This window comes from Athene noctua, chromosome 18 (genome assembly GCF_965140245.1).
Source record: "Athene noctua chromosome 18, bAthNoc1.hap1.1, whole genome shotgun sequence".
Lineage (NCBI taxonomy): Eukaryota > Metazoa > Chordata > Aves > Strigiformes > Strigidae > Athene > Athene noctua.
Genome location: NC_134054.1, coordinates 3,504,522 through 3,568,000, shown reverse-complemented (window position 1 = coordinate 3,568,000; position 63,479 = coordinate 3,504,522). Strand labels below are relative to the sequence as shown.

At 47.9% G+C, this 63,479-nt stretch overlaps 2 protein-coding genes across 2 annotated transcripts in view; both read left to right on the top strand.

Moving 5' to 3' along the window:
- The window catches only part of COX10 (cytochrome c oxidase assembly factor heme A:farnesyltransferase COX10), a 105,438-nt gene extending 85,813 nt beyond the window's left edge, over window positions 1-19,625 (top strand). The window contains exons 6-7 of the mRNA XM_074921776.1: window positions 3,533-3,765; window positions 16,466-19,625. Coding sequence (XP_074777877.1) covers window positions 3,533-3,765; window positions 16,466-16,908 — 676 coding nt within the window. The 3' untranslated portion in view covers window positions 16,909-19,625. The remainder of the gene's footprint in view (window positions 1-3,532; window positions 3,766-16,465) is intronic.
- Window positions 19,626-31,697: 12,072 nt separating this feature from the next.
- Window positions 31,698-61,827, top strand: LOC141967707 (heparan sulfate glucosamine 3-O-sulfotransferase 3B1-like). Its single transcript, XM_074921778.1, has 2 exons — window positions 31,698-32,321; window positions 58,024-61,827. Exons 1-2 carry the CDS (start codon window positions 31,867-31,869, stop codon window positions 58,640-58,642), a joined length of 1,074 nt encoding a protein of 357 aa, XP_074777879.1. The 5' UTR covers window positions 31,698-31,866; the 3' UTR covers window positions 58,643-61,827.
- Window positions 61,828-63,479: the final 1,652 nt, after the last annotated feature.

Here is a 63,479-nt window from a genome sequence, read left to right as displayed (position 1 = left end):
ATGTTTGCTTTCTGAGCTGGCTTCTTGGCCAATTTTCCAATGCAAGATTGCCTTTTTTTCCCATGGGAGCGATTTCCTTAGCATAAGTGAACGCCCAAGTGAAATGAGACTTATGTACCAGCATCTGTCATCAGCCTGCACTTACTGCATGGGATGGTTTAAGGAGAGAGGAAACCAGCAGAGACCCTGCAGCCACTTTTGACCACCATGTGAGAGTTCCCTGGCGTTGGGTTACCCTAGACTGATGCTCCTGTGATGCACACTCTACTGTATGATGGCACAAGGCTGAAGTGGGAGGAACTGCGTGCGTGGACATTAGGTGATGGGGCAAGTCCAGTGACAACTCAGCACCACAGCCCAGAATGAGATCCTGATCTCCTGTGCTCCCTCGGTGAGATACAGGCAGCCCAGCAAAGGAGCGTGGATCAAATCAGTGAGCCTCACACCACATGCCTGAGTTCTGACAGACCTAGTGTGATCATGGAGATGCATAATGGTCCCTAGAAGACCATAAACTATATCAGAATACCCCTTAAACGGCTGTAATTTAAAACCTAGGGTCAGTCTTCTTAAAATCCTGGGAGTCACTGAAGCAGAAAGAGCTGCACCAGTGACTTAAATGTCTCTACATTTTCCTCAAATATTCTCTTTTTCCCAGTGAGGAGTTGCTCATACTTCTCGTAGACCTTAGAAACATGATATATTTACGTGACAGTGAGCTGAATTCTCCTCTACCTCATGTCTCACCAAGAAAACAAGGTCCCAATTTCTGATTGCAGCGTCTTCGTAATGCCAGATAGTATTTTAAGGAGCAAAAATAACAAAGCTGAATCATCAGATCACAGTTTGTGTTTCTGATCTCAGTCGGAGTTTTAGGGGCAGGCACTTGTAAGTCAGACAATTACTCTTGTAGAAGAATTTTACAGTTCCTTAATTGTTAAGGAAACGTAGGAGAAAAGTAGAAAATACGATACTTTCAGGATGTCTAAAAGTAATATGGTTCAACTGCTTATGAAAAACAACCCACAATGACTTGATGCCCTCCCCTGAGATCATTAGGACTATTACAGACACTAATCAAACTGCCTCCAGGAACTTTGTTTTAAAGAGGCAAAAAGGATGAAACTGGAAAAGAAAAATGTGTTTTCATCCACCAGGAACAGAACAACTTTTCTGAAGGACTCAGCCACATAACTTCACCTTTCCCTTTTGATAAAGCCTCATTTTTTAAAAGTACTTTTGCAACCCATCAGTTGGATGTGAAGGCAGCACACAGCTGGTATCAGGGCTGGCACTGCAGGGCTGTTGGTGCTGCAGGGAAGTGATGTGGGAGAGACACGATGCTGGGTTCAGCCATGGAGGAGGGCTCTGCACTCCCAGCCTTCGCCTTCCCTTCCCATGAGAGGCACAAAGGGCTGGTGTCTGCTGCTGCGTGACCAGCTCATGGTGTGTAGTGTTCATTTGAATTGGAGATGTGTAGATGAGTCTTAGCTCTTGATAAGTCAGAAAAGTGCTCTTTGCATTAGGTCAAACTGTGTCCTCATTTATGTCTGTGAGACTCGCAGGAGCGAATGTGGGTAGCCCAGCCTTGTAGGGTCACACTGGTGTTGCCTCGAGAGTGTGTATTGTGTAAATCTGGTGTTTACTGTCTGACTGTATTTTATTCAGGAATCAGTCAAGATAGATTTGTTTAACCAAACCCAGTCAGGCTTTCACTATAGTGGGGCAACATCTACAGCGTACAGCATTTGTAGTCGGCGTTGAGACAGTTTACGGTACAGATTGTGTTTTGCTGCCTTTCTGCAAAAGAGCACAGCTAGCTGCAAAACCAGAGGGCACAGCACCGTATGGCTCCTTTCACAGTATGGCTCCTGAAACAGTCTCAAATTTTATACATCTCATTGTCAGTGGATGGCAATGAATTACCCTGCCCCTATTCCTGATACATTGGTAACATCAAAACTGGTAATGCTGGAGTGTAAATGTGCTCTGTGCACGCTCAGTAACCTGAAATCTGTTGATGGTCTTGGAAAGCTGGATAAAATGACTTAGTCAGTTTAACTTAAATTGAAGGCAGATCTTTTGTGTGAGATTTGCTCATTTTAGTTCTCCAGTTATTTAGGATCTCCATACCATATTGGTCCAACAAAGGTCTTAAAAATCAAAATTTGAATGGTAAGACTTTTTGCTGATAAAACTCTCATAAAATTCATCCCCACCAGCAAATTTTTCTTACGAGGGTTGGAGCAGTGCTTGCAACACATATTTTAGGGTTAAGGATTTGGCCAGAGGGCAGAGTGATCATAGAATACAAAGACTGCATAGTTTTCAATTAGACAAAACGTGTAAAGCTAAACTTCATGCAGAGACATTTGTTACAAGCACACACATTTTCTGCTCTTATATGGATGACTAGAAGTGTGTATTTAGCCACATGGGTTATTAAATACAACTTAGTTAATGGCATTTTCCTTCCTTTCAGAGTTCTCCCACACCACATTATTTCTTACTGGCATTTAGTTTTCTCTTCGCATTATACCAAACACCCTCAAACAAGCACATGTGAGGAGATGTCCACCAGCAGCAAACATGTCAATCTGGTGCAAGGGATCACAAAGAAAGCTTCCTTAGGGTTGCATCACAGTGCTGCCTGTGAAGTGTGGTTTTCGGAGCCAAACAAAAAATCCTTGTTCATTGTATTTGGATGTTTATTGTAGAAATTACTGGTAGACGTTTACATAGCTTCAGTCACTTTTGTACAGATTTTAACAGGGATTTCCAACCTTCTCTGAGCTCTTAGCTGATGTGCAGTAGAAATCAACAGAAACAATTTGCATCTTTGCTGTTTGATGCTTTTGGCCAAGCCTAAAGTATCTTCTGTTAATTCCAGTCATACTTAGACAGTAATAAATTCTAATTTTGATTCTCTTGCCAGAATTGCTTTGGTGTGCTACTTAGCACAGGACATAAGCTAAATGGGAACATAGAAAATTCAGCCTTTATTTTCAGTAAAGCAAAAAAATACTTTATTCATTTCAGAATGATTGAATGTACTCTTTTTCTTGTAAATACTTACTAATTTTGTGTCTAACCATGTTGCATTTCAGTCAAAGGACCCCTTGGATAGTTGCAATCAGTTAAAAATCTGACAAGTTACAGCCATTCTCGTTTACTCTAAACCCTGAGTGCTTTTTCCAGAGTTCAAAATTTACTAAGATAAAAGAGAAAGATCTGCTGGAAGCACCAGTTCTCTGTAAGAGCTGTTTACCTGCAGAGGTTGAATTTGTTTGGTGAACACAGCGATCACAAAAAGAATCATCACCTATCATTGCAAATCTCTAGCAGGATTGTCTTAACCTGTTAGAAAGGCTTTTCTTAGGATCGGGGTTCAAATGGGAAAATTAGGACTGGGTGAGGGAAAAAAACCCCAAAAATCCAAACTTAATTTTTGGGAGGAGGCAAAAGGAATGTGACAGTAGGCATTGTTTAAGACAGACTCTTGCTCAGCGTGTCTCCGGCTCTCTCCCTGCAGCCCCCTGCTTGCCGTCTGTTTTGCTGCCTCCTGCGGAGTCCCAGGAATTGCCCTGCTGACTCTGGGAGTAAACCCTCTCACCGGAGCCCTGGGAGCCTTCAACATTTTCTTGTACACTTGTTGTTACACACCCATGAAGAGAATGAGCATTGCCAACACATGGGTGGGAGCTGTTGTCGGTGCCATTCCCCCCGTCATGGGCTGGACTGCGGCTACAGGTAGTCTCGATGCTGGTGAGTATAAAACCCTTGCATCTGGGCGGGGGGTTGTCACCATTGCCTTCAGGATAACTAAAAAGACCTACTCAAAAGCCAGTAAACCTCATTCTTGATGCTTGTTGACCTGATACTGCTTCGAAAGCAGATATATACATTCTGCCGTTTGCGATGCCAAAGTCCATTACAGCGCGGTACCATGAGGACTGAACGAGTAGACATGATGGTATCATTCTCCTAACAGGGGCATTTCAGGGGCAAACATCAGCTGATAAAAGACCGTGGCCTATTAAATATGTGTTTAGGCCATCTTAAAAAGAAATCTAGAAGAAAATAGTGTCTTTGGGGTTCACATGGAAGAAAATGTTATGTAATTTCAAGATTAAAACCATACCCAGTAAGATCCGACTTACAAGTCAGGAGCTTTCAGCTAGAAAATTCCCAGATGTGTTTATTACTGTCTTTCCACAAGCCAGAAAATATCCTAGGAAGATTAATTTATTGGTGTATTTCTTAATTGCCCATTTCTAAACTCTTAAGTTATAAATGTTCCTTCCCCCTCCTCCTTGAAAAGCAAACGATTTTAGCAACTATTTTAGCAACTGTGAACCGTTTTTACATCGCTCATAAAACACTGATCTCTTCAGCAACTAAACTCTGACACAATTAGGGCTTGTTTTTCCTGCCAGCTAGAAACTTCAGTATCAAAGTGGCTCCACATAGTTATATTCTGAAGAAACTAATGAAGTTCGATTAACAGGTCTGTTAAGAATTGTTTCAGTGCACACTCATCCCACAATGTGGCATATTTAAGGCTTGAATAATACTTTCAACAACAAGGCTTTTAACCAGAAATTATCAGAATCTGTGCAAAATCTGTTCTTCATTTATGCTATGCACTTCTTCATTTCTGTGTGCATGCCGTTCTTCATTTATGCTACGCACTTCCTATAAAAGTCAGTCTGAATTGCCTTGTGTACGCATGTTCTGATACAGATCTAATCCAGAGCCAGGATGAAAGGTTTTGTAGGATTGTTTTTTAACATGTGTACTGCTTCTATACAAATATTTACTTCTCTGAATTTTTTTTTTATATTTAGACCTATATATGATATGTATGTGTATGTTTAGTGTCTTATGTTAAGGAGCGCATAAGAGACATCATTAGAAGCTCTGTATATCTACAGAGAAGAGAATGAATTAAAAACACAAAATATATAATTTTAAGGACTGTATTGTTCTGGCTGCAGTTGCCTAGATCTCGGATCTTACATTATTTAGGGATTTCTGTGTGGGTTTTGGCATCTCTTTCCAGAGTTGATGCTAAAAGATGATTCTCGTGTGTTCATGCTTCACCTGCAAAGTCCAGCCTGGAGGAGCTGTTGTGAAGAGCTCCATCTCATCTAAAGCCCTTGCTGGAGAGGTTGTCACAGTTTAAATTTTTGCCCCTCTTTTTAAAATGGCAGCAGAAGTGCCGCAGCTGAATCCCAGCACATTAATCTGACACTGATTTGCATTATCTTTAATTTCTCAAGTTACAACTTGCTCTTTGAGACCCGTTTTGCAAAGAGCTGAGCTGTCCCTGTATGGCAGGCAGGGAAGGCAGCAGAGAACATCACTGGTGTCCCAACTAAGCTCTTCCTCTCTAATTTGCAACTAAGATGTGGTTCCGTGTCCCACTGCCAGCTCTGCTGTGGCGGCGATAATGTCTGGCAACAGTGCCATCAGTGGAAGATGGTAACTTCAAACAACCTAAGCACACTTTGCCAGAACATGATGATCTGCAATGGTGCGTAAACCTGATGTTGTGTTGTTTGTTCTGAGTAGCTAAAACTTTCTACAATCACTTCCCAGTCTGTGTCAGTGAGACCAGACAGCTTGTTTAATAGAGAATGAAATGTTCTTGAGTTGATACTGGTCTTTGTAACAAAGTTCACTTGGGCACAGTCCTGAAAATGGTGATCTGAATGTAATATTTTAGTACATTTCAGTATTTAAAAAAAAAAAAAAACAACAAAAAAGCAAAAAAAATCCCACACCCCACAAACACCTTTAAGAGAAAAGAGAGAAATAGAAGAAAAAGATTGCATTGTAGACTATGATTTTCCGTGTTAAACATTCTACTTCTGCAGACAAGAAGAGTTCAGCACCTGGCAGCATCAGACCTGGGCAGGGTAGAAGCATGTGTCCATGTGCATCATACACATGAGGTGCAGACCTGCGTCCCTTCTCTAACCAGCCGACCCACAGTTGTTGAACTCATTAATAATGTGTAATTAGCTTGGAGACTTAACCTAGTTTTAGGTAGAGGTGTGAAAATGCATTTGCACCTCGTTTAAAAAAAAAAAAAAAAAAAAAAAAAAAAAAGATCATTCCACTCAGTAACAAAGAGGAATGTGAAGGAAAAGAGTTAGAAAACTAATGAGAAGGAAGGTTCTCACTGCTTAACTGGTGGTTTTTTGAGTTTACATTTTCCTGTGGATTTTCTCTCCTTGTAATCTTCTCACAGCAGCCACATTGTTGTACATGTTGCTGGCTGTAGGGAAAACAATATTTAAGTGTAGAGCTTTCATTACCATTTAAGGGGGGTAACCCAAGTGTTACACAGTACAGTGTGCTGCCCCAGGACAGCCCTGTCTGCGCTCGGCTGGAAAGTCAGGAGTTCAATAACATCCCTGGCCTGGCTCATAGCTACTGCTGCGAGGTGCTCTTGGTTGGTTGAGAGAGTTGGAGATGATTCCCAGTTTCTGATTCCAGAGGTAATAAACAAAGTGTCTCAGATTGGAGCAGCCTTGGTTTAGTTTGTCCTCGTTTTGTTTATAACTTTCTTCTTTCAAAGATTAATACCTTGACAATTTCTTGCACAAGAAACAAATATCACGTTTGCAGATAAAAATCTGGGACCCTTGTATTTCCAGTGATGCAAACACTTGCTGGTATTTCTTGCACTACTCATCTTTTGCAGGTCTGATGGTGATTCCCAGTGATGCTTGCTTCCATTTCTGCCCCTGAAAGATACCTTTAATTATATGTTCTCAGGCCTGATTGAACACCCTGCCCCCAACCCTGGATTTTGTGAGGGAATACCTCACATTTCAAAAGTGAAAGATAAGGTTATCTCTGGGAAGATGTGGAATTCTTTGTTGTGGGTTTGGGGTTTTTTGTGGGTTTTTTTAATGGCAGCTGTTTGAAACTGTTGAAAGATCGGGAATGTTAACATTTCCTCACTGGGGGAGCTGAGTGCAGGTGAGATGGTCAAAGGTGCATGATAAATGTAATTTATCACGTGGATATCGCTACCACATATCTGTTGTATTTATGCAGAACTTAACTGCCAGCCTGTGATTTGCAGTAACACGTTTGCTTCCTTGAAAGCTGTTTTCATTGCTCTTTGGTGGTACCATTTATTTCCAAAGAGATTTTTAATTTCTAGTAAATCTGGACACCCTCAAATTACTTCTTCTCATTTTACGAAGGAAGGACTAAGCAGGAAGGTAATGAAATTCACTTAAAGCCTTAAGTGATAGCATAAAGACAGGAAAAAGAGGCAAGGCTTGGCAGCGTGTCCTGTTCTGTGGTGGTCCTCCTCCTGCGCAGGATCCACATGCAGGAGCGCTCCTGGCTGTGCCATGCTGCTGTTGAGTCTGTGTACAGACATCTTTAGGAAGTAACAGAGCTGTTTATTTTGGCGTGCGAGAGGCACAACGTGTACGTGCTTTAAATTACTCTTGTGTTGCTGGTCTTTCTCCCCAGACTGACTCTGCAGCTTGCTTGTTAGAAATGTTTGCTGTCCATTTAAACTTGTTGTTTCTAGTTAGCAGAAAAACTGAATCTGGGGTAAACATTTCCAAGTTCCATAGCCTGTATTTTGCCTTATGCATTTTGCATTTCTGCCGACCTTCCTGTGCGTATGCACTGAAGGCTCGATCCCAGCCGGCGAGTGGTGTTGGTGTCTTAGAGTGGAGCAATTCAGTGCCACGGTGTTGATACAAACCACCCAGTTAGATGGAAGTGACAAGCAGGGGTCCTCAACATAATGTGCTTATCAGTTAAGGGGATTTATTCTGAGTAGGTGGCAGTGGCATAGCAGATAACAGCCCTGACAGTATAGCAGACATTACAGACCCATGGTGGCCTGGAGCCATAGGTATTACTGCACCAAAGAATGTTTATCTCAAGAGACTATTTAGTTTATCTCAGATGCTCCACTTCTGGTCTCGCTTTCCTGAACAACATCTTGTACTGATTTTCATTCATTTTCAGAAATTTAAATAATTCCTGGGGCTGTGGAATTTATAGACTGAGTATCAATTGTAATCATGTGGAGGCTGATTTTTAAATTGCCTTTACTTTGTAATTCAAATTGTGTTGTATGGTAGACATTAATTATGTCAGCCAACATCTATTTACAAATGGGGATTTAAAAACGGGCAGTTCTTATCAGCTAGTGACATTTGGCAGATGGATGGTTTCAGTAACAAAAAAAAAAAAAGAGAATAGGGGAGAGGGAGGGCTATGCACAACCTGTCAATGGCTGGAGTCTCTCATACCTTCCCTGGTGTAGCACTTGTCTGCCAGGAGGAGGGAGAGCCAAGCAACAGCTTAATTGCATGGAGATCTTTGTGCCCCTTCCAGTTAAGCACTTTGAGCTTTCAGAGCCCCTTGATGCGCGGTCAGGGAGCCAGCCACCTGCGGGAGCAGGGCAGCTCCGCCGTCCTGCCACGAGACCAGAGGAGACTCTGGCTATAAATTCCCTCTAGTAAACTCAGATTTTTGGGGTTTCACTTCGCAGGTGAAAGACAGCAGAATTTGTGGTCTGTTCCAGAGGAAGCAGAGATATTCATGTCACTGACATATGAGAATTGGAAGCTGGGGGCCCAGGAATGTGCTTTGTGGGGGCAAAAACTGTAAAAACCAAGGCAGAAGGACAATACTAGTAAGCAGCTGGTCTGAATTTAGGACAAAAGCCAGTGAGCTATTTTTTTTTTTCCCCTTTTCCATCTTCACAAGAGACAAAGGAAATGGCAGTTTCACTGCTGGGACACCTGGGGGACCAACCCCACGAATTCACAGGCAACATGCCCTTACCCAGTTCTCAGCCCTGCACATGGCTGTTGGGGCATGGGGAGGAGATGGGGCAATGCAACAGCCCCCACACCCCCGTATGTGAGACACAACACCCACAGGAGAAGCGCCAATGTCCTGGGTGTGACACAACACTCCTTCTGCAAGCACAATGGCAGGGTTTGCAGGAGGGACCCCCACCCTATGTGGGAGCCCCAGAGGGAGCCTGGAAGAGGTGGTTGATGAGGAGCCCCTGGTGTGGCTCTGCAGGTTTGCACTCCTCTGCTGAGTCTGGTCCTTTGGCAAATAACTGCCTAAACATATTTGCACATAACGAATGGTCTATGCAAAGACTGTAGTTTCATCTTACCCAACAGGCTTGCTTTTTTTATGTCATCTGTTGCTGAAGTTAGCTAAGACGAATTATGTTTAGCATTATTTTTTTCAACCTTGCCTATATAATGAAAGGTGTTTCCTGGAGAGGCTTTTGGCTGTAATAACCTGTTGTGTGTCATACAAAAAGTGTGCATGCCTGTGTGTATCCATACGCACACAGCTTTTTTCCGCATGGCGAGTGTACCTGAGGACATCTGGTTTCCTCCTGTTAAAGGCAGTGGCCAGGAACACTCCCTCGAGGTGAAAAACCCCACTGCCAACTTTATTTCCCATTCGTGGTGGACACGAGGATCGTCCTTTTGTTTCGCAGACAAACCATACACACAGCCAACATCCCCTTCCCTTTATGTGCAGTGGCAGAGAAGTCTATCGCAGCCCCGAGACATTCCTGTTCCACAAGCCTTTTGTGCCATCCTTCAAAAGAAACAGCTATTGAAACCCATGACCATGAAGCTTTTGAGTTTTCCAGTGTTTTCCTCCTTGCCCTTAGTTTACATGACCGTGTAACCTTGAAGGCTCACAATTAGGGCCGTGCACGGGGCTGTGCGTGCCCGCACTGGCAGCCGGGACCATTGTTTGCAGCCCAGAGACCTTGTGCAAAGCTTTAGAAGCAATACTTTTCCTTTTTTCCTTCTCAAGGCTGCTTCACCACGCACACGGCATCTGACACAAGCAGCAGCATCTGCTTTTGTTTTCCAGTGGAAGCAGAAGTGCCAGTTGTTGTCTTGCTGTGGTGCTAATATAGGAAATGCCACAGTGGTAAAATAAGGGGAATTGCATCAATTTGGTTAAGGTTCGTGACTAGAGAATTCCCAAATGTCATTGCATTTGAGAAGGCTTTGTAATCACAAATTAAGATGTAAATTTTGTAGAGCTAATCCCTTTGTTACTTTGAAAGGCAATAGGAAAAATTAAATAGTAGGTAACATTTTTCCTCAGGAGTGATGGTACCGGGGCAGTATCTTGAACCCTTGTAATCGGAGGCCAGTTGATTCACCCTAATCACTGAAACAAGCTGATGGAAAGGCAGTAATTATTGCACCTTCCAGCTCTCCTTCACAAACAGAAAATGTCACCACCAGCTTAATAAAGCATCCTTACATATCAGGACACTACAGCTCTGCTATGGACATGACTTTCCAAACTCTTCTGAATATTTGTACCAGCGCCCCCACATAATCCTTTGGGTGTTTAATATTACATTGAATCTGCAATGGGCAACAAGACTTTGACAAGATTTCAAAATCTTTCTTTACCCCCATAATTTCTGCGTAGTTCGAAATCTCCAGGGAAGACTACTGTGTTAAACTTGCTGTGAACAGGCACTAAAGAAAAGCTAGAAAATGAAAGCTTTGGGGATGTATCCAGTATATTTACTGTGAGCTTAACATCCTGTAAAAATCATGCAGGACCACAGTGAGTAGTTTCGGACTACTTATGTTAAATTTCCTGTGGAAAAGGTGAAAAATGCTGCCTGAGACAGTGTGGTTGCTCTCGAGCAGGTGGATACAGCTGGACCAAGTCAAGTCTCTGCATTCTAATCTACCTTGTCTGGATTAAAGAGGAGTAATTTGTTCAACATCTTTTAAGGGAGGAGAGCCAGTTGTGTGCTATCAAGTAAAACGGTGTGTGGTTGTTTCCTGACTACGATCCATTAAAAGGCTGAGCTTAGACTACCAAAGCCTTCCCCTCCTGACAGCAGCCAAACTCATACCAGTTTCCTAGAAACAAAAGGCCGGTGCTTTCCTCTAATAAGTTAGGGAGCTACCAAGGTCTGGAAATAATTTTAAAATTCCTTCACATTATTCAAGGCAGAAGAATTACTAAAATTGTGCTTTAAGCAAAACAGCATTCTTAGGTTGCCAAGGCAGTAAACACCAGCTTTGGGAAATGCAGTAAGATTTCAACATCTGTTTTGGAGCTGATATTTTAACCATTCCATGTTTATTCTAATGCCTGGTTGGCCACTTCCCAGTCATACATATGCAGCACCAAAGCAAAGACAGAAGGAGCAAGTCCGTTCTTGAATTGATGCTACAGATCAGCTCCCCCTTCCTTATTTTTTTTGTTTTATTGATTAAGTAAATAGGTGTTTGTCCTGTCTAGAGCTTGAAAGTGATAGGAGAGGTTTGCAGAACATTATGTAGAGGGAAGGCACCGTGTGTTGTCTACAGAACAATGAGAAGGATAAGAAGAAAGAACAAGTTGTTCATCTCCATTGTGTTTCCAGGAACACAATGTTGATACAGCAGTCTCTGTAGATAACCTTGGACATGTTTGCCTCAACTTGTGCAGACAGGCCCACGTTCATCTGTGTGCCCGGGCTGGTTGGACTCCAGCTGGCCCTGCTCCAGAGTCTAGTGCTCCACCAACACAAGCTGTGCTCCAGCCTGTGCCCTCTTGTAGTTCAAGTCCTTTTCTACCCTGGAAGGACTTGCCTTCAAGAATTTTTTTTGAGAATTTCAATTGGATCATCCCAAACTGTTGTTCCTCATTTAAGGCAGACAGGTGAAATCATCGCTACTGCTCCATGTCCCAACTGTACAATGTATAAATCTCTTTGATGATGAAAGCTATTGCCAGCATGAAAGAGGCATATTTCAAATCCCTGCTTAAGAGAGAGAGTGGCATCCTCAGCACGAGACAGGCAGGCAGGATCCAAACATTACTCCTGCCCATTAATGGATGAGAAAATAGGTTTGCAGTCCTCAGGTTGCTTTACATGAACGAAACGGTTTGCTCAGAACGATGCTACTGGCATGTTTTCTGTTGGCACAGATAGCTTGGCAGCTGAATGTGCCCACACTTTCTTGAGTAGTTGAAATATAGACTTGAACAGACTCTGTACCCTTTACAAGACATGAGAAGTTTGGGAGACTTGCACTAGGCTCTGGAGTTTTTCATCCCTGGATCACTGATCCTGGCACAAGCCCAGGATGGACAGGAGAGGAAGCTGTTGCTACCTGATTGCTTTGCTCTCTCTCCATGTATTAACCAGTAGTGAGTTCACACCCTGCAAGGGATTACACCCGAAAAACCATCTTCCAGTTTTCTGCTCCTAGGTGCTCTTAGCAGAGAGGCCAAGGACTCAGGGGCTGACGTGGCTCCCTTACCTGAGATTTGGACCATCCAGCAAATGAGGTCATCGTAAATTGCTCTGAAAGGAATAAACGATGACATTTTAGTCAAAGATGAGAGGTACCACATGGCTTTTTTGACACCGTGAAGAGCGTAACTTCAGATGGGAATGCTTCTTGCTGTTGTAATTCTGAAAATTAGACTGTCAGCTACTGCAGTTTGCAAGCCCAAAATCAGTAGCTGCTTTTGGAAGTCTCATCTCACCATTATTTCCAAGTTTTACCCAAATTTACTGAACCTTAAAACATCTTGCCAAGCAGTTTCTGAATGACTGTGGAATTTAGTGTCTTGTTTGTTTTAGGAAAAGTACAATTTGTAAAGCTTCGGTATTTCACTAGATAAAAATATATTTACAGAAAGAAAACCATTTTCTACATTCTTCACTGCCACTTGACATTTTGGCTATATCTTAGATATTAAAATAAAATAAAAATCTCAGCTTGTTCTTGTTTATTAAAAAGAAGATATATTGCTATTTAAATACTTCTAAAAGAATTTTGGAAAAGAAATAATAGCTTAACCTTAAATACATGATGAACAGTAAAACCTGTTATTTGTCTTTAACTCTGTGGTTGCTATAGGACCTACCTGGTTCTCTGCAGTCCTGTAACTTTTGATATGATTTAAGCTAGTACAAGTGATTAAACAATAGGATCTCAACAAGAAAACATTTTTTCCCTATTTTGCTCACAAGATTGAAAGAATACTTGAGACCTGGGTCCTGTTTGCCTAAATAGACTTCACTTTTTTTCAAAATCAAAACAGGACTTGTCTGACAAGTTATCAGGATGTATAAGTGTCAGCTCACAGCTGTCCCAGGTTCTCACTCTTGGAGAAGTGGAGAGTTTGGAAGTGGTCATAAATGGGCTAAACTTGCAGCTATTAAAAATTTGGCTAAAAAGGCCAAAGAGTTTGGGATATCCACGAGCCAGGTACTTGTGGTCTCGTAAACACTTGTGAAAAAGCTGAGATCTACTATGAATGTCTGTCTGTCTGCCTGTGCTCAGGTTTTCCATGTGCCGTGGTGAGTCTGGGGGCTGCGGTGGCCCTGGGTGCTGCCTGTCTCCCAGTGCCAAAGCAAGCGCCATGGCTCTGCTCCGACAGCCAGCTTTGCTTTTGCAAACTCCGTGCCAGCTCTGCGTGTTACGGTTGTGAACGACCTCGTCTGGTCTTCACTTAATTATAAACTCCGTAGAGAAAAAAGAGATTTGCATTGATTAAACTGAGTTCCCAAACTGTTGGGAACTGCACAGAAGCAGTAGAGTAGAATCTGCACTGTTTTGAACCAGGTTAGTCTCCAGAGTTAGTCTTGCTGTAATATTGCTTAAAAAACACTGCTGACCTAATTATGACATAGTTGACATTCATCTCATAATTAATGAGTATTACAGTGTCTGCTCTGAGCTTGACAGGATTCCTACTGTGGGCTCATTTGATGCTGAATTGTACTGTACCGTGTGTGGTGCTTTGCGAGTCATCAGTCTTACGTGACACTTAAAAATCTCTGACAACCTGACAATCTGAGCCCAGGCAGAGGAAATTACAGGATGTCCAAGGCACATGGGAAACTAACAAAAAGATCGGGTCAGTTAAAATCCTCATAATGGGCTATTAAGTTGTTTTACTGTTCAGCTTCTCTGTAAAATATCAATTATCTCAATGGTTGTAATGTAATCAAAGTAATTAAATTCCAAAGACTTGCATGTAAAAAACAGACCTTTGTAAATGTGAATCCAGCCTCAAGTCGTTTAGTTGGTCTGTTTGTGTTTAAAAGTTTCTTCAGAAGACTATATTTTTTCTTTTTAATGGTGTTATAGTTTGAGAACTGTTAAAGGGTTTTGTGTGTTTGAGGTTTAGGGTGTGTTTTGAGCTTGGCTGCACACAACGTTTGAACAATTGAATAAGCAAAGCCTGCATTACAGCCGAAACACAGGGGCGCAGCACAGGCCAGATGAAAATCCGCCTGGTCCGTAGCCGTGGGAAGCAGGGATAGCCTCTGCCTCGGAATTCTAGCCCCAACTCCATCTATTTAAGTTTCCTCAGCTGATGGATAATTGTAGCTTACCTTTCCCTAAGTTCTGAAAAATGACAAGCTAATGTCTCTAAAGCACTTCAGATGTGAAACTTGAAAAATTTTCCTATCTTAAGATTTATCAAATTCAGGATCTTGCCTCCAGTAATATGTTTTACAAGAATAGGAAAAAGCTAAAGAATGACGTATTACAAGAACGTTTTCCCCTTCCATTCCCTTGCTGTAGGGACTACTGCTCCTTCTTTAAGTTTTATTCCAGTTTATTGCAGTAGAGCTACTCCCTTAGGTCTCAACAGAACTGAATCAAATCCTATCTTGTTAGGGCCAAAATTACTTTTGTTGCCATGATTTTCTGAAATTAACAGTAATTTTGGGGTGCACCATCAACTATCTTAAAACGTTCCAATTTAGAGAAAGTGCTAAGCATCCACACCCTGAAAGTTGACTTTGGTAGGATCGAATGGCAGGATTTGCAAAAGTTTGGGGCCATAATCCAGGAAATCACCTGTAATTCATAGTAGGCAATATTTTTCTGAAAGTTGCATGCCCAATATATGAGCGTCTAGCTCCATGAAATCAACTTTGAGGCATGCCCTCACCTAATGGGGTATTTGTTACTCATTTTAAAGAGTGATGAGACAGGTCTTTTATACCACTACTGGATCTTAGCAGCAACTGGAAACTCACATTAGGTATAATGGACCATTCCTTCAGTGGTTGATAAGGTAGGGGGAAAAAAAAAGGCACTTTTGCAAACTTAGATTATTATTTGCATGACAACAGCAGTGTATGGTGTGCTGTTTAAAACAGGAATTAGACCTGCACAGCTCCAAGGAACATAGAGCCAGAGCAGGTGCAGAGAGGATGTGAACCACGAAGCAGTTCAGAGGAGACAGTGACTTGGTCTTTGTCAGAGCTCGAACAGTTGCTAGGGAAGAAGTGAGCGTTTGGGAAAGAATTTCAATACATTAACCTGTGTGCAGAGAAGTGTTGCTGTTTCCGTTTCTATCAAGTCATTAAGAAGATGATAGACTCATGGCTTCAGCTGAGAAGTAGTTTCCAGAGAGGATGAGCTCATGGAGGCAGAGACATGCAAAGAAAGTGTTAATGCTGGAGCAGAGTGTTTGGGAGCTGGGGAAACAAAAGGAAAATCCAGGAATGCTCATAATGTGCAACAGCCTTGGGGGATTTTTTGTGTCTTCAGACAAAATTAGTGAAAGGAGTTTAGTCTGAGGGGTTCCTTGGAGCTCTCTGAAATCAGCATATGAGCTGCTTCTGTCTCGATAAGCCCTGTACCATGTCCTGAGGATAGCTGTGAAAAATGTGGTGCTTCCATAGCTCCTTTTTAAATGGAAAAGGAGCTAACTGGTGTGAATAGATTTATTTGATCAAACTACTTGGAAGTTTCTACCGTGGGTTTGAAGGAGTAAAAAGTTCTTAGTCTTCTGTCACCTCGTTAGCAGCTTCTGCCGGTTTTGCCGCCTGTCCACTGTCCGTGATGAAGCTGCTCCTGCGCCATAAGCAGCTCCCTCCCTTCACACAGTGGGCAAACAGAAAGCTCAGCCACACTCCAGGCTACCCAGGTGCTGGTATTTTCCTGGTTTATCCCCTTTTTTCTGCTGTCATTGAGCAGGACTCCCTGGTTTTGGCCAGTGTGACACTGCCCATCAGCTTTTTTCTGCTTTGGACACACCAACTCGGGAACTCAGGAGCAGAAGCTAGAGGCTCCCAGGAAAACAATCTCTTGCCCAACTTTGCTTCATTTCCATCAATCTTCCCTCAGGTAGAGACTGAATTGGCACAGAAACCAATTAGCAGTGGTTCATTAGGAGGAAGTGACTTGTTGAAATGCTTTTCAAATTAAGTGCTCCGAAAACAGAAGAACCACCGTGCACAACCCTGTGTAAATCCTGTAAAAACAGAGGATGGCTTATCTCACAGAGTGTGCCTTGTCTCCTGCCCAGGGCGGTGTAACAGGTTCACAGTGCTGATAAACAGCCGGATACAGCCCAGATCTGCAGAGTCTTTACATAGCACTCCTTGCGCTGGCCTGCTAATGCATCTTTCCCTCTCTCTCTGCCACTGCAGGTGCGTTACTGTTAGGAGGAATCCTCTACTCCTGGCAGTTCCCTCACTTCAATGCCCTGAGCTGGGGTCTGCGGGAAGATTACTCCCGAGGAGGATACTGCATGATGTCCGTCACCCACCCAGGGCTCTGCAGGCGGGTGGCTCTGCGGCACTGCTTGGCCTTAATTGGACTCTCAGCGGTGGCTCCCCTTCTCGACATCACCACGTGGACTTTCCCCATCATTTCGCTCCCCATCAACCTCTACATCTCCTACCTCGGCTTTCGGTTCTACAGAGATGCAGACCGCAGCAGCTCCAGGAAGCTCTTCTTCTGCAGCCTGTGGCATTTGCCGCTGCTGCTGCTGGTCATGTTCACGTGCAAGAAATCGTTCCTAGAGAAGGAAGACAAAGGCGATCTGCTGGGTGAAAGTCATAGGAGGGCTATGGAAATTAGATTGCCTTAAATGTCAATTATTTGTCATCCTTGTGACACATCAGGTAGTATATTTTAGTAATTACAAGGGGGAAACCTGTGGGGAACGGTTTGAAGAAGAATCATTTGTGCCTAGCGACTACTCATGCGATAATTTTTTATTTTCTTCTGAAAGGGAATAGACATGAGAGATTAAAGTATTCGTGGGCCTCAGGCCCGTTCACTCGTCACGGATTACAATTTAGCCTATGTCAGAAGCACCTCACTTTGGGATGGCCTTCCAAAGTCTCCGGGAGTCGTGGTCTCTCATCTCGTGGCTAGTTTTCCACTTAGCAAGTCACATGCGCACACTTACTAACCGCCAGCACTGGCAGCCTTGGTGAAGCCGTCAGGAAGCGACAGATGAATGATTTAGCACCCCTTCTCCCCAAGCATCCTTTCCAAATTAAGCTTTGAAGCACATGGTGGGTTGGGTGAACTCTTCTTGTCTCGATCCATGCTGTCCCTGCTCTGATATTACACAGAAGCCTTCAGTTTCTGAGGCTTTTTTCAATCAGCTAATTTTCCCAAGATTCCCATTCACCCCAGTAGATTTTTAATTTTCGTACAGCTGGCACAATGCTAAAGGAGTAAGAAAGCTGTCTTTCAGCACACTAGACATCAGCATTTAAACAACCTCCAATGAATAGCTCTTCTGCAGCATGTACCTTGAACACACACTGAGCCATTCTGCTGTACATCCATCACGGGGAATTTCTGACTCCCATGTGGTTTTACGTCATTAGAGTTTGAGCCCTGTGTGTCAGATCTTCAGCTGGTAAAAACTGCCGTTACTGTTTATGTCAGTGAAGCTTTGAAAAGGTGTGGGAGGTGAGAAGCAGATCTCAGAGTCTGGTAGTTTCAAGGCTTTTCTATGCTAATGTGTCTTGTGCCAGCCCATTCAGTCTCAGTGTCCTCGGACGAGCTCTGGACTTGCCCCAAGAATTTGAATTGTATTTAATATCACGCTGTGGTGGCTGAGAGAGAAGGCCTCACCTTTGGAGTATGTAGCTGCTGAGGAAACATATTTTACAAGAAAAAAGTTTGGGATTTTTATCTAATATTATAATGTTCAAATTGCTGAGGCAGCCAGTGTCTCTCAAAAGCAATTACTGTGGATGGCCTCACCAGGAAAATGCATTATCTTTGTTAACTGATATGCTGAAGAACATTTCTAGCCACAGTCTAATGTGCTTGCGATCCCACTGCGGGGCTGTGGCTAACCCTCAGCCTACCTGGGGCTGGCTGTGACGCACTGGGATGCTTCCAAACACGGCAGCATCCAGCACAGACAGACAGTGTTATAGTTTATTGTGGTAGTTAGTGCCTGTTATGACTTGATGCATTTTCATGCCAAGATTTCTTTCCCACGTGGAAAGGGACTGGGCAGCACGGTTGTGCATCGATCCAAAGATACAGTAATACCTGAAATGGGAGACACTGTCTCAAGTCTGATCCCGAATAAAGCCCTTCAGGAAATGTCACAAATCTGCCACCACGTGCATATCACACTGACATAAAATCTTCACTGGCTGCTTTCATGATTCAGGCCCAACTTCTGGTCTCAGTTACACTGGTGTAAATCAGGAGTGACATGGTTAACCTCTGTTCTGCTGGCAGAGGTGCTCACAGGAGCAGAGCCACCTGTTTTACATGGCTCTTAAGTAATCGTTTGCAAGATTTTCTGACTCTCAAGTGATTGCAGATGACAGGATTGAGTTCCCTCTTACTGTTTGTCTGACGGACTCCATTGTACTCAAGTTACTGTGGGCAACACTTCGTAGAAATGTCTGGAAATTGTGCAACTCCTGGATTTGTTTTAAAAATGCATCCAGTCTTCTCTGCAATAAAGTGTGTACTGTACAAAAAAAAAAAAAAAAAGAGATGAATGCTCAAAATCTGTTTTAAACAATTCACGTATGATTGAAAGTCTGGTACAGTTCAGTTAGTTGCAAAAATAGTTTTGTGGCATTTCTCACAGCAATAATATTCTTCTTGATCACTGTAAGGGCAAGGACAGCTTGTGAAATACTGGCTCATTGTGCAAAAGCACACTGAAATTAAGTTGCACGTGAGTGGAAAGGGTTTGTGCAAAACCAAAGAATTTGGTCAACCTTTAGCCGGGAGAGGAACCTGAAAAGAGCAGATGGCTCACAAAAAACGTAGATTTTGCTCCCAGAGGCAGAAAGTGGTGCTGAAGTAGGAGGGTTGTGGTTTTCTCCTCAGTCATTATAGAGCCAGGCTTCAGGATGACCTGCAAGTACTGGGTGCTGTCCTGACAAACTCTGTTTTGATTAAAGGTCCCAAGGACATGCCTGTGGTTCCATTTTGAAGCGCAGTCATCTTCATTTCTTGGGCCAAAATGTGTAATATTCACGGGTTTTAGGGCTAGACAGGAGCTTTATAACCATCACTGAGTGTCTGCAAAATGCAGGTCACTGAGTTGCACCAGCATCTCCACACCCAGTTGGTCTGGCCTGGAGAGAAAGCGTGGTTTTAGAATAACTGGATCTGAGATCTAAAGGTAAGAAATACCTTATTTTTTTAATTAAAAGAAAAACAACCTTTTTTCACCCAGAAGGCATTCTCTGCTTTGCTACAAAATGGCCATGTGTCAGGTATGGATGAAGCCATCTACTGTCATTTTACTGCCTTTAAGAATTTTTGCTGTTGCATGTGTTTTGGAAATAAAAACACTGACAAACTGAAGTCTTGGTTGCAGATGGATAGTACTGTAGGTGCTCTCAGGTCTCCTTTTCCATACTGCTGGTGCCACTATGGAAATGAAAAAACTACTGTCTGCCCTCATCCCATGGTGTTTGTGTTCCCTGTGGCCCTACATGGAGGATGAGTGTCAGCCATCCCCACTCCAGCCCCGCTGATACTGCTGCCTAAATTCTGCAGGGAAGGAGGCAGGAGAGGCGCATGCCATGTCTCACTGGGGGGCCAGGGCAGTGCCGGGAGTTAAACCTGGGCTTCTGCACCTCAGTGCTGGGCCGTCCAAGCATCAGGTTTTGCACAGCTCCTTGAATCTGAAACAGAGGTTCCTGCATAGAATTGCAATATCTTTTTTCTTTGTCCCATTTGGAGAACTTGAATCTAGGTTGTTTGTCATCCTGTTATTCTGATTACTTGGGATGTCCCAATGAAATGGCCCTCCTGGAGAATACCTGCTCTTAATGTGGGAGTGAAAAAATTACCAGCAATGTGCTGCGTACCTCCTTACCGCTGGGCCTGCTGGTAGCCAAGATGGTCCCATTCAGGTATTGCTTTTACAGCAGACAGCTTTGCACCACCAGAAGCCTGTACTGAGGCTCACAGAGGAATCTGAGCCAGTGACTCAAGAGGGTGAAGCTGTACTCTATTTGGACTTCAAACCTTTTGTGTGGTTTTGTGGATAAAACAGTAGCCCTAAGGCTCAGGGGATCTTCATTCTTTCCAGATCTCTGCTGAAGAAATGCACTCCATCTGTGAAACAGGGACGAAGATACTTCGCTTTGTTGGATGAGTGAACAGCTCATGGTTTTGTCAGTCCCATACCCCTTATTCTGTACGTCCCTGTCAAGAGACCACTGGCTAATGGTTTGAGAAGCGTTGCAGAGAGGTGGTGCTGGATTCCCCCCGGATCTCTTCATTTCTCTGACCTTCAGCGATTCACTTGATCTCAGCACAGCACTTGCCTGGCAGGGCAGCACAGGGAGCTGAGCTACGCCTCTGTGAACTGCCCCGAGCTCCTGCGATTGCAAGGAGCCCCCAGGTCCTGGTGAACCCGCCTGCAGTACCCTGGCATGGCAGGCGTCCCAGCAGGCCAGGCAGTTGTGGGGCTCTGCACTGTGTTCCAGCATGAATAAGGAAACCCAATCCCTGCACACACAGCTCTTTCCCTTCTCATTTCCCCCACTGGGTTTTTTTTTCTCGCTTCCTGTATCAATCTCCGATATAATCTGCCCCAGCAGAGTAACACATTCACACTCTCCTGGCTCCAGCAGCGTTTCCCACTCAGCCAGGCCATGGCATTTCAAGGCTTACACAAAACACACACATCCTTTTCAGTTCTGACGATCCCAGGAGAGTAGGAATGGAAACAGAGTGATACTATTAGAAATCATTATCATTACAGATAGAAAGCGTGTTGTCCTTGTTGCTCTCCAGAGGTGATTAGATATTCCCCTTTCCTTGGAAATGCAAGCTGTCTACAGAACACTTTGCTTTTAAAACAGAAATATCAGCACTGTTTTCCTACCAAGCAGCTCAGCTGGAGGTGGTAATACTAGAAGCTCCGTTGCAGGCTGTCCCTGATGGCATTTCTAGTCATGGTATTTCTTAAACAGGCAAAGAGCTGGCTCTGGCAAGGGCTCGTGGGATGCAGGATGCCACCCGCGCTGGTGGGGTGGCCTTGGGGTGGTTGTTTGCCTATTGTTCCAGTCATGGAGAAGGTCAGTCCTGCAGGACAGGGCTTGTGCCCCGTAGGTGTGTGTCCAGCCCTTGGCCCTGCCAAAGACACGTCAGAGTCTGGTTCTAATGTTCATCATCTCCCAAACAGCGCGTTGTTAATTTGGAGTCAGAGATGACAACGGAGTTTTGAGGTCAGAAGCGTCATTGGTGAGGACCCTCCTTTGTGAGAGTCCCTCAGACTGTGACTTAGTGGGTGGCTCCATTGATGGTTTTTAGTCCCTTCTGAAATAAATGTATTACAGACTTTTAGGGCTTTGACACCAAGTTTAGCAAGCTTCGGAGGTGCCTTCCAAACCCTTCTGTCGATGGAGCTTGCAGTATTTTGAACGCAAGACAGGTACTGTGCTCTGTTAGAGCTTGCGTTGGTCTGGGTTGCCATGTCGCAAGGATGCCTGCACCTCCGAAAGGCTGTTGTCAGGCCCAGAGTACTCAAATTCCCCCTGACCCAAAGAAAAGGAGGTCTTCTGAGCACAGCATGTGTACAGTGTCCCAAAGCCATTTAGACCGCCATCAGATGTATGTAAAAGAGCTGGCAGGAGTATCTCTCATCAGCTCTGCCTTGTACACTTTCCATCACCTTTGCTTTTCTGCTTCCAGACTTTTAACTGTTTGCACTGAAGATTTTCCAGCCTGGGTCAGTGCCTCAGGCTGGGGTTTAGTTTCCAGTGTTTCAAAAAGTCACAGTTCAACTGTTTCACAGAACAAGGTTGGCAGAAGGAGCTATTTTCCCACAATGTGGAGACGTTTTTCCTACCTCTCCTAACCAGTTCTGGCACCTCCAGGCCTTGGAGCGAGAACTGAGGATTTGGCAGAAGGCTCATGCGGGTTCAGGTTGGTGCATTTATCCTTTCTGGGAAGGTAACCATGTGTTTCCCCGAGTCCCTGAAAGGTTACTGCTCCCAAATGCTTGTTTGAGCATTGCTTCTGATACCTCCGAAGATGCTCTGAGCATGGCAGGCACAGACCGTACTGGGGAGCTGGCGGGGAGATGCTGCCACAGTCCTTGTGCTTTAGGGGAGCACAAGGACTAAAAGAGGTGCCTAGAAAGGAGGATTCCTGGCTGTGCCTGCTAGAGCTGGCAAAGTTGCCCTAAATTTGTACCTGTATTACCATTTTTCTAGAAGCCCTGCTTTAGTCCTGCCTGTCGAGTGAGGCAGAGTGCAACACCCAAAGGGAGGTTTGCGTGTGTCTCTACAGTGTGTGTGGCCCCAGAGCCCTGGGCAGTTTGGTGGTTGAGGTTTTTATCCCCTTGGACACATTGGCAAAGTCCTTTCTGTCCCTTGTGCCCCTTTTTAACACTTTCTATTGTAACTACAGTTTTCCTTTGATACATAATTTTCATGAAATACGTATTATAAAATGCATTGCTTGTACCTGTCTAAACTGCAGCTGTAGCTGGACTGTCTTTTCTTAAACAGAAACCCAGACTTTGAGGAATTGCCCTGAGTGATTTGAAAGAGAAGGGCTCCGATCTCCCAGACTGACCGACCTGTCCCTAACTGGGACCAGTAGGGACATCTTGCCTATCTTCCTCCTCTGAAAAGCAAGAAGGGGGAAGAGGGAAAGACACACCCCTGTGGGTGGGGTGGGGTAGAGCCCAGACCGTGGTGCCAGGGGAGGACAGAGCTTCCAGCCAGGCAGGATGGGCTCTGCCACGGACCCTCTCGTCCCGAGGCACGGGGACTGGCAGCCCAGATGGGGTTGGGCACAGAGCAGTTGAAGCTCATTTATAACGAAGCAGCTGGCACAGGGACTCATCTTTTGTTTTCTGAGCAAAAAGAAAGATCAAGACTTGTGCTGCCAAGGAAGGCTGGGAGATGTTTGGGATTTTTTTTTGGCTAGGGACAGGAGGCACTGTATCAAATTAAACTTGAAACAGAGACGCAAACGAGGTGATTAAGGCATTTCCGCTGTGCTTCCAGGGGAGCTGCTGGATGGCGTCCAAACCGGGGAAGGGAACAGCCTGAGTTTATCAGCTGAACTCAGAGGTTCGTACCGATACTCACACCGCAGAGCAGCCGAGGGGCTGAGTGACCGACACGCTGCCCTGTGGCCATCCCCGCTCCCAGGCAGCACAGAAGGGAAACGGAGGCATGCTGAGGGGAAGCGGGATGCCTGGGGCCACGTAGTCACCCAGCAGCAGAGAGAAATACTATTTAGATTTCTTCTCCCCCGTCTGATGCCCCTGGCCTGCTGCTTAGGGCCCCTGTCAGCTTGTTACGTGCACTTGGCTTTCAGCGGGAGCGAGGGCTGGCAGGCGCTGGCGATACAGCCCAGGCTCCCGCTCGGAGCAGCCTCGCTGGGCTTCCTGCAGGGGCTGCTCCGTGGGGATGTTCCCACGCTGCCCGTGGGTGAGATGAGGAGCCACCGCGCTGGAAGGATCCCAACAGTATGAACTACCTGCAGGGCTCAGCCTTGCTGGCGTCCGTCTTTGGAGCTGTGCCCTGTGCCGGAGCCACCGTCTCGCTGCCCAGCTCGGAGCCAACGAGCCTGCTCCGGCACCGCCGGCCCTTGGAACGCTTCGCTTCTATTGGGGCTGCCGGGGGCCACGCTGGGTGGACGGACAGACGGACATGCAGCCACCCGGCCGCTGGCAGGGAGCTGCAGGCTGCGAGTCGTTGGCCGCGATGGCGGTGAACTCCCTCTGTTGACTTATCCTGAAGTTGCACCCCTTCATGCGGTGGTGTCCCTGTCTCTGGTAATAAATAGCACCTTCCGTATGTGTCTTTAGCCCTTAGTAAACCACAGACCGGACTGATTATTGCTGCTTTTGTAGCCTTTACAGAGCTGTTTTTATTTATAATTGCACCCCGCTGGTGTGTTCATAATGATTTTCCCTGCTGCGTCCCATGCGGTCCAGTGCTACAAAGCCACATTTTCATAGTAGCTGTTGTTGGTTTTAATCACTTGTTATTCGGATGATATATTAACAGCAGTATCTCTGTAAGGCTTTAGAGTGTTTTCTTTTTCACAACATTTACAACAAAAGCTAAGTGTTCGCCCCAATAAAACGTGTGCTTCGTTTGGCTCCCTCCTCCAGTGATGAATCCAATTAAATAAGCATTCAGCAAAGAACTCATCTCACCCCATCCCACCCTGCCTCAGCCCCAAAACCTGCTCCTAAACCTCTGATTAAAAGGTGTTTGAGACTCCAGCGAAAGGAGGGGTGCTTGAAAGGCCCCACATGGTTGGAGGGGTGTGAGTTTGTAATTGCCTGTGCATAGACTGTAGAAGCCTGTAATAACCCAAAATATACTTTGCAGATGTTCATTTGCACCTCGTGAGTCTCCTAAAACCCAAATAACTCTCTACCTTATTTCAGAGAGAGGAAGGGCAATGAGGCTGGGTGGTTTGATGCTCTTGGGGTGAGAACCCACTGCTCAAAACAGAAATAAAACCAGAGCTGCCCGTTGCCTCCTGAGCAGGACGCATCTCCAAGCTTGGCATGTGGGTGGGGAGGAGTGGGGCAATGCTCTTTATTTTACCCATTTATGGGGGGGAAAAAAACACCCAGCAAAACTTATCTTTGTTGGAAGCGGTTTAAATGAAACATTTAACTAGGCCACTGCCTTTAATTTCATTCAGAAGGGGGGACTGTGAATGGACTCCTTGCCCCCTTCAAAAGGCCGTGGCAGCATGTCCGCTGCGGTGCGGGTCATTCATGGACACTACAGGAGATGTGAAAACATCTGCTAGGTCCTTGCCTGCTCCTTTCAGTACAGTTACTCCCCTTGCTAATAATTGTCTGTGTTCTGTCATCTAGAAAGGGACTTTGTGTGCCTCCCAGGTATTCTAATGCTAATTTGTTTAGTTAAAAAGGAGAAGAGGCTAAACAGATGTGAACCATTTGGTTAGGTTGTAGTTCATTTGTTAGGAAGTGCAAAGGATTCTTGGCAGGATATTAAATATTACCTTGGCTGCTCACAAACACTTCATATTTCAAGAGAGGAAGGGAGGTAGGGACTGCACTCCATAAATCAGCCTTTTCAAAGAGACAGAAAAAGGCAAACATTTGATAAATCTGTGTCATTATACTTAGAGATCAAAGAGGTTTTTACATATGTATTTATGCAACTGGCAACCTAGGAGACAATAATAACAAACATAGATCTCTGACAGCTTTACAAAAATAAAAATTAGCCGGTTCTAATCTGTAATTATCTGGGAAATGTGCGAGGTAGGAGGTTGCTAGCAGTAGCGCTTTAAGTTGCTAATGTTCAGACGGTGAGTGAATGTTAAGCCATTCATAAATACATTAGGAAGTTCCATGGGCAAGAGATTGCAAAAGCCACCGGGTGGTAGCTGGAATGCCCACTGCGTGTACAGACATGGTTTTACACACCGAGCCCAAAATAGGCAGGGAGTAGTTATCAGAACCAGAAGTCACCAGGGGAAGCAGTGTTTCACTATGTGCTAATTGCTTTTGTAATTTTCCAGCAGATGATCACCAGGAATCTACCAGAAAGATCCCTGAAGACAGGAAGATTTCCACCCCTGGTCTCTGTCCTGATTGCCGCCGGCAAGTTACAGATCCATGTCTGATAGTTTCTGCAGCCCGGCGAGCCTCTGTGGTGGCCTGGATGAGCCCTGCCATTATCCCCAAATTAGGCTGACTCATTTTGTATGGCTACGTAAGAACAGAACTGGAGCTGAACTCAGGTAAGTCAGGGAAGAAGAAAAGACCCCAGAAGAGGTTTGCAAGCAGCAGCAATCACAGGAGGACTAACGGGGCTGGAGTGCATATAGCTTTAATCCAGGACAGAGTTTAGCAGAGGAATTGAAACCTCTCCAGAAGCAGCAAGGGCCATCGCATCGCTCAAAAAACAAGGAGAAATCCAGTTGTGTGAAAATAATTCCATGGACAAAGCAATGCAGCCACAGAAATTAGAGAAGGAGAAGTAGCATTATGTCATCTCGCCTTTCCTTTTGGCCAGTCACTGGGCTGATTTCCTATTCTCTTGTGCTGTTATAAAATGACTTCAGCAACTTGGTTTCTGCTTGTTCCCATGGGAAACTTCCACAGTCTATAGATTTCGCTGGTAGGAAACTCTTCTTGACAGTCAGACTATATTTTCCTTTACTCAATTCCATCACATCACTCCCACTTATGCCTCCTTGGAGCACCCTAAACGCTCTTCTCCATTGAAGTTGCTGGAGTTATGCGGGCAGTAAATTTGGCCCGTGGCACTTGGAGAAATAGATATTAAAACCCCAGGGACAAATTAGGGGGCGAGGGGAGGGAGGGCAGTGGGGGAAAGGAAATGGTTTCAGGTTGAGAGAAACAAGATCTCCTCTTACATCTGTACAGCGGTGCTGCCCACTGCCCCGGTGGGAGCACGCCCAGGACTCGGCAGCAAAATGCTGCAAGAGGCAGCGATGTCCCTGGGATGTCCCTGGGCACCGGGGTGGTTACGGAGCCACTTCTGAAAGCTCAAGAGCAGTAGGTGGCACTTGGGCTTATGTGCAAAGGGATTGCATAAAGCCCTGGGAACTTTCCCTGGCAGTGACTGACCCGTTTTGAGTCCCAGTGATGCTACCCACAGCCACCCCACTGCCTCTCACCCCCGGGGTGGCCCAGCCCCACCATTTGGCTGTTTGCAGCTGGGATGGTCACTGGCTGCTAGTCCAGCAATCCCGACCCACAAAACACTCACCTCAAGCTGTGTCTCCGTGAGTTAATACCAACACATGCATTTTTCAGGACAGAATCCCAAATGCCTTGGGCCCTTTCCCCCAGCTCTTACCTCACTATCGTGACATTCCGATGAGTGCAGCAGATGTGTGCAGTGATGGAGCTGCTGCGGTGCAGAAGGAGAGGAGGCTGCTGGCAGACACACAAGATTTATACATCAGCTTCCCTCTGTCCTGAAATAGCTGCAGCCCACAGGGTGCCCTGCAAAGCACCCGCATGTAGGAGAAGAAGAGAGGGGGACAGCACTGAGGACTTCTTAGGGTGGAAGAAGTGGAATAACGATATGTGAGATCTCTCTTCCTGGGACCCTGCAAGGGGACAAGAGGTGGGGACACGGACCCATGTCTGAGGAGCATCTGAGAGTACTGCAAAAGACCAGAGAGGACAAAAAAAAAAACATTATAGATACCTCTGTATGGAAGACGACACACGAGAGCATGCGGAAGGCCCACACCAAAGCCCTGCCTCTCGTGTGCTAGCTGCTGTATGTTCCCAAAGAGGAGGTCGTGGTGGCTGGTCACCTCTCTCTGGCCAGGTTGCAGTGCTCCAGGGTTCAGTGCTCCAGAATGCCTTATTTTCCCATGAACATGCACTTGATTAGCATCATGAAATGTCTCCAAACAGAACTATGACCGTGTCAGGAAAACTGCATCCTGTCTGGCTTGGGACTGAGAGCATCCTGGCTTGCTTTTGGCTACCTGCCTCTGTCACCCCAGCAGGACGGGGTCCTGCAGATCTTTAGAACTGTGTGTGCTCTGTCACTGGTGTACGAGTCTTACTACTACAGAGGAAAGAAAGAAGATGCTGAGCATCTCTGAACTGGCCTGTTCAGTGGCAGGAAAATAATGTTTGCTAAAAGGACGTATGGATTTTCTAGTTGGGAAGAGATAAGCGACAAGGTAAAACTCAGCATCAGGCCAACAGCATAGGATCGGGCCTGGGGAATGCTGCCTTGTGTCAGACTCTGAGATGCTGGAAAAGCACGTGACTGCAGCTGCAGGGCACATGGCCTGGGAAGAGTCACCCAGGGTGAATGCTAGTGAGATGAGCCTGCAGACCGGACCTTTCCACTGGCCTTGCTGGGGACTTTGATCATCTGGGCTTGAAGTTGTGCTGTGTTCTCTGCTTCTGCCCTGTTTTCACGAGTACGTTTTGCAGAGCTGAGCACCCTCCAGGCTCATCTCAGCAGTGCTCCACTAAGCGCCAAGTGACCCCTTGTCAGGAGCTGCACCTTCCCAGTGCCGTCCCTGTAATGAATCAATCATCAAAAAATGGGATCCAGAGACCATACTGATGCAGCTCAATTAGTTTATTGATTAACCATCTAGCAAGACAGCTACTATTATGATTCAAGGGCTCTGCAGCAACAGCACAGAGCAAACCCAGTCTTGCATTTCTGTTTGTGCCCATTTCTTTCCAACCCCAGTTTCTTCATGTTGTAGCCCCCGTCGCTCTGTTGCCCTCATCAGTGGGCAAAACACACGTGCTCCTGCCACAACTGCTGCATGTGGGACCTTAAACAAATTGCAAGAGCCAAGAGGAAGCGCGCGAGCCATGCTGGAGCTCTGCTCTTGAGGTGGCAGCAGGTACGGAGGAGACTCGTGCCCTGCCGAGCAGGCTCCAGCTGGAGGCACGTGGGTCAGTCTGGAGGATGGAGCCACAACTGGTTCCCAATCCACTTGTCAAAACCTGTCCCCCTGCCACCCCCTGCTCCAGGGAGAGCTCAGACTAAGCGGGCTCAGCCTGCCTTTGCTTGGATGCTGTTTCTGATCACTTACCCGTTTGCCATTCCTAGGGAGAAAACTCCTGACGTCCAACTGTTGAAGATACAATTACACTAAAACCTATCTTGGGGCTATTTTTCTTAAAAAGCCAATCCAACTTTTACAAGCTACAGCTGACATATATTAAGGGCTTAAACCAAACTTTCTGTGACATTTTGTTGATGTTATCCTGGCTAGTGCTGGTGGATGTAAAGAACAAGGAGAATTATTCTATCTGAAGGGTTTTCCTCTTACCTCATGGGCGTAGGAACGTGCAATGGAGCCACCTCTGTGCATAAGCAGCAGGTTTCGTTGGGAATTGTACAAAACACTGAGTAAAAAGGTGAGTAAAACTGGGTCCAGGAAAGCCAGCCTGTGTCACCTGTGGAACAATTGCTGCCCGCAACTGTGATTCATGCATTGCCTAGAAGTGTGCTCTGCAATTCTCTTCACAGTGACCAGTCTGGGCCAGCTGGCCGAGCTTCACCAGCACATAGAGGGAAGCTAGAAAGTGACTCCTCCTGCAACTGCATTTCTGCTCAGTTCGTATCACCCTTCATACCACAGAGAGCCCAGCAGTGCCACCTATTTCATCTCACAGCAGAGAAGTGCTTTGGGATTGTTCCCTGTTTTACTCCATAGCTGAAGTACAAAAGATCTTGCGTCACCCCAATATCTGCTTTGCAAATACCTGGTCCCAGGAAGAATGGGGACCAGTGGCACTGGTACTGATCAGAGTTTGGGTGGCCCAGTCCCTGGTTTTAGTGCTGTGTTAACCCACTGAGCAGCTTTTGGAGAAGTCATACACCTCTCAGGGTCTTATTTCCCCCTTCAGTCTGCCTAGTTTAATTAGTTTGTAAACTCTAGTTTGTAGCAGGGATTACTTTACAAGATGCTCACACAATATCCAGTGTGACCAGAGCAATTCACTCTTGCACGACACTTTTCATGAATTAATGTGAAGCCGATAGCTGAAGAAGACAGCATTATGCTGTTGCCTCTGACACACAAGAAAATCAAGGCCCTTGGTGGGTAAAATATTTGCTGTTTGTTTGGCGGCAGGAGTTAAAAATAAAAGGTAGAGTTCCAGCAAAACTTGGCTGTGCCCTTAAAGCAACAGTGCTGTGAAAGCAGGCCAATTCAGTACAAAACTTTATGCATCTTCTAATAAAATCATGGTAGAAAAGCTGCATGTATGCATCGAGGCTGCTGAGTTACGTGCTTGCTGGGTGAGTGCTGATGAAGGCGCTGCCGTGGAGAGTGCAAAATCCCCACCGGCTCCTTGGAAAATGCTGGCAGGATCTGGTCCTGGAAAGGAGGGTCCCAGAGCTGATGGTGTTGTGGGAAGGGTCCCCTCAGCCAGGCACCCTTGTTTGGGCTTTTGTGGGCTGTTGGGTTGTGTTTGGTCTCTACCTGTTGCTCCCAATATGTGGTCTGTGACAAATCTCACCAGGTATTTGTACAGGCAGGGATTTCAGAAAATACAGTGCTATGACAGGTGTGGCTCACCCAACAGCCAACGCACGTCAGAATAGGTAAATCCAAATACTTGGAGGAGGAGGAGGAGGAAATGACTGAGATGCCCTCACTGCTGTGATGTCCTAGGCCTCAGCCCCGAGCTGGCAACTCCCTGCGGCCGTGGGGGGGACGGGGAGTGGGAAATCCCAGCCTGGCCAGGGACAGGCAGGAGTACGTGGGCTTCTTCACTTCTCTTTCTCCTCCCAAGGAAAGATGCAGCCCTCACACCAGGGTGTGCAGCTGTAAACTCTCTGGGACATGCCCGCCGGGTGGGAAGGTTGGGCTGCCGTCATCTTAATCTAGCGAGACACTAAAGGAATGGAGGGAAATGTGGATTGACAGGTATAATCCAGAATTGCATTATCTTGTCTTACGGTCCTCTTTTGAGTCTGTACAGCAGGTAGACCTCTGAACCCTCGTCTTTTAGTCTAGCAATTAAACACACTATTTCGTCATTAAATCTTGTTCGGGGATAAAGCCGAGTCTGATTAACATTCTTGAGTGCAGGCCCTGGGGGATGGACAATGCATGGGGTGCCTCAGCCAGAGGCTACAGGAGCCAGGGTGCTCCCTGTATGAATTTTTAACGGTTGGACTAAATGATCTTCAAGGGCTTTTCCGACCTAGATGATTCTGTAGTCCGGGGCCTGGTTTACCCAGGGTGGGGAGAGACATCCCCGCCAGCAAACATTAGCCAGCCTCTGAGAGCCCTGCTGTGGCCTCTAAGTTGAAATCCTCTCAAAATGTCCTCTTCTTTGTGCTTTTGCAGCACTAGATGATGCCGGAGACACACTTTGGTTGGGCAGAATTTACGCTTTGAGCCAAGTCTGTTTAACAGAAGGGATCGGACCTCGAGAAATGTTCCAACCCTCACGTCGGACAGCACGGCTGAAAGAAAAAAAAACTAAAAACCACCAACACTGCCGCACCTCCAGACAGCACTTTGCAACCCAAAACACTTCCCAGACCGCTTTCTGGGATCCCATCGCCCATCCCCGCTGTGTATCATGACGGCAGCGGCCCCGGCGCCCGCCTTTGCCCCGACGTTGCCCGCGGGCCCATACGGGCCCGCGGGCAACGTCGGGGCAACGGCGGACGCCGGGGCCGCTGCCCCGACGGTGCGAACCTCGGAAATGGGCTGGATCCAGGCACCACCCCTCCACCCCCCCTCCACCGTGTCGCCAGCCAATGAACGCTTCTCCTCCCACCGTCCGCCCCGCCCCTTCTCTTCCCATTGGCCACTCCGCCCGGCTCATTATGCGTCGGATGGCGGCTGTGATAGGTTGAGCGTGCTGCCCGTCGGGTAGCCCCGCTGCCCGCCTCCTCTGCCTTTTGCCTGCGCTGCTTGCGCTGCCGGCGGCGGGAGAGCGGCGCTGGGGCGGGCAGCGCGGCGGTTTGGAGGGGTTGGGGGAGGCCGGGTGGGTTGCCCGTGCTGAGGCTCCGGGGTTGCCCATGCGGCGCCGGGTAGAGCCGAGCCGAGCCGGGCGAGCTCCAGCCATGCATCCCGGCGCGCCCGCGGGCACATGGGGCAGCGCTTGAACCGCTGCCTCGATGTCCCCGTCGCGTTACCGCCGCTGAGGCGGAGGCTCCTGCTGCTCTTCATCATGCTCTTCCTCTGGCTCTATATGTTTTACTCCTGCGCCGGCTCCTGCGCCGGGCTGGCGACCCGCGGTTCCTCCGCCCCGCCCCGCGCCGCTCCGCCGCTTCCCCAGCTCCAGCCGCCGGCTCCGGGGGAAGCGGGCGAGGAGAGCAGCCTGGAGGAGCAGCGGGCAGCAGCGCCCGACGCCGCCAGCCCCATCTCCAGCTTCTTCAACGGCTCCGGCACCAAGCGCCTGCCGCAGGCCATCATCATCGGCGTCAAGAAGGGGGGGACGCGGGCGCTGCTGGAGTTCCTGCGGGTGCACCCCGACGTCCGCGCCGTCGGCGCCGAACCCCACTTCTTCGACCGCAACTACGAGCGGGGACTCGCCTGGTACAGGTACCCGCCTCTCTGCCGGCACCGCGGGGCTCCGGGGATGATGGGGGGGGGGGGGGGGGGGGTCACCGCTCCTTGCCCGGTCCGGGCTCCTGAGCCGGTGGGGGCAGCGTCCGGGGCGACGTTCCGCTAAACACACCCCCACCCTCGGGAAAAGCAACCCTAACCCCCCCAAACCCTGCGCGGAACTTGCGCTCCCCGTTAGTCCGAGCGGCGGCTGGGCGTCCGCAGGCTTTATGCTGGTCAAACCGTATTTCATCCTTATTTAGAGGTTAATTTTTTTTTTTTTTTAACGCTCTTATTTCGTTGTGCTCCCAGGACTTTTGCTTCGTTCACTTATTTTCCCTCCAGCCGGGGTGTTGCTGGGCGATGGCCGCTCCGGACCCCCCCGGGGCCGGGGAGCGCGGCGGGTTTCGGGGTTTGACCGGTCCGGGAGCGCGGCGACAGCTCCGCGTTCCGCATAAAACTTCCTCGATCGCTTCATTGCGCTTTTTTTTTTTTTTTTTTTTTCCGCCGTTCACTTTCTCCTGCCACTATAATCAGCTTTAAGAGCTGATCAATTGCTGGGGTTTGCGATCTCCAGCCTGGCGCCGGGGCGCGGAGCGGCGCGGTGTACCGCGGTGTAACGCGGGCTGTCGGCACGGGCTGAAACTTTTTGGCTGGGGTGAGGGGAGGAGGGGGGGAGAAATTCTGAATTACGGGATCGCCTTCTGCAAGGGTGGATGTAGAGAGAATTCTGCGCGGGGCGGCAGGGTGCGGGGGGGCTGCGGGAGGCGGCGGGTGCTGGGGACGAGCCCGGCGCGGCGGGACACGGGGCCGAACCGCATTTCGGTTTCTTTTCAGTCTTTTATGATTAAAGTGCCTTTATCAAGAATATTTTGAGTACGTCTTTCTGCTGGGTGTTTACAAGCATACTAAAGGAGCAGAGGTGAAAACTTTGAAGCTAGACGCGAGCTGTGAAGTTCTGAATTTTAACCTCTTTGTAGTCTCGCAGCTCCCACCCTGCAAGTCCGATTAGGTTTATGTCTCTTTTTTTTTTTTTTTTTTTTTTTTTTTTTAAGTTGCCATCCCTCAGCAGTTAGTGAAATGAATGCAGGATAAGATCTGGCGAGGAGGAAGTAGTTTTTGAAAGCACTTTCGTTTTATAAAATTTTGGAACTTTGGTGGAGGATGCAGCGTGTCATCCCATAGCGACCAGAATGAAATCTTTATAAATTATTTTTTTTTAAATATTAATTTCGCATTTTGAAAGAAGAACTTGAGTATAACAGAGCAGAAGACCTGTCAGAATTTATTAGCAAAATGGTGTTGTACGTGTTGAACTCTGTTTTTAATTAGGCACCTAAATTAGACCATAAAATGGTTGATTAATCTTTTACAAGTAAGAGGTGGAAGGGGAGAAGGAGAGAATAATGCTTATGATTACATTAATCTGTTATCCCAGATGCAGTGGGCAAAAGTCAGTATTTAAGGGATACACGTTATTTTTAAATTTGGAGACGCTGGCGTCAAAGTTGCATGTAACTTCTTAAAGTTTCACCTTTTCAGCCGCTTAATCTTAAGCAGCACGGGCCCTATCCCTGCAAACTCACTGCTACGTTATTAAATAGTATCTTTGCAAAAGGGCAGTTTGAGCTGAAATACAACAGCTCTGCAGGTCTGAACGGTGACGTTCCCAAGCAGCCAGCGTAAGTGATGCTGAAGGGCTTGGAATCACTCGGTACGGTTCACCCTGAGGAGCGGAGCGTGTTTGTCCATGGGACTGGGACCCCCATCGCCTGGGATGGGGGGAACACTGAATAGTGTCAGATATATGGGGGGAGGATGTATTTGTTCAAACCAACAGATAAGTTTGGTAATTGTGCGTTATCTCTAACTTCAATTTGGATTCGATGCAGAAGTTTGTTCCTATAAATTTCAGCGTTAGCAATCAGATATTAAATAGCTCAAAACTCCCGCTGACTTCAGTGAATCTCGGCTTCTCAGCACTCCTCGAGAGCATGCTTATTTCTCCAAGCCCTAATGAGGCTTTTATTTATTATCTTAATGTCAATAAGGAGAAGTGTTTGTATCTTCTTGTTAATGGCCCAATAAAATCAGATTAAAAATGCTATAAAATAGCCGCTGTGCCAGCCATCACGCAGTGAGCTGGGCAAGCCTCATCTCTTGTTTTTCAGATGCTTCTGCACAAATTGACTGAACTTTGGAACTGAGGGAGTTACTTGTGTCCTTAGCACCCCGGTCCTTGCAGTTTAAATCCAGTTGCTTGGCTTTGAAAAGATGAAGCTGCAATTTTTCACCCACGTCTCACTGAAAGTACATTTTATTTGATTGGCTTCTGGCTAAATTTGGTCATATTTGTTAGGAGGTTTTGTTTGTTTGTTTGTTTTAAGTTGTTCTTGCCATGTAATGAAGCGTTCCAATGGAAGGTTTTTTCAGATTTACGAGAGGCAGAAGGCATCACAAATTTCCTTATTTAGCTCAATGAAGGCTTATATTTTGGGGTGCTTGTGTTTAATCATATTTCTGTCAACTACTGATTTCTGTCTAAAGTTTTCATCTGTAGAAAATAACTTTTGACGGAAGGAGTACAAACTTTTTTTCTTGCTCCATTTTCTGTCAAGTGAAATGAAGCTTTTTTTCTTTTTTTTTTTTTCCTTTGTGTGGAAGGCAAGACATCATCAAGTGGTGCTGACCACTGTTCCTAAAAAGTGGAGTGAAAAGAGGGAAAAATTAAATTGATTTTTTGGTAGTGAGATAGCTAGAAATCTAATGGAAATAACTTCTGTACGCACATTGCAGGGTTTTCCCCCCGGTAATGAATACAGCATGTTAACTGCTTCGAGTGAAAATATGTACCATGACAGAGGAGAAACGGGATCCAGCCACTATTGCAAACTAATTTTAAGTAGCGCCTGGAATTTTTGGATAATACAGAAGTTTCTTCTTCACAGCAGTGAGGAGCTCAGCTCCGCAGCCTGTGTGCGGCCGCCCGGACGTGCAGCCTGCCCGGCAGCCCGTTGGGAAGGTCTTGTTCTCTTATGGGTTTACTATATGGGTTAGGGTGGGAAAAAGTGTTTCTTACAAGCCTAGAAAACCAGTTGTTGAATTATTTTTTTTTAATTTATTTAATATTTCATGCAACAATGATGCATTTTTAAATACACTAGGGACTTGAAAGCCTGTTGTTCTGTAATTAACGTAAGGTAAGAAAAAAAGATCATGTCATTAGTGTTATGTGTTTTGAGGTTTGGTTTGGGGGGTTTTTTATCACTTTAGGCCCAGTGAGCTCTGGTACCCAGCCCCTTCTGCCATGGGTTGGGCATTCCCAGCCCCACTCGACATCACTGATTTATATTTTGAGTCTGTAGACCTTTGCTAGGAAACCCCGTGCCGTGGCTACGCTGGCTGTAACGCCGATAGCAGTGCTAGCCCGAGCTCCTCTGCTTCTAACAGCACAGACCTCTTTTTCTTTTTCCTCTTTTTTTTTTTTCTTTTTCCGGGGAGGGGGGAATTCTTCTCGCTTCATCTTCCCGCTATTGCCAAGCTGCCGTAATTCATTCTCCATGCTGAGACTATGGTTGCTTTGGGTTAGCAGGATCCGGGCCAGTCTGGTGGTGTGCAATAAACAGCTTCAAACATGCATTGCTTAGACTGCCCAATCACCTAAATAAGCATTGGGGACTTTAATGTGCAAAGTGCTGCTTCACAGCAATTCCTGAATTGGAAGAAACTTCCTCATTTTTAAATTTTTTTAAAATTTTTCCCCCAGGAGCCTCTTTTTGCCACAAGGATGTGTGGGTGTGAGCAGTGCAGTGCTGATGCCTGGAATGGGCCAGGCTGGGAGCAGGGGAAGGATAAAAAAGCCTTGCTGAACCAAGGGCAGATCTTGAGCAAGGCAGGATTTTACTCCTGTGTTTGGCCATTCTCTCTAAATCCCAACCTTACAGCGGTAGCGAGGGTTCAGTGCCTGCCACGTAATCCCACCGTGCTTCCCAGCCTCCCTGGCAGGGCCCAGAGGTGTCGGCGTGGACACAACCGGGTGCTTGCAAAACCCAATGGATTGTTTCCGCCGACTCTCACAAGGTTCATTGGCCCCAGGAAACTTGGGGAACTTGATTCTCCCAGTTGGACTTTGAGCACAGGTGACCGTATCTGAGCGAGGAGCGGTTCCTCCAGCACATCCCCATCAGCTGCATTGGGTTGGAACGAGCATATCCTAAAGTTCAGTTGTGTTCTCTGGGACGGCTTTGCCAAGCAGCTTTCCCATGAGGTTTTGCTTTCTCAATGTTAAAAAAATATTAAAATCAACTATTGACTTTGCATTGCGTTGCACTTAAGCGAGTGAGGACTTTTAATGGTCCCCTCAACACGAGCACAGGGTTCAGTGCCCCCGTGGGTGTTGTAGCAGCTCCCCATGGCGTTGCCTTAGCTGCTGTGCAGTGTTTGAAAGAAAATGGCCCCAAAAAAGAAGGGCTGGGCGGCTATAATCAGTCAGCAAGGCCCTTGTGTTTGCATGGGATCATTCCTTTAGATCTGAGGAGGGTTGAGTTGTTCAAACAGATGGCAAAGATTATTCGTGTTGCTGGGGTTTCAGTGTGCTGCTCTGTTTCAAGCATGTTGCCCGATATGACGCACGTGACAAGTTCTTCCCAGCACGACGCTGGGGGGGGGACGACATTGTCTGCCATGATCGGGTTTCATGGCCTCACCTGTTGAGCTGCTGAACTTTTCAAAGTTGACCATGCATTGGGGGTGACTTATGTGGATGGTGGATCTGCCTGGCTAATCGCGTTAGCGCGGCACCGCGCGGCGTGCCGGGGAACGTTGTGCTGCTTCTTGGCATGAAAATGGTGGGAATGAAAACCCACGGGCTCGACTTTGGGTTTGGGATTTATTAGGTTTTTTTCTTTTCAAGTGGGCCATGGCAAATGTCTGTAACACACACTGAGCTTTGGATACCTCAAGGCGTTTCCAGTGAAGGCTTTGTTTTTAAAAGCATCCAGCAAGCCTCTTATACAGTGGCTATAAAAACTCTACCTGAACCATTGTTCTTTTGAGCTGTATGTCCAACCTGGCCTGATGATGGACTTGTCTTACCATCAGGCCTCGCTTGCTAAACTGCTCTGTCTACTTGAGCCTGGATTCAGTGCTATTAATCCATCCCAAGTAGGAAGAAGTCTAATTTAGCCATCATTCAGTGTGAGCGTTCGTGTCTTCTGGTGGTGTGACCATGGGTGATCAATGGGTTCAGGGGACAATGAATTGGCCAGGGCTGTGCGGGACGGTTAACATATGGTCTCAAAGAACAACAAATAGCTGGGCACATTATTTCAGTGGTGTAATTAGGAGGTCGGGGGCTATCGGCTGCTACCTGTTGTCACCATGTGGTGTGAGAGGAGGGGCTGGAGGAGAGGCTTCTTCCTTGGTTTGTGAAATGACTAAGTGCTGCGCTGGGTCCTGACTTGCTGCTAATGACTGTACCGGGGCTTGCCCATGCAGTTGCAATTTCAGGTCTTTCAGCAGCTTGCTATGTGTTTCTTAATTACTTCGCGAGAAACACCATGTGCTTTTTAAAGGAGCTCAGTGCAGCGGCCATCACCAGCAGCAGCTGGAAGGCAACTGAGTAAATGGAACTTATCTTGACTTTCTTGATGGAAACAAGGGCTCCCATGATGAAACGTATTGATTATCAGCAGGCTCAGAGGGAAGGTGGGGTTAATTCAAGGCAGGGGTTTACTGGTGGTGTAGCTGTGCCGTTACGGAGTCACTCCTGGACGAGAGGCGCTTGCAAGGTGCCCAGAGACATGTCAGGAAGGGCACCGTACCATGCCGTGGGTGAGATGAGAAGAGGAAGCCAAGGTTAAGAGCACAGCCACTCTCTCTTGAGCATCTCTCTGCCTGGGGATGTCAGCAACTGCTCCGACTTCAGTTTGTCCATAAAAGTGACAGCGTGGGGAGAAGAGTGACACCTCTCCTGGTGCCACGCTGGCTTCAAGCATTCCCCATGGTGGTTTTCATCTCTGTAATAGCTCTGCAGAGAGAGGAGGAAGGTGGACTTGGTGATGGTGATTTTGCATGTGGTGTCCTTGTACTGGGAGGGGGCGAGGGTTGTCGGGGGGTGAGGAGGGGCATGGGGGAAGCTGTGAGCTGGCTTGCTTGGCTGCTGACCTGCAAGATTTTGCATCCCGGCTCTGTGACCACATGTGCTCTCAGGAGTCATTCAGAGAGGATCAGAAACTTGGTGGCTGGGGGTTTAAATAATGCTGGTGAAAGTGTTAGAGGAAAATAGGTGTAGAAGTGCTGCAGGCAGAAGACCTCACACTGATTTCTGGTGAATGAATAATTCAAATTTTTTAATTTCTTCTGTTAAAATATGTGAGCACGGCAGTGCCCTGCCACATGGTAGGTAGCATGGAAAGAGAACTTTATTTAGAGAAAAAATAATGCTGTGATCTGCTAAATGCTTTACATCTGCATTAACCTCCTCAGAAACGCCCTGGAACTAGTGTGCTTCAAAATCGGTTTTGTTTTCTCCTCGCCCTACAGAAAAGAGATGGAGAAAGAACATCTCTACTGAGGGATGCTGTGACTTAGCAGTGGCTTCAAGGGAGTCATGGCACTTTATGGCACTGAAGGATCTGACCCATAATTTAATTTGCAGCTGGTCTTGGGTGCAGAGTCACGCATGGCTAACCCTGCTCTCGACGTGGCTTTGTACAGCATCGCCCAAGGAGCTCGGCTCTGCTGACCTTTGCTGGAGGGGAGCGGTCCTCCCTTGTCCTCGCTTTCTTGTAAGCCTTGTGCTGCTAAAATTTGTAAAACCGGAGCTGTAATCTTGCCAGTTCTCCCAGCTAGTACTGCCGGGGAGTTCTGCAAATCCACCAAAGCGGCTAGTTTATAATAAAAGCAAGTGGTTGTAACCTCTCCCTTGAATTGGCACGGCCTCTCCCCTCCAATGCATGTTTCTGGCAGCGCAGCAGGCAGCTCTTCCAGAAGAAAGTGAGAATTGTGCATGGGCTTTCATTTTATATGCCGATGTATAATATTATAGGTGGATGTATATATTTTATACATCCCTTGCTGAAAGTGAATGCAAGGCCAAATCCTGTGTTGCCACAACCACGGTCCGACAGTACTAAGCGTGGCTGGAGTGAAAACACCAATTCTCTTTAAAAAATATACTTTTCATGTGAGAAATTGGCTCTATGAGGAGATGAGTCTTCAGCAACCTGCTGGTGGCCAGCACGGGACCAGGTCCCTGGACTTGGCTGTTGAATGCAGTCCAAAGCCCTGCCTGGGGGAGGGCTCCAGGATCAGGTCCTTGGCACGTGTCTGTGTGACTGTGAGCGCAAAAAACATCTCCACAGAAGCCAAAGTCCCTTACAGTGATTAACTTCGATAAAGCAGCTGGACAACCTTTACATTAAAGCCCTGAGCTTGCAGCCTGTCTTGAGTATCAAATGCAAACTTGTCTTAAAACTTGAAAGTCTACGAAGTCCAGGTGAGTGGCACATGAAGAAGTAAGAAATCTTTAGAAAACTGCTGATTTGGTGAAAGAGTGATTAAATGTGGGAAAAGCAGAAAGCACTGGCACTACACTGGGGTTAAACTGCATTAATATTTTTGGTTTGGAGCCGGGTCTGTCAGGCTGCAGCAGGAGGCTGAGCCTGGGCGATGCTGTGGCTCAGTGCAGGGATCTTCCCGTCACTAGGGGGAGGACAAAACCCCGGCGTTTTATTAATAAAGTGCTTTGCTGCTTCATTGAGCTATTCAATATTTGTTTAAAAACTGGCAAGGCCTGCAGCTTCGGCATGCCTTCGGTTTGGTTTTTTTTTTCAAAAGGTGTATTAGACTTGGAATGAAAGCAGGAGGTGCTGGAGTAAACAGCGGGAGCGTCGCAGCCCTTCAGCCCCCGCGGAGGCTGAGCACGGTCCTCAGCTGGTTTATACACAGGGCTGAGAGCCCGGCTGCTACGTGTGGATTGCAGAGGGACCCCGTGGTTTGCTGTGCCCCGTGTCTCTGCGTGTTGGGGTGAAGGCGATGCCAAGATGCCATGCTTCTGCTCCGACCTCTGCACCCACCTCTGGTGCCACATTTAGCCGGCTCGGAGCCGGCCCCCCGAGCGCTGGAGCTGTCTCCCGCGGGTTGAGATAGGGGAAGCTCCTGAAGGTCTTGCCTGGGAGCAGCGGGGTAGTGGGCTTGGGTGTCTGTAAACACCCCTGAGCTTCTGCCCTGGCTCCACCATGGCTGGACTGCGCCAAGGGAGCTGCCTAAGAGCCAGCCAGCCTGAGCATTGCCCCTTCTCGAGGAAGGGCTTGGCAGAGTCTCTCTCCTTCCTTCTTCCCCAGTGCTGTGCGTTGAACTTGTTGTAACTTAACACAAAGCTTGTAGACTTTTTTTTTTTTTTTCTTTTTAATTTCCCTCTTGAGCTGGTCTGGTAGCTAATGAGCCTTGGGCTGTCTGCATGGCGTTTTGAAAAGCAGAGGGAATAGCTCATACGGGGTGTTGAGCAGTGAACGAAGCCTTGGGAGAAGATAGCAGCCTTGCCAAAGCAGAAGTGGAATAGCCGGTTAGGGTTTCAACCTGGGTTTGCTGCAAGCCGAGAGGGGCCGGGAGCTGCTGTCTGCTCTGAAGCCTCGTAATTAGAGGCTGGCGCGGGCCGGACAGCCGGACGCGCCGGAGGAGCCGCCTGCCCCGCGCAAGTGTCTGGGCGCACACCGGCGCCTTGGCCGGCTGCCCTGGCTGCACCGCGGCTGCTGGCTCCCCCCAGAGACAATTTCAAGGTCACACTGCTAAATGCAGTGTAATAATTAATTAAGCTATATATAAACAGCAAGCTCATGTGGTCCTAAAGCAGATTAAGAGCCTGGGAGTTTCCTCTCGCCCGCCTTCCTCTCCACAATCTTCTCCTGCCTGGGTTCCTCTGCGGGTGAGCCCTGCAGTTGTTGCACGCTCAGCCGTCCCAGCAAGGCTGACCAGTTGGGTTCAGCAGCTGCACAGCTGGGTCTGAGCCCAAAAATGATGGGGGCAGAGCAATGCCTGCTCTAGGGATTTCCTGGCTCACCCCGTTCTGCCATCAAACCCCGTCCTCACGCTGATGCTGGAGGAAAGGACACGTTCAACATCTCTGCCCTCCCAGTGGGGATCGCTTCACCCTATGTTGGTGCCTGATACTGGGAATAATCTAGTGCTGGGAATAGCTACTGGAGTTTGCCTTCAGCAACAGGTGTTTCAAGACTCCTGTTGCTTTGAGGGTCCATATAGCAAGAGCTGAGCTGCATATTTTGTTCCCTGCTGTGGTGGTGGGGAAACTTTAGTGTGGGGTTAAAAACTCCACAGAAAGCACATGTGTATGGAGTTTGCATGGAGGTGGAAGAATAAACTGGGCTGGGTTTCCTGGAAGAGTTACAGCAACTTAAAGTTTGTAATGAGGCTTGAAACTAACCCCAAACAAAGGCTTGCCTTGCAACTCCTGGGGAGTAGAGGTTTGTATGGAATCAAAACTGATGCTCTCTTACAGAGGTGCAAGAGAAAAAAAGCCCACAAAGTGGTCAAAACTCTACTCACTCCAAATCCCAAAAGTAAAAATTTAGAAATAATGATTAGTTTAAACTCTGGGTTACTTTTAATATAGCTGCAGAAACACCCCAGGAAAATTAAAAATCATGTTTCTTAAGAATCAAGTGTAGGTGATCTGTGCTGTTGAGGCAGTTGGAGAGGAGCAGAGCAGCTTTCAGCACTTCCAGATCAGTCCAGTTTTGCAACTGGGGCACAAACATACCATGAACCCATCAACAAAGTCCGATCCTTGACTCTGCACACTGAAATCCTTGGAAAAACAAACAGGAGTTTGGTTGGAACTCCTTGGAAAAACTCCAGGAGTAGTGGGAGAGTGAGTGTCGGGACTGCCCACGCTTGCTACGGGGCCTCCTCTGCTGCTTCCCAGACCATCTCCTCATGCATGCCCAGTTGACCGAGGGCCACCACCAGGGATGGGGACTGGTGGGGAGAGGTGCCCAGGGTTGCCGGGCTCTATGCGAGAGGTTGTGTTTGGGTAATGTGGTCTGTCCAGCTCCAGCTCCCTGGGTCTCTGAGGCAGAGCTGGCTCGTCTCAGTTTCCAAGTGCCAGGCTGTATCTACATCCAGGAAATGGAGGCAGAGAGAAAAGACTTTGTGAAGGCTCACAATGGAGTCCTGAATCAGTTCAGTCTGGGTTGGAGGGGGCCGGGCTGTCTTTTTGGGAACCCAAGGGTGTAGAGATCAAAGGTGCGGGTGAGTCAATTACAATTCACATTTGGTTCATCCATATGTTTGGGTATTTGAAAGGCTTCAATAGTAACCCATTTTATATCTCTTATGCCCATTGATTTGTTAATCTGACACTTGGTTTAATCTGAATAACAATAGCTCTCATTCAGAGTCCTCAGTGTTCAGGAAAAAGTCATTTCACTTGGGTTGTGCTCCAAGGCCTTAGCAGACCAGCCCACTGTGCTCTTTGTGTAGAAGGGTTTGAAGGACTATGGGATAATTCAGCCCCAACGCCGGCTCTAGAAGGAGATTGGCTCTCAGTGGAAACAGGGTGGGATGCTGTAGGTTGCAGCCGGGTTTTGGCACATGTGGTTTTGCTCCATAAGGTCCTTTCTGGTTGCCGCTGTAGCCGTGGGCCTGCCATCGCAGCCTGTGGGGTGTGAAGAGGTGGGCAGGGTCACAGAGAAAGACAACCCAAGGAGTCAGGAGTGGAGAGCAGGCATGGAGAGCTCTCTTAAATACAGCCTGAGCAAATGTGCTGGGCTAGATCAAGTCATTGGTATGGCGATGTGAAGTCTCTAATTACATGAATACCTTTTTAATTAGAAGCAGTGCTTTGCATCTGTTGTACTTGCAGCAGAGCATCTCCACCAGCTGAGCCTGCTTTTTAAAGAGCTCTTGACTGTATTTCTTTGACTGTTTATGACCACATCATGATCCCATGTAATGACTGGGGCAGGAGGGGAGTCTGCAGACAGACCTGCTCCTTCATGTTTTCCTAATTGGTGCCTGTCTCCCTCCTTCGCTGGGAATTTCACTCCTTCCCAAGGCTGGTTTGGTTCCTTCTGCTCTATCCTGAGTCCTGCAACATTTCTGGGAACCCACCTTGGGACATAGTGGCACCATGAACCCGTAGCTTGATTGCCTCAATGGGCATGCTGCTTTTGTCCTTAATTTTAATTTTATTTTCCATCTTTGATGTTTGGTGTGAGGGGTGAAAAGAATGGGGAGAGACTCAGGAGGCTCATACTAGCCCCATTCTGGACAAATGTGTCTCATTCACTGTCCTGGTCTGTTTACCATGGAGCAATCTTAATTTCCAGTGCTACTCCTTTACGAGTGTAAATCACAAATCCATTAACAAATGAGTTGAGGTGACAACTCATTTGTGTTAACATGCATTTAGGGATCAGTACTGAGAGGATCACTGGTGTATTAATTTGCCTGGCCTTTTGTTCCAGCGGGTAACAAATAAAGCTCATCTCTACAGGGGACACACTGACCAGGCCAGTGTCCAGATTACTGATGATTCAAGTTATGGTTGGTGCCACCCCTCCTTTGCTGGGAAGGAGACAGGAGACTTCTCGAAATCAGTTGGGTGGCCTATCTTGGAATAAAGTCTAAACCAATTTTAAATTCTTGACCCACTTGATGGGATGATCAGGGTCATGGGCAGCCAGCTGGGGAGTACTTGGTTGGGGTGCTTCCCACATCGCTGCTCCTCCTCTGATGAGTTTGTTCTTCACTGCCATTACTGGCCACAGGAAGGGTGACCAGACCTCTGATGGTCGGAGGGGGCGTCCCCTTATCTTTGAGAGTCGAGGAGGAACCTCAGTGCTGCACAGTTCTGTGACTGGTTTGGGTGTTGCTGAAGAGGCGGGTGCAGTCATGCAGCTGGGGTTTGGCAGCATCACTTGGCCTGTGTTAGGAACATTATCAAAATTACGCATTATCAAAAAGGGCAGAAAAAATTTGTGACTTCCTTTTTTCCACAGTGAAAATAGGAAGCTGGTTGCTTTCTGAGCTGTCATTTTGAAGGCCTCTGTTGTTCAGGTGGTGCTGGATGCCTGTGGGATCCCTTTAAGTGGAGGTGGATTCCCAGAGATCCTGCATGGCTTTTTTGAAGACCTGTAGATGTACATCTGTCCCAAGGCTTGTTTCAAGGCTGCCCTGGCCCTGCCATGCTGAGAGCTCCCTTCCCACGTGCTGCGGAGGAGCTGGCAAGCTCTGCCTCAGCCGTGACGTGGAAGATGCTCCAAGGACTGTCAGCGCCTGGAGGAAAGCGCTGCTGGGTGAACAAAGCAGTTTCCCTGCTCCCCTCCCTGCTTTGCTGTGCCCACGGTGAGGAAGAGGAGCAGGAGCAGACCTGTCACCTGGCTGACACTGGCACCTTTTGGGGCTTTTAACCCAGCACAGTGGTTTAAGGCCCCCTCTGTCATGTCCTACCCTGAGGGCAGATGAATTGCTGGGTCTGTGCCCCCCACATGAGTTATGAACTGAGGGGTGCGATCTGGGGCATCGCTCAGGGCAGAAAGGGGCTCCGGGGCTTATCAGGAGGCTTTCTCCTCTAATCGCAGCTGTAAAGCCCCAGCACAGGAAGGCTGGGCTTGATTAGGAGAAATGTGTGTCAGGGTGGCAAGCAAAGCCCTCCCTGTGCAAACTCTGGGCCACTTGTGCGGGTGGTTAACAAAGGGCGGCATTATCAGCGTGACTTGTTACCTGCCTGAGCAGGCACACAGATTAAGGCATTAATTTCTGTGTTTGGATGAAAACACAAAAGACCTCTCAGCAGGGCTGTGATTTATGAACGTGACAATAGGGGAACGTGGTCCTGCCCATATCTCTCTGGGTCAGTTTTGTTCAGTGGCTGTTGACTTGTGCAACGTTTAGTTTGGGGTTGGCTCTTTGGTTAGTGGGTTGGTTTGTTTGGTCTTTTTTCCCCCCGCACTTCTAGCAAAACTGGAGCAGGTGAAATGCAGTGACTTGGCAGTGTTCCAGGGGAGAGAGACAAAGTGGGAAGGGGTGCTGCAGTTCATCTCCTTGTAGTCCTGTCCTGGGTGGAAATTTGTTGGGTGTTTCTGAGTGTTCAGCTTTGGTGTTACAGGATCAGCTGCCCACATCCAGCAGCTGCTGGGCGTTAAAGGGAGGCTGCTGCAATAGTCACTGTGTGTTTGCTTAACCAGGAAGTTAATTTATAAGTATGTGCCATAAAAATCCATATAAACCCTATGGACCCCCATCCTAGAATGGACCCAACGAGGGGTTGCTTCTCTTGAACCAACCCCTTTTCTGGGAAGCTTCTTCCTATTGCAGCATGGCAACAGAAACACTGCAGCGGTCACCATATGGCTGACTAGTGGGTATGTGAAGTGACCATCTCCCCCTGCATTAGATGCACCAGACGGGCCCTTTGGGTACAGAGATGTACTCTGCTTGCTGGGCTCACCACCACCAGCATGTGGCATAATGGGTCCCTGGAAGAGCAGGTGCTGTAGGGATGAGGCTGATGGGATAACCTCCCACGGGCTACCTGGATTAGGAATAGCTCCTGGTGTCCTACCTGGGGCCAGGAGCCCTGTGGTGCTCCAGCGTGGTGGGTAGTGGGGTGCTGTGGGTGACGGGGTGTCCCGTACCAGGTGCAGGGTCCAGCCCCCCGGTGCATCCCTTTGGGGGAACCAGGAGGATGTTCAGCTTCACGTGCAGTAATGGGTGGTTCGGCTCTTGGACGAGTCATGATGCTGCTTGGTTTGGGCATCTAATTCTTGAAACACCCAGGGCTTCAGGGGCACCAGCTGACAGCCAGCAAACTGTACGTGATCTGCAGTGCCAGCTCTGTGCACCTCAGGCCTGCTTCTGCCTCCCCCAAATCCCAGATCCCCACATCCATGGGGTTTAACCCGATGAAGATTGCTCCCTTTGCTGCAAGGAAACATTTTCCCAAGACCTATGATGAGGAGAGATGTCTGTAAGACTGGTGAGTAGCAGTGCCTGCAGGGTTTTAACGTCTTTGAGAGGATTAGTGCCGTTGCTACAAATTAAGAGAGCAAATGGGTGGGTGTGGGAGCAGTCTGGGGCTATGTACTCTGTGCTGGGCTGGCGGGTTTGTTGCTGATGACTGAATGGCACCGGCACTGCCTGATGCTCCTGCCATGCTGATGGTTGTGGCTGAGCCTTGATGGCAGAGAAGGGGTGAGAGGGAAGAGGCTCAGGAAGAGACTGTGGGGCGAGCAGTGGCCACCAGTGCCACGTGGACATGGCTGAGCTGTTGCAAGAGAGCTGACAGCAAGTGGTGGGCTTCGTGATGGGAGTTGTGGAACAACCCGGTTGTTCTCCTGCTGGAGCTGAGGCCAAACCCCCAAGATCGGGGTCTCTGGGGTTGGCTGAAGCCAAGTGACAGCTGTGTTTGCCCCACGTCCTCGGCTGCAGGAGACACTTCTCTCAGCTGGGTACTGTGGATGTGGTACCACAGCACCAAATATGATCTCTTTATCTGCTTTTAAGCCTATTCCAAGCCAGGCTTCCTTTGGTTAAGCCTACTCTGAGCTAGCAAAAGCCTTGCAAGAGCTGTATTTTGGGTTTTGCCTTTTTTCTTTCTTTCTTTCCACAGTTAAGCTGAAAACCTTGACTCTCTTGCTTTGCCTTTTCTTCTGGATGGGGACGTTACTTCTGTGCTTGCAGGTGCTGAGCCATCCAAGCTCAGCAGATAGTAGTTTCAGCTTCCCATAAAGGGCAGGATCAGTGCTGCCCAAGTAAAGCCAAGTTCAAGAAGTAACACCTGTAGTACAAGGACGTGTTAAAGCAGCAGTCTCTCCAGGATGCTCAGAGAGCAGAGCCTCATCTTGCAATGAATCCATAAAGTGGATCTACCACATCTTTGCGTAGCAGGAGCCTAGTACACATAATGTTAACTATAAATTTTTGAGGGAAGAGAAATGTTCCTTCTGGTTCTGATAGCGTAAGAAGCAGAGGCAGTCTGGAGAATTTATTTTTCCCCAGGAGTGAGTTGTGAGCACTGAAATCTCTGCAGATGCCTAAAATTCTTCCTCTTTCTTCCCTTTCAGGCTGTTGTCTGTGTAATTTATAGAGAAAAATGTTTCTACTGCTTTGCAATAAACTCTTGGACACCGTGAAAATAATCTTAGCTTGTTCCAGACCTGAACTGGTGCAACTCAGGAGTAGCTGCTGACTTACATCCATGCCAGGGTGAGCAGAGCCGAGCTACCTGCTGCTGGTGGAGGTGGTGAGGACTCACAGAGGTGGCCTTCAGGTGCCAGAAGAGTGGGAAGGAGATTATACTGGTGCAACTGGGACACTCCTGCAGGGATAAATTCCAGTTAAACAATTCAGTGGTGTGTACTAAGAGGCACCAGGAGTAAAATACACAGTTTGGGGGAGACAGTTGGCCCTGCGATCTGCTGGAAAAAAGTCTTTAGTCCCAGTTTACCTGTTAGCTCAGCCGTATTTCCTGCTGGGTTTAGGGTTTTTTCCCGCCTTAAATCATGAGTTTCACCAAACTGCCCCCTCTGTGCTCTGCTTTTAAACAAAACCAGTCTTTTTTCTTTTTTGGGGGGAAATGGAGACAGATTAGAGTAATCTCACATGACTTGACCAGTGGGCAGTGAAGTCCGGTGATGCTGGGCGATATTCTAAAGAACTCACCCATAAACAGCAATTAGCTTTTAATTGTGGCACCGCTCCCGGCCCCCTGCGCCCGGCCAGGAGCAGCAACGTGTGCTCTTTGTCGGCCGGAGTGGCACCGGGGGGACCCACGGCAAAGAAAGGGAACCGGGGGTGACCGAGAGGAATAAGATGCTCATTTCAGCCCCACCCCCTTACTGCGCTCAAAAGCTCTTATTTTCGGAGCAAAGCACTATTGAAGCATCAGGACAATGGAGACCAAATCCTTCTGGGGGAGGGGAGGTGCTGGCAATTGCATCTTTTGTTGCTTTTACTTCTTTACTTGCCTATGGCCTCCCCCATCCCACCCCTCCAAGAAATCCACATAGATGCTTGCTAGATGATAATGCAATCATTTTCTTGGGACCTTGCTAATAGGATTATAATTATTACTGGAGATGAACTGGAGTGAATAGAATATTTACCACTTCATCTTAAATTATTGTAAATCCCTCCAAAGCATTCCTTTGATATGTAAAGTGCTGCCCCTCTTCCCCCAGTGAAGATAATTATTTAGTGGAAGTTCAGAGCTTTTAAGTATGATGGGGGACAGAAGGAGTCTTCGGTGTTTACATAAAGAGGAGGTCCTACATAATGAACTGGTGAAGTTGATGAATATCTTGCCTGGCTCCAGAAAAGGAGGAGGGAAACTTCTTGCTGAACAGTTGTAGTATCTTGAGCTGTTATTGCAGGAAGAGGGGAGGAAATACTTGGAAATTCGGCTCTTCCCAGTCCAAAGAAAGCCCCACATCTCAGCAGCCCACGTTCAGTCAGTGCATGAGTCCACCTGGTGACAGGGGCAATGTTTTGGTTTTGTTCTTTAGGGCTGGAGGAATTTCTGTTTGAGGAAGGACCAAGTAGGCTGGGCAGAGCTCAGCCTGGCAAAGATCCACTGGGGGGAAGATACAGTTCTCTACAAAGTCGCAGCTAGGCAGGAGATAGAGGGAGGGATGGACTGGTGTGACAGTGCAAGGGCTGGCGCTGTGTGGCATGAGGCCAGGAGCTGGTGCACGATGGGCAAGGCAAGGACCCAGGGCTGGCTGTGCATGTGGAGGGTTTGCATGGCTTCAGGAGGAACCTGGACAAGGGGTTGGAAGAGAGCATCCAGCCCAGGAAAGCCCCTGAGCTGAATTTGGGTGGAGGCTGAGAGAGCAGTGGGGGACAGGGGGTGCTGCTCACCCCGTTCTTGCTCTGCCCCAGTCCTGCCCCGGTCAGGGCTGAGGTCCTGCCCCGCAGGGTCTTTGGCCTGAAGGAGACAGCTGCTCCCTGCGGGCGCATCCATGTCAGCGTCCGTGAGCAGGTTACACTTCTCCCAAGCTTTCATCCCCTCGAGCCCTTCCTCCCAAAGGTTGCCGGCATGGAGCATCCGCTCTGGAGTGGGAAGGGGACTGCTCCAGCCAGTCCCCTCCAGGACCAACGTCGGGGCATGTCCCAGGAGTGACAGGCTGTGTCACCCATCAGTTCCAAAGGAGTCTTTGTGGCTCCTTGCCTCTTTATTATGCTCTTTGGTGAAAGCACAAACCCTGTCCCCATGCAGACAAGACTCCTATCAGGTGTTTCTGCTGCTCTAAGTTATTCCTCCCCTATAGGCTGTAGCCATACAATGCAACATATATGGCACTTAGTTATACGAGGCAGCAGCCCTGCCAGGGATAACAGGTCATTATCTTGGTTATGAGTCTGTGCTTACTAATTAAGCCACTTAAACCCATAAGGCAGGGAAGGCGTTTGGGAGGGAGGTGGGTGTTGGCTGGCACAGGGTGGGAGGCAGCCTTTGCAGCAGAGGCTGGTTCAGCTCATCACACCTATTGCTGTTCCCCAAAGACACAAACCCTCCAGGTTTTGTGCATGGCTCAGGCCCTGCTTTGTCCAGGTTGGGTGCTCAGATGATGCTGCAAACTCTGCTCAGCTCTGTGGCTGCAGCCAGGTAAAGCACCACGTCTCCCTCGCCTGCAGCACGGAGGGGTCAAACCTCTGTGGTGGCTCCTACATCTGATTTGAATGCAGTGACTTTGGGGAGGTGGATAAAGTATTTTATATGAAAAAAAAAAAAAAAAACAACAAAAAACCCCTTAAAAAGCCCCCAGACCCTCATGATTGCAGCAGTGCCTTGTCCCCTCCTCAAGGCACGGCTTGCTCTGACGTGCCAGGGCTGTTGGCTTTGACTGGGCTCTGCCTGCGTGGAGTGGGGACGAAAGAACTATCTGCTGATGCCCCACATCTCCCCGCTTCCCCCGGTCTTTGATGTTTTTTTTTTTATCTGTATCAAAGGAGCTTAGATCAGACTCCACGGCCAGGCCAGGGCCTGTTCCTGTGGGATACATGGTGATGCCACCCGTGGCCACTGGCTCCTTGGTTCCATTGAAGCCCCGGGGTGGCTCCATGACCGGGAGCCTTTGCACGCTGTTACTCTCCTCTCCCTCCTTTAATCCCCAAACTCCCCAACAGGTGAAGGGCACCTGGCAGATTTGGAGGCGGGGAGCAAGGAGAGTGAGGAAAAACATTAATTTCAAGCCCACATATTTTTTCCTCCTTTCCCTCCTCCTTTCCTTACCCCTTCCACACCCCCAAAGTTCATTAATTCTCATCATCTGGTTTGTGTAAACGTCGTGGTGAATGTTTGAAGGAGCTGGATAGGGTTACACCCGTTTCAAAAAGGCCGAGGCTGGTTCCCAGCCGTTCCCTTTTATTGTTGTATAATTTGCCAACCCAAACAACGGGCTCCTGCTCCAGACAAAGGCACACATGTTGCCCTTACTGCTGGTCATAAAAAGAGGAGTGGCTGCGTGCTACTGTACAGGTCCTTGGTGCAACGGCAGCTCTAGCCGGGGAAAATTTGGTAAGAAAAATGTGATGTATCAAATAATAAACTAGCAAGTGCTTCCACCCCCAAAGAGGAATTTGCTGTTGCTTCTTCTCTGTTTCTTCTTCCTCCTCCATCTTCTTCCTTCCCCCATTGGGAGCTGCTGCCACCAGAAAGCAGAGTCAAAGCCAAGTGGGTAATTTTGAAGCCAGTTGACCTTGATGCTGGTGGCAAACTCCGGGATGTAATTAAAATGCTTTATTACTTTAACAGTCTTTCCCTAGGCTTGTCAGATTCTTGTTTTTCAGGTGTATTTCTGGGATTTGATGCTCCAGATCAGCCCTGCAGTGGGGAGGGCTGGGTGAGGTCAGGATGGGTCCCGTGTGGTGGCCTCGGAGCTGAGCTGGTGGTGCTGGGGATTCTCTGGGTTTTTGCTTCCCAGAGCATTGCAGAGCTCTTGCTCACTATCAGGTGCCACTATGGGGCTATAAGTTTGTGGTTTTAATCCAGCCCTTGTCTGCTTTGATCACCACTGTACATTTTTTTCCTGCTTTCTGACAGCAACATGCTGCCTCGGAGACTGGGAACAACTGGGTATCGCCTTGGCAGAGTGGGTGGGCTGGAAGGCAGAGCTGCCAGCAATGCAGATGCCACCCCCATCCTTTCCTGGGTGTCTACACCTCTTTTTCAAGATACTAGATTTAGGTCACTTGGCCTAAATTTATTTATTGGGACGGGGGAGGAGAGGCAGAGTCAAGGAAGCAGTGGGATTTAGAATGAGAATGGGCTGTGCAGGGCAGGAATGGCAGTAAAGCCCTTCTCAAAAGTGTTTGATTTAAGGCAGTGGATGGACGGACTGTGGTTTGAAACAAGCCCTTTGGCTTCGGTGGGATCCTGACCAGAACAAAGCTGAGCGGGACTGTGCGGGGATGGGGACAGGGAACCAAACCACCCCTGGGGACGGGCACAGGACAGGAGAGGATGCGACAGGCTGGAGAGCATCAGCGTGGGAGGGGACAAGGCTTCAACCTGCTTCATCTTTTGCACTTGTTTCCTTAAAGCTTTTCTAAGCTGGTACCAGCCGGACTGTTTGCTTTCCAAACTGCAAATTAAAAACACGGCAAAAGTCATAACAGTTCATCACATGCACCAAATTGTACCATGTTCTAGGTTGTGCTGCCTGGGCTCATTGTCACCTCGAGTTTTCAAAAACCCCCTGTCACAACTCTAAAAATCTGTCTCCTTCCAGGATAAGAGCTTTCGTGTCTATCTTTTGCATTTCTATTCACCTTCTTACTGTAAGCTTTAAATCTCATCTATTGTGGTTTTATGAAACAGCCTTCTGGGAGGATTTGGGGTTGCTTTCCCCAGAAACAGTCAGGTTGCCAAAATTTGGTTTTCTGGAAAGAAATCACTTTCTGTATTCTTAAAATACCGGTCAGGAATTTGGGTAGAAACTGGCCAGAAATAGGTTGGATACTCTACATGTGCACCACCGGGCTGCAAAGGAAATGATTCTGGATTACAGACCTAAACTTGGTGTGAATGTGGCTGATGTCCAAAATTGTTTGACTTGTTTTTTCTCCCCTTTCCATGGTTTCCTTGCTTCTAGGGAACAGCTGTGGAAGGAAAGTCTAGAAATTCTGCACCAAAGGCAGTTCTTGCTGTATCTGCTGGCAGAGCTGCCACGGGGCCTGCTGCAAGCGCTCGCTGCTCTGCATCTCGTAGCTGCAGCTGGGTGCTGCGGTGTTTTATCCTGACTGTAACAACGCTTCTCTTGCTTTTATAATACCCTACACCCAGCTGTCCGTCTCCTCTAGGAGAGTTTTGTCATCTTTCCAGAGGGAAGCTGAGGTGACTCAGAGGATTGAGGGGGGGTGGTCTGGAGGTGGAGGGGTTTGAGACTGGAGGGTGCTGTTGCTGCAGCACAGGGCACCCCGATTTTAACACTCACCAGTGGGACTTCAGCTCTTGAGCACACTGGGGTGAGGGGAGCATCTCTGAAAGTGCTGCTGGATGCTCCAGGTGCTGGGTAGGAATATATCCAGCACAAAACCCTCCCCAGGAAGGAAAACTCATCATCCACCCCGCTCCAGGACTCCTGTTGGGCAGCAGGAGCACCTGAGTGTGCCGGCTCTGCGCTGGCAGCCTGACGGTGACCTTCCCGCAGGCAGACGTTGTCAGTCACCTCCACGGACCCCAGGCTCTGGCAGACTCCAAGGGGTTTTATCCCAGCGGGTGTTTGCAAAGGGCAGGAGGTGCAAGGGGGGGACTGACAGACATCCCCAGGGATAACATCAGTAACGACTGCTGTGCTCTGCCCTGCGTGTAGTCCATCGTACCTGCAGCAAATAACACAGCAACAGGTTGCGGAGGTCCCCTCGGCCCCCCCGGCCCATGGCCCCTCACCATTCCTCCTTGAGAAGTGGCAGCAGATTAGCCCAGAGCCCCTCTGTGCAGACAAAAGCTGCCACAAAGGGCATTAGGCTTCAGGATTGGATTACCGTGTGGCCACCTGTCATCCCCACTTTGTAAATTTATCTCTCTCTGAGTCCAGTTTTCACACTGGAGAAGTTTGCACTTAAAAAAAAAAAAAAGATCCCCCCCCCAGTGCCTCTCCAAGCAGCAGCCTGGCAGACTTCGTTTTAGCATCCCTTCTTATTCCAGGCTTCAGAGCTGTGTGGGGCTGGGGATTAGAGCTGTTTGAATAGAGAGCCTTTATTACATTAATCTAAGTGGTTAATAGGTAAAGTAGGCCAATCCATCTTTAGACTAAGCCTATCACTTTGCCTACGAAGGGTGAAGGCTCCACTGAGGAAATATTCCTCATTAAAGAAAAAGCTTTTCCTCCGTCCCTCTTGACATGTTAATAGCTCAGGGTTAGGGGCTCTGCTCTCTGCCTGCAGAAAATTCATCGCTGTGCTCACGCAGCAGCTCCCTCCTTTTGCTGGGACCCCTGACGCTGCCACAGCTCTGCTGGAGTCAGCAGAGTGGTGCTGGGTCCCACCAGCGCGTTGCTGGCTGGGCTCGGCGGGGAATAAGGGGTGCCAGGAGTCTGCTGTTGCTCCTTGTCCTGGCTTTCCTTTCCTCAGAAAGCAAGTGCCTCGTCACTTCCCGAGCAGGGATGTAGGGAGAGGGTTCAGGTGATGGGTAGAGGCAGTGCTTCAGTGCTGGGACTCTCTGCTGTGGGATGTTCTCAAGGCCAGAAGTACTCATGGGTTTGAAGGGATTAGACGGTTCATAGACACTATGAACTGGGATGATTTGGATGCAGATGCTGGCTCCAGAGGTCTTTGAACTCCAGGTTGCCAGAAGGCAGGAGGATAACAAGGCAGGAGGGGCTGCTTGCCAAGCTTTTCATACTATCTTTATTTTCCACTACAGTATCCACTACAGCCCTCAGTGGTGTCTCCATCCAGCCCTGTACCGACTGGTGCAGCAGCTTTTGTCCGAGGGCTCAGCTGAGCTCCCTGTTTCCCACAGCCTGACTCCCTTTATCATCTCCCTTTCCTCTCCATATGGACAGTGGTGGTATCTGCACCTCTGCCCTTCTTATCTTGCACCAAGCACCACTGGCAGAAGCTGCCCAGGTCTCTAACGTGCCTGTGAAACCTCCATGGAAATAGAGGGCTCCACAGCTGTCAGGAGCTGCCCCAGGGTTGAACTGTGCATGCACCATTGAGCTGAACATGGGTTTCTGCTGTTATTTTTCCCTAAAGGAGTTGCATCTTGCCAGGGCACAGTGGCTACAGCTCTTCCGACTATTACAGCTCCTCTTTCCTCTCCTTCTGCAGCGGCTGTTGTTTAGAGCAGCCCTTGCTGCCTTGGAGCCCCAGGAGCAGATGTGTTCAGAGCTGGAGTCTGGTCCTCCTTCCACCAACCCATATGTCCAGCGTGTTGTGTTGGAGCTGCAGTGCTATATGTGGGCCGTGTTACCCTTCTCCAGTTGTGGTCTGAATGGGAATAATTGTTTCTTGGTGACTTTTTCACCTGTGGGAGTTCAGACCAGCCAATTTACCAGTTCCTCCTGCCCCTGAGGCTCTGCTGTCTCTGGCTGCCAGCATGACAGTTGATGTCTCTATGGGAGATTATGGAAACCATGGGAAAGCTCATCACAACAGACAGACCCACACAATAAAACTTTGCTTTCCCGGATGCAATGCTGTCAGAGGTTCAAACCACATCCCTGGGCCACAGTATTTGGCTTCAGTTGCTGCTGTTTAGCTTATTTGCAGCCACTTTTCAAACAAGGCAGCATCTGAAAGAATCTCAAGGGTCTTTGTTCTGGGCTATGCCTGGTACCCATCTGGGTACAATGAAGGAAGAGAGTACTGGAGCTAGGGCTGAAGGCTGGTTTTGGTGGATTCAGTTCTCATTCTTGGGTTGAAGGCTCTGTTTCTATCTCTGCTCATCTTAGCCTGTGCTGACCAAGCCAGACAGCAGTAGCAGTGTCAATGGTGTGGCTTGTCTTGCTTCTGTTGTTCTGATGGGTCACCAGTGAGATGTTCTACAGATGCCAAGGATTCAGGTCCTCTCCAAAAATAACAGTTTTGTAGGGTCCAGACCTGCACAGAACTGAGTGCTCTCAGCTCTGTTGGAAACACGACATGCTGGATGTCCTCAGCCACAGTCAAGGTCTGACTGGTCTGCAAAGGGACTAACAACTGGGCCGGTGGATGCCTCTTAGACGAAGAGTTACTCCTTGCTGTCTTCCACTTCTACAGTGCACTCCTTTCTGTTTGTTGAAACACTACTTAAGAGCTCTATGTTTCCCAACCAGATCAACTGACTCAGCACCTCCACCCCCAGTAATTTCCTCCTGTTTCATGGCCCAGCCCTACCCAATGCCTCTCTTGTGCAAGGAGGAAAAAATAAGCCTTGTGTCATTCTCAGAAGACTGATATAAACTGATTGTAGTAGTGCTGGAGGAGAAGTTGAAGTGCTGGGTCCCATACAGCAAGCAATCTGACAGACCTGACCTGAAGAGAGGGATTTAGGGCAGCACAGCTGTGCTGAGCACATCTTGGGAAGCAGCCTCCTCTCTGGGCAGGTCCCAGGCCATTAAAGACTTCATGGGTTGAAACCAACCTCTTAAATCAAGCTGGAAAACAGTTGGTGGCCAGCACGGGATGTAGAACTCAGATTTAACATGGTCATAAAAAGAGACACCACTTAATGAGTAGACTGTCGAAACCCACATCAGTCCATGATAGATTTAAGAGTTGCTCTCTTCGCGTTATTGACTGGCTGTGTTCTGTGATGGCATTACAGGTTTGTGGAGTTGGCCAGAAAGGTGAAGGATTAGTCAGAATTTTATTTTAGTTGCTGATTTTTGGCACATGCTGGCCTCTGACTTCCAGAAGCTCTCACATCCCAGGTGTCTGGTAGACCAGCGTGATTTTTAACTGCATGTGGAACTCCACTTGCCTGACCTTGAAATCATAGCCCTAGGGGTTGCCACCACCCTTGGTCATGGCTGGAGCTTTCCACACACTGATAGCCCCTTCCTCCAGAGTCTGGCTTGTCCATCGCCACTTCTCCCAGTGACCCATGCAGATCTGGTGTGGGGACCGTCTCCCACCATGGGTCTGTGGAGAAGGGGCTCTCTGGGCAGAGGGTAGTCATTGGGTGCCCCTTGCCAGTAAGCACATTGCCTAAAGTTAATGCCAGAACTTGATGAAGTAAAATACCAGGTACAGTGTGAGCAAAACAATCGTTGCATAAGTATCTACTGAACAACTTTCATAGGCATGTGATGATTTTTGATTCAGTCAGACCTCTCATTCCTGGGTGTTCTTTTATCTGGCCTCAGAACAGATGTGTCAGTTTTTGTCCCTTGGCTTCTTAATTGGGACAACCATTGCCTTAGCACAAATTATCAGTGGCTTTTTTAATTGCAAGAGCTCATGATGATCTTTGCTGTAGAAGCATAAAAGCGGTAAGGGAAGAGATGTTTGTCCAGGAACAAACAGCCTCTGTGTGCAGGGTTGTAAGTCTGAAGGAAACGCTGTTTGAGGCTTGCAGATCACACACGGGCTGGTTATTTCTCTGTGCTGGGTGGATGCTTTGAAAACTTAATCAAGTTTTATAGCTTTAATTTTGTGGCTGACTTCCCTCTTGCCTTTTTTTTTTTTTTTTTTTTTTTTTTTAAACTGTCTCGCAACCCATAGCAAATGATTCCCATTGGGTTATAAAGGGAAAGAATTGGCAAACGGTCTAAAATATTTAGGCTTGCCTAGTGAATGATAGGAAAAAATTACTCTTCCTGCTTCTTGCTGCTTCCATAATTTCTGCAAACTCTCTAGGTTTTCCCCACATAGTTAATTAGAAATAGCCAAGGAATAAGATGGAATTGCTGCAGGCTTTAGGTTTCAAGGGTATTTTTTGAGAGTATGTCCTGCCCATGAGCTGAGGTTGTGTTCGCTGTGGTCATATCCTGACCTGCTGTAGCCCGTGTAGCAGTGGAGGAGCGAGATTGTCCTCGTTGGGTGCTGGACTTTGATGTGCTGCAGATGCCACCAGCAGCTCTTGATGCTTCTAGTGGGTATTAGGGAACAAGTCTGCACAGCGATAAGGAATAGTAAAGTAGTGGGTGAAGTTGGGTGCAAGAGAACCTCCGCGGTTGGGTGAGGTCCTGCTGTTGACAAGACAGGGACAAATTGCACCCCCCTGCCTGAATTGGGAGAAGTGTTGTGTTTGGGAGCTAAGGGAAGGCAAGGTGGATGTGCTCTGGCGAGCTCCTGCTTTTCTGCTACACTGTTCCTCTCGTTCTCTCGTTCCTGTGGGGAAAACAAGGTCTGGGTTGGGACTGAGGCTCTCTGGTGTTGATCTGAGCTAGGAAAGCCACCTGGTGCAGCTCAGGACTCATCCTGACCAGTCCGGAGCCAGTGTGGTGCAGGCAGCCACTCTCCAGGTGCAGAGTGTAGCTCAGATAATCCACTCATGGATAACTGGGAGATTACTCAACTGGATTTCTAATACAGTGGCCTTTAATAATAATCCCCCTCTAATCCTTAAATCAATGGAAAATGGATTTATCTGTACAAGCTAAATGGCTTGTGTAGGCATTTTAGGGAGAAGAATTCTTGTGTATCTATGTGTGAACACGCACATATATATATATATATATATATATGCATATTTTTGTTCCTGTTACCTCCCGTTCTGACCCATGTTTGTGTGTTTTACTGGCAGGGACCTCATGCCCAGGACACTGGAGGGGCAGATCACCATGGAGAAGACCCCCAGCTACTTTGTCACCAAGGAGGCCCCAGCCCGCATCTCCTCCATGTCCAAGGGCACAAAGCTCATCGTGGTGGTGCGGGACCCTGTGACCAGAGCCATCTCGGATTACACCCAGACGCTCTCCAAGAAGCCCGACATCCCCACCTTTGAGAGCCTGACCTTCAAAAACAGGACTACGGGCCTGATCGACACCTCGTGGAGCGCCATCCAGATTGGCATCTACGCCAAGCACCTGGAGAACTGGCTCCTCTACTTCCCCATCGGGCAGATCCTCTTTGTCAGCGGGGAGAGGCTGATCAGCGACCCCGCGGGGGAGCTGGGCAGGGTCCAGGACTTTCTGGGCCTCAAGAGGATCATCACCGACAAACACTTCTACTTCAACAAAACCAAGGGGTTCCCGTGCCTGAAGAAAGCAGAAGGCAGCAGCAAACCCCACTGCCTGGGGAAGACGAAAGGCAGGACCCACCCCGACATAGACCAGGAGGTGGTGCAGAGACTGCGGGACTTCTACCGGCCCTTCAACATGAAGTTCTACCAGATGACGGGGCAGGACTTCGGCTGGGACTGAGGCTGGCGTGGGAAAGTCCTCTGTAATTACTTGCCCAGCACGGTTTGCGTATATAAAGAGATATATATGTATGTAAAATGTACAGAAATCTATTTTATAATAATTTATTTTTAATTCCTAAGCAATTAATTCACTAAGCTGCCTAACCGCACTGGCTAGAACGGTAGCCCGTAACCTGTTTAACATTCCACAGTGTTTAATTTTAATATGTCTCTCCTTTTATTTTTTTTTCTTCATTCTGTTTTCTCCTCTTCTTGGTTTGGTTTGTAACAGACGGTGCTTCCATTTTTCCTAAACAAGATTTGTATTTAAAAAAATCAAAAAAAGCGAGGGTGGTAGGGGAGGGGTGGGGAGGGAGGGAAAGCATAAATTTATTTTTGTTACGGGTATCTGGCCTTTATAAACACTTGCTTTCCCTATTCCGGTGTCCCAGTCTCTGCTCCAGTGTTGTGCTCCTTTGTCCCACAGCTTTCCAGTTAGTCCTGCAGCCCCGGGGGGTTTCTCTGGGATGGGTGGGGAGGGAGGCTGGACATGTCCCTGCAACCCACATACCTCTGCTGAGCAGCAGGGTGCTTTACGGGTGGCTGTCGAGCGTGGGGAACCCCAAGCCATACAGCTCCTGCCCCACAGCCCAGGGCTCTGCCGGGAGGGGAAGGTGCTCGATTTCCAGCAGGGAAGCCGCAGAGCCTGCTGCATGGGCAGAGCTGTCTCCTCAGTATACCTTTCCTTCTTGCCTTGTGTCAAGGAGGCTCTTTCCCCCAATCCCTCTATGCATTTACTGCAGGACAAATGTAAAAATACATGTGTCTCTGTGTGACATGCTTGGTGCTGGTCTGGTCTGAAGCGTCGCTCAGCAGGTGCCCGTGCACGCAGGGCGCTGCAGGGAGATGGCTGTGCCTGCGGTGTGGGAGCAGCACCACCCACCAGAGATGCTGACGGAGCCTCGTGAAAACCCCAGATGTCTACTTGGTGCCATCCCAGCATGGAGGGTGTCCCAGGACGTGGTGCAGGCAGTGCTACCTCCTGCCCTGCAGCCATCAGAGCAGCCCCCAGTGCATGAGACTGGGGAACATCAGCCTTGGCCTTCTATGTCCATTACTTTTTGGTCCAACACCCTACCCATGGTCTCTCCCAAAGAGCAGCATTTGCCTAGAGCCAGGAAGAAGTGCTGCTTTGCCAATGAGGATGAATCTGTAGAAAAGGAGGGGGGAGTCTGGGCTGTACTTGGGTTGGGGTGTTGGTGACAGCCAGGCAGGACAGGAGGCTTTGAGCACTTAACCATCTACCCAGGTACAGTCACCTGGAGATCCTTCCCCTCGGGTGGAACCAAATGCTTTGGGGCATTAGGACACCTTGGCAGGGCTCTCCTGAGAGCACCAACCATGTTTTGTGTGCTCAGGAGGTTTTGATAAATGCCATGTGTGTCCGATGCCTTATGGTTACTGTCAGAGGTTCTGTTAGCCCAACTGAACATTTTTGGAGCAACATGGCAGCAAGGTCCTGCTCAGGTGGATACAGCGAAGAGCAGGACTCACCTCTGGGTCTGCTGGAAGCATTTGCAGGTAAAGTGCTGCCCTTCAGTCCTTTGAATCTAAGGGCTCTTGGCTTGGCTCAGTGGTGTCACATCTCTGAGGGGATTTAGGGGGTCACAGCCCAGTAAGTGGCAGTGGGGTATGTGGGAGTTCATACATGGGGTGTCCTCAAGGAAAGGGAGAAGCTGAGCGTAATATCAGCAATGAGCTGCCTTGCAAACCTGCTGCGAGCAGGATGCAAATCCCACCTTGGGGTTTGCCTCCAAGCACATCTTCCTGCAAACAGGTAGAGATGGGCGACTGCTCTCCTTTTTGCCCTGAAGCGTTACTAGCAATAAAGCGACTCTTCAGACTGACACGGTCCCACTTCCAGAGGTCACAGGCGTGAGTGTGGGACCCGCTGGGCTGCGCAGATTGACAGACCACACACATGATCCCTGTCCTGCGAGACAAGGCTGCGAGCCTCAAGTGGTGGTTGGATCTGTGCATGTTCAGGGTCTTTGGGTTTAGCTCCAGCCAGATCCCCAGCTCTGTTCCCTGCTGCCAGGACAGGTGATGAACACACGAGTGTGTCTGCTTTATCACAAACCCCTGCTGCTGTTGTGTGACCGAGGGGAAGGTGCTGCAGGGCGTGAGGGGTGGGAGGGAGAAGAAAATAATTCCTGGTGAAAAAGATTTTTGGGTCTCAAAACTTCAGTCTTCCTACTAGGTGGTTTATGCAGTGTGCAGAAAGAAACTCATCCTCTCCCCTTGGCCTTTGGGTAAGCTCCCAGCTGCCACTGCACTGCTTTCCCAAGTGGTTTTGCTGGCTGAGTCTTCCCGCTGCGTGGCCAGAGCCTCCGGGATCGATGCCGTTGGCGTGGCTTCCTCCCCACGTGGTTCCCTCCGGAGCGCCTGTGCATGCCTGCTTCTGAATGCTTGAAGATTGCGCAGCCCCTACGTCTTCCTTATTGCTTTCTTGGAAACAACTTTTTAATATCCCAATGCCTTCCTCAGCTGTACAGCGGAGTGTGGGCTTAATTTGTATAATCAAGCCCTGCTGCAGAATGCTCTCATGAAGCAATCTTGTTGGGGAGTAGAAATACAGAGAGCAAATAATAACTCTTCTAACCTTAAGCAAATTGTTAGCCCTGGCTCACTATCCTTCATAAAGAAGTCTGCACTAGACTTTTAATATAAAGGCCTTACCTAAGAAATAGGACGACGAAGATGAATTTCCCATGGTGTACATCTGGTTGCTAATACAGGAATCAGTGCTATTGTCATAATTTTTAAAAAAAATACCTTTGTTTTGAAGTTAAGCTTGGAGGTGTGATTAGAAGTTCGTGGGGGTTTTTTGTTTGGTTTTTTTTTTCACATTGTAACATTAATTTATGGCTGGGTTTCATTCAGTCCTGTATTCAGAAGTGCAGTACAGGTATTAGTGATGTGTTGTCTGTAACATGGTACTATAGAGTAGCCAATTTGTAAGAAAAAAGAACAAAATGGAAAGAAAAACAAAAAAACCCACAAAAAAAGAAAATCTGAAAAAAAATGTAAATTGAGTATTTTGTGGTATGTACAACACAAATTAATTTTACACAGAGAAAGAAGTTTCTAGGAAAATGAAATTCTGATAATTCATACTATTTGTATGAACAAATAAAAGCTATATTTTACCAAGCAATGGACACGGTTGTATTCATTGAACACCGCAGAGGTGGAGGTGGCCCCTGACACTTGCATGTCCACCCCATGGACATGCCTGTCTGTGCAACTTAATGTCTGTGCAACTGTGCCGGCCCCAGAGCCAAGCCTGAAGCCCAGGACTTAATCACATCCGTGAGCTCCCATCCAGGCCAGGGCTGCGTTCGGGAGCTGGAGGCTTCGCTGAGTGGGGAACGTGTGCGTGTTCTCCTCAGCTGGGTTGTGTGGGGGCTGATCTGTCCCGTCAGATGCACCTTCATCAAACACCACGTCAGGGAAGGAGCCCTGAGGGATTGCCCTCAGCCCTGCTGCAAAAGCTGGATGGGCTTGGTGGTTGGTGAAACCATCCTTCTTGGTCGGGGGTGCTGGAGGACAAACTCAGTCCTTTATAGCCGCTGGTGGGGAACCTTCCCAGTGCCAAGTTTCTTTTCAAAAGCATTGCACTTCGGGTGGCGATGCTGGGCCAAACCTCTAGGGCCAGCGGTCACTAGTGCTCCCTGTGCACTCAACACTGTAAGATATAAAAATTCATTATCATTAAATTCAGAAGAATCTCAGGCCAGTGCTATAGAAAGCAGTGTCTAAAGAACATTACAGATTTATGTAACGTAGCAATTGCCACTTAACTAAACTGAATTAAAATAATTTAATTTTTTTTAGCAAGTCTTGCATCCGGTGTAGAGTAATTGATGGGAGTCTTTCAGATTGCCCATTTTTCAGAGACCTTCTAGAAATGGAGTCAAAAGTAAGCACAAGATTTAATATAGCGATTTAGGAAGAGTTCAACCTGGGAAGTTCCAGCTTCTCAGGACTGCAATTAGCTGCTGCCAAACTCTGGCAATGTTTAAACTCTATAGATGCCTCATTTTTCAAATATATAAATGTAAGTTTTACTTTAAAATTCACATGTACCTTTTGAGCAGCACAGCTGGACGTGCAGCAAGCTGACCTCAGCTTGATAGAGTCGAGCAACTAGTTACCAGGTTCTCACCTCACCTTGATTGATTCAAAACCAGGTGCTTCTCTGCTGATGTCCCAGCAGATGTCAATCCTGTAGGCAGCTGAGGTCTGAGCTCAGCCTGGTTTTGCAGCAGCTCGTAGAGTGCTGTCCCTCCTTCATGTGTTTTGTAGGAGCTACTCAGTTCTGGGACGGAAAGAGTGTGGCTGCTTTTCCTTCACAGGGGGGCTGGTGCTGTAGAGGAAAGGAAAGGTTCAGCATCTGCCTTGTCCTCTGAATCTCCCTGGAGGCTATTCCTGGTTGCACTTGGGCTTGTAGATACTGGGGGTTCTTTCCCCAGTTTGGGCTGGGCCCCGTTCTCAGGTGCTGCTTTGGCAAGAGCATCTAGAAGATAAGAATAAGGTTGTCTGGGTGGGTTATGGGATCACATCCTGAACGCAGAGAAGTGTTTGCTCTGAAGGAGATGGCCTCAAGGATCTTCTAGTAGCTTTAGGGATTTCTGCTAAAGGAGGAAGCTCTTGAAGGAGAATGGTTTGATGAAGAGGTGGGTGAGGCAGAAGCAGCCAATGAAAGTTTGCTGCTAATGATGGTGATAATTAAGGTGGGCTTACTTTTTCTTTAGGTTGGTGGAAGAAAGGTGTTGAGCTATTGCTTTCATCTA

Excerpts from the sequence above, each read along its gene's own strand:
- LOC141967707 (XM_074921778.1), top strand. The coding sequence starts at position 31,867 with ATGGGGCAGCGCTTGAACCGCTGCCTCGATGTCCCCGTCGCGTTACCG. Across the intron at positions 32,322-58,023 it reads CGGGGACTCGCCTGGTACAG|GGACCTCATGCCCAGGACAC; the intron begins GTACCCGCCTCT and ends TTTTACTGGCAG.